This window comes from Lutjanus erythropterus, chromosome 1 (assembly GCF_056507025.1).
Source record: "Lutjanus erythropterus isolate fLutEry1 chromosome 1, fLutEry1.hap2, whole genome shotgun sequence".
Lineage (NCBI taxonomy): Eukaryota > Metazoa > Chordata > Actinopteri > Lutjaniformes > Lutjanidae > Lutjanus > Lutjanus erythropterus.
The window spans coordinates 3896492-3968580 of record NC_139317.1 but is presented as its reverse complement, the minus strand read 5'-3'; the positions used below and the strand labels follow the sequence as shown (position 1 = coordinate 3968580).

General features: G+C 39.1%; 5 protein-coding genes across 6 annotated transcripts in view; 3 read left to right on the top strand and 2 right to left on the bottom strand.

Annotated features, from left to right (window-relative positions):
* serinc4 (serine incorporator 4) overlaps positions 1 to 17269 on the bottom strand; it is a 30233-nt gene extending 12964 nt beyond the window's left edge. Inside the window, exons 1-5 of the mRNA XM_084724024.1 lie at positions 16674 to 17269; positions 6710 to 6877; positions 6363 to 6541; positions 3920 to 3999; positions 3480 to 3573 (exon numbers count right to left, since the gene is read on the bottom strand). Of these exons, the coding sequence (XP_084580150.1) occupies positions 3480 to 3573; positions 3920 to 3999; positions 6363 to 6541; positions 6710 to 6877; positions 16674 to 16793 (641 nt within the window). The 5' untranslated portion in view covers positions 16794 to 17269. The remainder of the gene's footprint in view (positions 1 to 3479; positions 3574 to 3919; positions 4000 to 6362; positions 6542 to 6709; positions 6878 to 16673) is intronic.
* Positions 17270 to 26498: 9229 nt separating this feature from the next.
* LOC146332513 (uncharacterized) lies at positions 26499 to 30353 on the top strand. The gene is made up of 2 exons (XM_084723697.1): positions 26499 to 26756; positions 28718 to 30353. The coding sequence occupies exons 1-2, from the start codon at positions 26579 to 26581 to the stop codon at positions 30025 to 30027; spliced, it is 1488 nt and encodes a 495-aa protein (XP_084579823.1). The 5' UTR covers positions 26499 to 26578; the 3' UTR covers positions 30028 to 30353.
* Positions 30354 to 31309: 956 nt separating this feature from the next.
* hypk (huntingtin interacting protein K) lies at positions 31310 to 34751 on the top strand. Its single transcript, XM_084723917.1, has 4 exons — positions 31310 to 31514; positions 32953 to 33008; positions 33153 to 33204; positions 34507 to 34751. Exons 1-4 carry the CDS (start codon positions 31353 to 31355, stop codon positions 34600 to 34602), a joined length of 366 nt encoding a protein of 121 aa, XP_084580043.1. The 5' UTR covers positions 31310 to 31352; the 3' UTR covers positions 34603 to 34751.
* Positions 34752 to 34812: 61 nt separating this feature from the next.
* On the bottom strand, positions 34813 to 40401 carry mfap1 (microfibril associated protein 1). Its single transcript, XM_084723819.1, has 8 exons — positions 40207 to 40401; positions 39226 to 39442; positions 38979 to 39117; positions 38682 to 38869; positions 37578 to 37847; positions 37330 to 37489; positions 35979 to 36068; positions 34813 to 35499 (listed from the first exon to the last, which is right to left on the bottom strand). Exons 1-8 carry the CDS (start codon positions 40286 to 40288, stop codon positions 35320 to 35322), a joined length of 1326 nt encoding a protein of 441 aa, XP_084579945.1. The 5' UTR covers positions 40289 to 40401; the 3' UTR covers positions 34813 to 35319.
* A 9099-nt stretch (positions 40402 to 49500) lies between these two features.
* jph3a (junctophilin 3a) lies at positions 49501 to 71868 on the top strand. 2 transcript variants are annotated; one of them, XM_084723572.1, is made up of 6 exons: positions 49501 to 49863; positions 50008 to 50974; positions 61777 to 62557; positions 64035 to 64159; positions 66790 to 68036; positions 70034 to 71868. In XM_084723572.1, the coding sequence occupies exons 2-6, from the start codon at positions 50593 to 50595 to the stop codon at positions 70112 to 70114; spliced, it is 2616 nt and encodes an 871-aa protein (XP_084579698.1). In that variant the 5' UTR covers positions 49501 to 49863; positions 50008 to 50592; the 3' UTR covers positions 70115 to 71868. The 2 variants fall into 2 exon arrangements, with proteins under 2 accessions (XP_084579698.1, XP_084579620.1); XM_084723494.1 differs by having other exon boundaries at positions 49501 to 50974.
* Positions 71869 to 72089: the final 221 nt, after the last annotated feature.

The window sequence follows — 72089 nt, the reverse complement described above, 5'->3', positions numbered from 1 at the left end:
CAAAACTTAAAACCACAAACTAGAAAAACTAAATGAAACAGAAACACAGTTCCAGATGTTCGGACGGACAGTGCAGATGTGGCTGAACCCGGTCTGTATGATTTGCACAAATCAGCTGGACAGAAGATGAATCCATCATCGTCAGAGCAGAGGAGAGTCTCTCTTCTCCAGATGTGAACCAGACTGCAGTCTGTATGTAAGAGGGAACCTTAAATAACATATCATCACCGTCCTGTGAGAACCGTGGAGCTCCGAACATCAACTCTTCACAAACACAGAAAACAGCTCTCTGTTATGGAAACACATGTTTTTTAGATAATCCAGAATTATTTTTTGGCATTGTTTGCATTTATTTGACAGTGTACAGTAAAGAGATGACAGCAAACTAAAGGGAGAGAAAGAGAGACGGGAGTAAGACATGCAACAAATGTCCTGCAGGCTGGACACAAACTGGGGACATCATGGTTGGCACTTCCTACACCATCAAGACACCATGTATGGAATATTTAGTCTAAGAAGTAGGATTTTTTTTACAGTTTATTGGAAAAAATCAAATCAAGCAAATTTGTAGATACATGGTTTTCGGTGCACAGTGATCATGTGACTGTTCACGCTGACCAGCAGCAGCAGATGATGTCTATTCAGTCATCTGTCCCACCGGTCATTCCTGGACCTTTTCTTAATTTGACCTCTGACCTACGCCTCCCTTCTCTCCACCCTGCTCCTGCACTGCGTGTGATTAAGGGTGAACCAGTATCAGCAGCACAGCGGTTTAATTTTTGTGCACTGTTCTAAAACAAGAAGCTCAATTTTGGTGCAGATTTCACAGATGCTACGTGTCAAAAACGTTTTATTCTTGTTTTATCGAGTCTGTCCTTTCTTTTTCTACGATTTTCAAGTCTTAGAAATCAAAACAAACTGGTTAAAATTGTCAGGCTACATGGGTTGGAATTGAAGCCTTGTTGTCGAGGATTATTGGTGTGACATTTAATGACCTTCAGCACCTGTATGAAGCGAGGGACATCTCAAAGTCACAGACTGCTGTTTTGGACCCTCAGCATCTTCTACATGTTGACTCCAGATGCTCCCATCAGGGCGGAGGCTTAGTCTCCTCAAAGGCAGTACTAATAGATACAGATTTTCCTTTGTTCCATCTGCTTTTTATGTATTTATTTAAAAAAAAAAGCTAATTTTTTGGCCCTTTGCCTTTATTGGACGGGGCAGCTGGAGATATTCAAGAAATGTTGGAGAGGAGGTCGGGCGGCACACAGCAAAGGGCTGCAGGCTGGAATCGAAGCTGAGCCAAAAGCTCAGAACATGAGGGGCCCGTTTTACCGAGTGAGCCGCCAGGACGCCACTGATACTGTGTTTTAAACAAGCTATGACTTTAAACTTCTGTGATTCATAGAGGCAGTTTTCCAAAATGACAGGAGGCCAGGGGCCAGTTGATAAACAAAATTAACAATAACATTATTTTTCTGATAAAATTCATACACATTAAAAATCCCATAATTAATCTTTTTTAATAAATCCTTACTTTCAAATAAACTAAATTATTTATAACTTGGTATCAGGATTGACAGATGAATCAAATATTTTACTGCATTTAATAACTGCAGCTGCTTGTAAATTCTTTGGTAACATTTTAAATTGTTTTATACAAGATTAAACAGCAGGAGCCTCTTCTATCATCCAACCACTGAACAGCTGGAATCATTCATAAACATCAAACATCAGCTGCTGCTACCAGGGACAGAATGGAGAGCGTTAACATCCTGTTGATCCTGTCGCTGATCTCTGGGTTGATCACCTGACTGACACACACCTGTGATGAGCTGGAGTCTTTTGTTCGGCTCTTTCTCTCTCCACCCAGCTGTGGTGCGGCGCTGGGTATCTGTTTTTCTTTTCTGTTCATTTCAATAAACTTTAATGCAGTGAATTTCTCTCCAGGCATAGTGCCCGTTATTATGTTGGTGTTGGTGGTGGTGTTGAACCAGCCATAACAAGAGCATATTTAAGCTCTTTTAATGTGAAATACACATTTATGTGATCAGAATTATGTAAAGCTGCAATGATTAACTGATTGTTAGTCAGTTATCAAATTATCACCAACCATTTTGATAACTGATTAATTGGTTTGAGTAACTTTTTAAGAAAAAAGTTTCTAATTGCAGCTTCTTGATTGATTGTTGGGTTTCTTTACTTCTTTATGACCTTAAACTGAATATCTTTGGACAAAACAAAACTGTTGAGGACTTCATCCTGCATTTTGGGGAAACACTGACAGACATTTTTCACCAATATCTGACATTTTCTGATTATTAATTGATTAATTGAGAAAATAATCGACTGATTAATCAATTATGAAAATAATCATTAGTTGCAGCCCTCATTTCAGTGTGACCTTTGCTCTGCTTCAGCGTATAGCAGTCCTGCAGAGCTCCCTGTCAGACCCTGCTGCACTTTGCACAGCCTGAAAGGCCTCCACACAAAGATCAGCCTTCTCTGTTATTACCAGAGGAAAACAGTGACCATTTTCTAATTCACAATGAAAATAAACTGACTCACAGAGGGCCATCCGACACCCTCATGTGGGCAAGATTTCCTGTGCTGTGTTTGTGAATAATCTACTGTATATATTTGTGCTGGACTATTGTCTGCAAAGCAAATTGCCCCTCTGAGACATTTAAGTTTTACTCTGCATAAAGTTTCTCTTAGAGGTCTTCCAACAAATAACACAGGGAACAATTAGATTAGTAATATTAATATTGTGGAGCAAATGTTTTTTGTTTGTTTTTGTGATTCCTTTAAGATTTATCTTGGACCATTTGAGCAATATAAGAAAATCAATGAGCAACACTGCTTTTTTACAACAATACCGGAATATGCAGGATTTTTGCATCAATGTGATGAAGTCAGGTACATCAGCATAAAGCCAAAAGTATGTTGACACCTAAACATTTCAGCCATATGTCATTAGACAGCACGTCATTCCAAAACTATGAAGTATGAGCGTTAATCTGCAGCTCTATCATCCCTCCACTCTTCTGGTTTCAGTCTTTCCACCAGATGTTGGATCCTGCCTGCAGGGATTTGCTCCCATTGAGCCATAAGAGTGTTAAGGAGGTCCAACACTGAAGTTGGGTGATAAAGATCTGGTTCACAGTTCCAGTTCGTCCCAGAGGCGTTGGATGAGGCTGAGGTCATGGCTCCGTGCAGGCCAGTCAACTTCTTCCACACCAAACCCGGAAAAATCATTTCCTTACGGAGTTGATTTTCAACCAAAAACCAGAACGAAACAGCCCCAGACCAAAAATCCACAAATCCACTGACTCTTCATCTTTCAGTTCACATCTGAATATTTTGCTTGTCACTGTTTTATTTTTTAGAAATGTCCTCTGCCACAATTTATATCCCTGTACCAACACTTATACATATACCATGATATAATGTTTCATCTATAAGGCCCTCTGACTCACCAGTTCTTGTTCCAGGTGTGTGCAAAAGCTGTGATGAGGATGAGTTGGATGAGGATGAAGGCAAATCCTCCCACCACACCAACATAATGCCAAGCTGAGAGAGGGAGATAGAAAAGAAAAGAAGAACCATGATCCACATATGCAGTTTGATTTATCAGGGAAGTGACAGACGCAGAGAAAGAAAGCAAGAGAGCAGGCAGTAAATCAGAGAGCAGCTCTGATCTCAGGCTTGTATCACCACCAGATTTATTGTTCACAAACAAAGAGAAATTAAGCTGCAGAGATTTATGGTCCAATAATTTACGGCACTGCGTCAACCAGAGGAGGGTTTTCAGGAGCGGGTCTCTGCCGCCCTCTAGCAGGAGTCAGAAGGAGGTGCACCAACATCATCGTCACATTCATTTTTATCAGTATGGATTTATTCTCAGATTTATTCTCACCGTGGAGGAAGGACTCTGTTGGGATGAAGAAGGCAGCGGTGCACATCCCGAGCAGTGTGATGAACTTCAGGAACCAGAATCTGCAGGTCGACACAAGACAGACAACACAGAAAAAAAAATGATAAGCAGCTAAAAGTTTAAATCTGAGGACAGAAATTTAAAGGACCAGTGTGTAGTATTTAGTGGCATATAGCCACCATTTGCCTCACCCTCCCCTCCCTAAGTGTGTATACTTCCTTAACACAACAATTCTTATTTTCAGGTGATTTTACACTGATGAAAACATGCTAATGAATAATAAATTCTGCCAATAGATCACACTAAATGTTCCACACTGGACCTTTTAATTAGCATTGTCTTTGTTCAGGTAATTTGCATTAATTTGTCAAGTTTTCTGTTTCTTTAGTTCTGGTTGTTCTGTCCATGCACATAACTGTGTGGAATGCCGAAAAATCTAAATTTAATTTAAAATAATTATAAAAAGAAGAGGCGGAAGAAGAAGAATTTCATCATTAAAGGACCAGGCCAGCTGTTTTGCATGTTTTAGCTAAATTACTACCCAGGATTTGCTTTCCAGACTTTTGCTTTGCAAATCATGATGTCTTGTTTTTCTTTCTTTCTTTCTTTCTTTCTTTCTTTCTTTCTTTCTTTCTTTTTTTTTTTTTACATTACCAGGAATCATTAATTTCTGTATGATATAAATACTAATCACAGAATTTGAAGGTAAGTTTTGTAGTGTTTGTATCATAAGCAACATTTTCTCTCTGCTGCATCTCTGCTGTTTAAAATCCAAACACAATTTTCAACAAATCTGTGGGTATAAACATTTCGTCCTTCTGCTGGATTGCACATGTGGGTTACACATCCAAAATGGCAATTTTGCCAAAACAGAAGTAAAGTGAACAGACTTTTCATCTTCCTCTTGTGCCAAAATGTTTAGTCAATTAGTCAGTCAGCAGAACATTTAGTAATTCTTTCAAGCAAAATGCAAAATATTTCCTTTCTCAGCTTTTTCTGCCTCTCTGATAAATAGAAGGACTTCATTTGCAAAAATAGACAATCACCATTTACAGAGTACACAAATAACATGACAGGAAACAAGAAATCTTATCAAAACAACCCAACGTCTGTTTAATTTATATTCCTTGGAGAGCACTAAAAATGTGTAGGAAAATAAAAAAAAAACATACATCATATAGGCATCATCATCATCATCATCATCATACATCCTATCATTGTAAATCTGTCTGGATCATGGACTGGTGGTCAGAACAAAATCAAACACTCCAGGCATATTTTTAAATTTTCTTATTGTCATTTTAAATTTTAAATATCAAATAAAATAACACAAACAAATAAAACATTCAGCAGATTTATCCATAATAATAATAATAATAAAATAATAATAAAAATATATTTATTTATTGTAAGCTTTTGTTCAAGTTTCAAAACAGTCAAGAGATTTTTGTTCCAGCTCACAGAGTTAGTGTCTTTAAAGGTAGAATCTGTAATCTAACTAAAACAAAGAGGTTACCTCCTGCATCAACAAAAATCAGAAACCAGCCTCAAACATCTTTAAACAATTAAATCTCCATTAAACAAACAACTAGATCTCTTATTGATATTGTCTGATATTGACTTCAATCGAATCCCTGTGCGATCATGTGACTGTCTGGTCTTTAAGAGGACACTGGGTCACTCTCTAAGCCCCCCCACCCCCCCACCCCTCCCGCAGACCAGTAGGACCTGTAACCTTTGCCAAAGACCCCGAGGCCTTTCACTGCAGCACCAGTAAGACTCTTTGTGAGTAGATTTATAGCCAGAGAGAAGCAGCAATCCGGCCTGTGAAATCCTAATCTGAGCTACGTCACCGCTCTAATCTACTGCACTGTGATGGAAAGTGTGACTATAAAGAGCTTTAAATAGAGCTGCAGGGCAGGTCAGGTGAGCAGAGGGACAAAACAGACCGTGTGTTTAAAGATGTCTTTATTTTCTGGACGGGCTCCATTCTAAATATTCTGATTCAGAGAAATTACATAAAGATCTTTGTAACCTAATCGTTTTTATTTCCTTCTCAATAGGATTTTAAGTTCTATTTTTGTGGTTGATTGTGGATTCAGTTTAATAGATTTGGGAAATTAAATTTTCCGAAGAAGCTGGAAGAGGGTGATGTAATCAGACCTTCATGTCTTTCTTTCTCATCGCCTGTTTGTCAGCAGGATCAATAAAAGCTCACTTGATATTTTTATGATATCAGGTTTAAATTTATGTCATTTAATTTGCTGTTATGCTGCATTCAAGTGCAAGAAAAAAAAAAGTCCTGGATTCTAGAAATGCAGTGTTGCATTCATGAACTGTTTTGTCTGAAACTTAAATGTCTAATAATCCACTATTTTGATGATTATGGAAAAGAAAATAGAAAAGTGCGATGAGGTGAACTGACCCGTTGTGTATGAGCGCCCTGAAGTCCTGACTGGACTTCACGTCTATGAGGAAGATCGCCATCATCAGGTAGAAACAGGAAGTGCCAAAGCAGACTCTGTAGACCGCTGAGTAGCCCACGAGCATCTCACAGTGACCTCCGCCATGTGCCTGGTCACACACCATGTTGAAGAAAGGCACCTGAAATACACACACACACACACACACCATATTTTATTTACCTCTGCATCCATCCATGATGATAAACAGGTCTTTTATGAGTAGATCCTATATGCAGGGAAATCTGAATCTTTGATTTGTGATCATGTTTTGTTGGCCATGTCATGGAGGATGAGATCCAGCACTCACATTTTCCCTGACGAGCTCAGAGACGGTGCGGGACAGCATGAGGCAGGAGACGGCACAGCTCATGATGTGGAACAGGGTGTACATGACCCGCGTGCTGGTGGAGGATTTGACCGGCGGACAGAAGGCACAGCAGAGCGAGCAGGGAGCCGGTCCACAGCAACAGCATATCTAAGGAGGAGGAGGAGGAGGAGGAGGAGGAGGAGGAGGAGAAGAAGACGGAGGCAGATCAGCATCCACACAAACACAACAAGGAAACACATCCTCAGATGAGGAAGAGTGAGGATGGAGATCTGATGATTAACAACAAATACTTACAGTAACTTGAGAAAGAAAAATAAACACGAGACCTGACAACTTCACATATTCTTTGTTTATATGTTTTCTTGAAGTGAAAGATATGAACTGAAGATCACATAGATACATGAAGTAGCTTTAAGAGAAACCTGGACAGGAAAAACAATTACAGCAAACAAAATTTTATTCAATTTACAAATGTGCATGTGAGTGTAAGACAGTCATGGGATAATGATGCCAGAGATCTTTGTTGCATATTCTCCTTCTCTCTTAATGTTTGCTTTTCTCTCTGCACGTTTCATTCTTAAATAAAGGCAAAATGCTTAAATAATATTAAAAAACAGTGCAAGCAACCATCTACTTCACACTGGAAGAAGATGAACTACAGCAAAGTTACCGTAGAGAGATAACTAGTTTGGTTAACTACAGCTAGAAAAAGTAATTCAAACTACTCACTGAAGTGTAGTTTTGCAAAAAGTGCCCACTAATTCATAAACCAAAAAGGAGAATTACCTAACTGCTCATGTGAAAGTGCAAGGAAAGTCAGCTTTCAGCTTGGATTTGTGTTTAATGCCTTTGCAGTAGAATGTGCATTTACTCTCTGTTTGCATAGCTCACAAGTAAAAATGTAGTTTTTGTTGGTGGAGCTTGTCAGTGGCATGTACTGGTGATTTTTCTCAGGTTTATCCATGATGAAGCTGTCGCTGAGCTGAGCAACTCCTGGTCGTGTCTAGATGGGAACCGTAGATTTGCATGATATTTGTACGTGTTTTAGTTCTTTACTGTGCATATTGTACACTTTAATTATGTTTTATAATGAGACAACATTGTAGTTAAGATCTGTTTAGGGTAAAGGACAAAATAATCCTTGGTTAAGGTTAAGGAAAGATCAGTGGTTTGGGTCAAAACAACAGAGGCGGGCCCAGTCAAATGGGGTCCAATTACAGTTGAGAAGCAATGGTAAAATAAAACAATGGCCGCTTTTATATAGCTGAAGTACTAACAAGTTACTGGAAAATGTTAATTCATCTTTACACAGCTCCACTAAGTTATATTTTAGGTTCCGATCACAGTGCATGACCAGTACGTTATTTGTGTTTTATTTATGGGTGCACTGAGTCCAGGAATTCAAACTCAAGCTGTCTGAAGACTCGTGGAGGTCAGTGTATCAGACGTCTTACTCTGACAGAGCGTCTGGCAGCAGGGCGGTTGGTGGCAGATTAATCTAATGAGTCCAGCAGCATCTGTCTGGTTCTGATTCTGATAAATCTGGGCTGTGGACGACTGGACATAAGCCCATCACCGCTGATCCTGAACTAAATCTAAGGAGGCAAAACCTGCACGCACATCTGTCTGATGCCTCGGCAAACTCTGCAGATTATAGTCCGGAGCTCTGTCTGCAGGATCAGGGACACAACATGACGCATGGGAGCGGAGAAATGGTTTTAGCTGTGGACATGTGGTGGCTAGACTCTGCTAGTCTCTGTGAAATGACCTTCAGTATCTGGGAATTAATCACATGAAGAAAGATGCAAAGCAAAAATCATTTCTAGAAAAACGTGTAGTCTGAGAGCTACTGTCTTCATTTCTGAATGCATGGACTGGATGTTGGTGCTGGAGTGAATCCAGATGTATTATTACTCATCACGTGCAGGTCATAATCTGATGGATAATGCAGAGAAGATTATCCAACATCTTCTCACTGAAGAGAAGACTGAATAAAAATAGAGCTTTAATCGCGTACAGTAGCTCAAAAATGATTTGATCCTGTAACAGATGAAACGTGATTAAAGGGTCAGTTTATCCAAATTCTGCAGCTGACTGCTTGAACTGCTGCATTTCATCAGATCCTGGCTGTTGTTTCTGATCTCCAGTCTCAAAATCATGTGTAGGGTCACACACCTGTCTTTAAATTTACTTATTAAATAGGTTTCTTCTGGTTTTACTGTTCTTGTCTTGCCAGTTAAGTTTTTAGCTCCATGTTTGTATTGTTTCTTTTTGTTTCTTTTTTGCCTTTGTGAATAAAAGAGTTACACAAATACAGTTTTACTACCTTATCTCTGACTGTGTTGTTTGTCACTACAAAGAGAAGCTAAGTTTGACTATACAGCCTCAGATCAGCCCAGAAAATAACCTACTTTCTGAGGTGAAAGGCTGCTGCCAACATCGCTCACCACATGCAGGACTTAAAAAGATTAAATACATGAGATTTTGTTGGATGCACCTTGTAGCCCAACACTTAATATGTATGTTTCCAAACTACAACAAATCACTGGTTATCTCTTTTATAGACACTGGGGCTGAATGTACATTCAGAGAGGTAGGGAGTCAATAAAGAATGATAAAATCAAATTAAATTCTACTTTTTGCAGACCAAATCAGTCTCTTTAACCTGCATACAAACAACATGACTATATGCTTTCAGATTATGTGTATTGTATACACCAAAGTCCAGTTTTCATGCAGATGATACACCAGTCCAATTCTTTAAAAAGCTATTTGGTACGAATAAAGAGAACTGAGCTTCACTAACCTGACACAGAACCATTTGAGAGGTCATCCTTGGAGACTGTTTGGAGAAGGGCGACCACTTTCAAAATCAGTCTTTCAATCAGTCTTTCAATCAGTCTGTCACTGTCTGTCACAGAACTTTTACCAATAAGATCAAAGAACCACGTGATGTCGTGGGACGGCAAATCAAGTTAGTAAATCAAACAAAAAAGAGCTAAAATATATTTTCCATCGAGAAAAGCCTTCAGTTAAAGTTGCATGAATTGCAGCTGCAAGGTAACTTTATTTATACAACACTTCTCATAGAGAGTTTACAAGTGACTTCAACATAGACCCATCCACCACTGTAGAAGAGGCTGTCGATATCGTATCACATGAGATGGATGGACGGCTCAAACTAAATCAGGACTTTGATGGCCTGGTAGCTCAGTCGGTAGACCGTGTGTCCCAGTGTACGGTCTTGACTGTGGGTTTGGCTCCTGCCTCTGGCTCTTTGCTGCATGTCCTTTCCCTACTCTCTCTCTGCCCCTTCTCTGTCATATCTTCAGCTGTCCTGTCCATTAAAGGCATGAAAGCCCCCCCTCCTAAAAAAAAAAAAAAAATCAGGTCTTTCATCCAGGAAACTAGGCTTCACATCCCACGTTCATAAAAATTCTAAGGCACACAACATTATTAGTGTCATGTGACTTATGTGCAGCCAGTCGCTTTATTTACGTTGCGTGACACACGTAAACAGGGATGTGTGTGATTTATCAGTTAAACGTTGTCACACTCATTAGCTGGCACCAGAAATACTATCTATAAAACTAAACTATCTGTTAAAATGTTAAACTATCTATAAATATTTTGGTTGCTTAGATGTTCTGTATCTGTCACCAAAAACATGCCGGCGCTCTTTTCTGCCCTCGTTAGTGCTGGTACGACCCCAATTTTTTTGCCAGCAAAGTGGGACAGGTGATGGCTCAGAAACAGTATTTCAATCTAGAAAATGAAAATAATATGGAATGTCAGCTGTTTCAGAATAAACTGACATATAAGCGCTCAACCAGAGCAACGTTTAACCACACGGAGCACAGACGAGTGGACGTTAACCTCCTGCTGCTGCACCACTAACATTCAACACAATGTGACAGCTAATGTCAACTCCAGAATAATGTTATTTACCTGCAGGCAACCGCGTGTGTGTTTGTTTTGTATGGACGTGTTTGTAGAATGTGTAATGTTCATAATGCATGGTGTGAAGCACCACACATATCACCTGCATTTAAAATACGATTTTTTTTTTATTGAAGAATGTGATTAACAGCTTCAAATTACTATTAATACACATGTTATTGTTTCAGACAGTGTTTAATGTTATTAATTCATAAGTTCTGCTCAGTTTTTCTTGCTTTCAGACTAGTCGTCTAGTCTGAATTACAGTTTTTTGCTTAATCAAACACTTAAGTCTTACCCTAAACCTACATTTGATGCCTGAACCTCTCCGTTTCACAGTATTACACACAGGTTTCCATCAGATACAGCTACTAAATTGTACCTCGTGTTTCACTGTCAGACGCTGAGGGGTGGTGACAAAACGTCGGCGTGTGACAGGCTGGGATGAGAATGTGTTATTTAGTGCTGCTAAACATGAGACATGGATTTGGTGGGATATTAAAGTTTGAATCTGATCCAAATCTTACCCTATCATTATCCTAGTTTTCACAGATAAACCTCAAAACCCCCACTTCTGAGGGAAAAAGGGTGAAAGAAAATAGAATGATGAACTCTTCTTTTAAACAGATCTCTGGAAGGAACAGAGCCTAAAAATCCAGCTCCCTTAAAAGAGCCACAATTCTCATCATTATTTGTTTGACTCATCCATCCACCACACAACCTCCGTACGCACACTTTCTTATTCTTTATAACTATGTAACCTGACTAAATGCATGGTATTTTAGACACACCTGCTCTTTGCAGAAGTAATTGGGAAGGACTGGTGTATCATTGCAGGGAAAGTTGGACTTTTGCGTATGCATTGCACACTAGTCTCAGTGGACTACAGACTGAGTTAATCACAAAACAAACAAAAAAAGGGTAAAATGTCAAAATGTGCTGTTCTGAAAATGCATAACCGTTACTGAGCAATTTTACAGACAGCCAGGTGTTTTATGACCACTCTAACCACTGCACACGTCTGTCCTCTGACCTAGTTTAAGGTTTATAATGCAGGATTAATAGTCACAAAGTGAAGTTATTGCAGCAAGTGACTGGGACAGAATAACTACTGTGATTAAAAATAGCTATTGAGTCCAAATACTATGGTCATTGGGTCAGACTTAGGCCAAACAGCAGCGTGTTGAATCAATGAACAGACCGGCCTTCATTTTTCAGCTGTTAGTTCAATTCAAGCATTGTGCAAATTTGTAAAAATACACCTTGTGAAATCAGGAATCTTACAGAGGGTCATATTGCCGATACTTTCCTGAACCGCAGAGCAGAACTCAGTCCAGTTGTTTGTTTGTAGATGATTATAGGATCTCCTGCATCTTTTCCCAGAAGCTAATCTGAGAGCTAATCCTGCATGAATCACATTCTTAATGCAACAGTGGTACACATTAACCTTTCATCATAAACAGCAGTGACTTCCATCAATATCCTACAATTAATTATGTTTTACTTATTGGTTTCAACAGTCTGCAAATTGATTTGGGTTGAAAAAGGAATTCTAGTGTAAGAAATAAATGCAGACTGATGAACAGAGTCAGTGTTACTGTATTTTACAAGCAGTGCATATTTTTTTATGCAACTAAGGAAAACATTTAGCCTATATCTTTCTTTAGGTCTATTTTTAGCTCAGTCTTCATTTATTCAATTATGTTTTCTATTATTTTTTTATTTTTCGGACACCTGTGGCAAATGAAATTCCTTATTTGCATGTACAGGGTGAACAAAGTTTCAGATTCTGGTTTTATTTTAAGCAAATAAACTGAAATCATTATTATATTGGAAAGAAATCAGACACCTGTATGGCCAATATCTCCAAAACTCTGCAACTCATGTGAAAACACTCTAGATGGATAATTAGCACCACAGGTAAGAGGGAAAATAAATATATTTTTAGTTTGGGGTGAACTGTCCCTTTAAGTAACTTTCTTTGTGTATCAGAATTTTGTCATAGAACACACAAAAAAAATTTGTTCTCTTTGTGAGTTGAAAAAACAAAAGGGTGTCAGTCAAAGGTCGTGCACACTGGAGCTTCTGCTGTCAGAGCCACTGCTGATCAATAAACTGATCAATAGATGTGATTTGTTTATTGCTTTTGCCATTTTCAATCTTTACACTATAAAAGAATGAAAATACAATTTTGTTTTCATTCCCACCTGCTGCGTGTTAAAACTTTAGCAGAGCAGCAGCCACTAGGGCCACGATTGGTAAATTACTGGAAAACTTCATTTCCCATGATCCCCTTGACTCAGTTTCTTTACAGACACCATCTCAAGGTGACCTGACTGAGAGAAATGAGGCCAACAACCAACTTGCTTCCCAGAGAGGTTTGATTTGTTCACTTCTTATTTTAAAACAACTGAAAGTTTTATCTGAAACATTTTAAATGTAACAGTGACATGAATCTTCTTTTAGATGCTAGTGTTGATTTAAATGATAAAGATGCAGATATTCAGCATTTGTCAAGAAATGCACATGATAGTAGATACAGTCATGTTATGGGCTCTGTGACACTGGTGCTTCAGGTTCGCTGTGCTAACATGTTCACAATGATAATGCTAACATGCTAAGGTTAGCATCTTAGCATGCTAACATTTGAAAATTACATAAAGTACAGAAGAGGCTGATGGGAATGAATTAGTTTTGCAGGTATTTGATCATTAACTGTACAGCTCCTCCCTCTGTCACCTCTGTCAACAACTATAACCCCTTAATTTATTTCATATTTATTCTGCAGCAGCGCACTGTTGACTGACTACAATAATCCTGCACAATAACTGAACAATCACTCTGAACTGTAATTCATTCAACTTGTGCAATAACTGAACTGTCTGCAATGCATGAAGCATTTCTATTTACACTGATATATAAATATATATTTTTTGTATCAAGAAGCATATTGTGGACATAATTCTTATATTTATATATTATATATTTACATACCTTTCATTCTCTTATGGTATATATTTTGTTTTATTATCACCATTTTGTCTCTGTGTATATTTGGCAAGAGATTGCACATATTTTACACATATTTCCACACACCTTTTTATATTTTCTTCTAATTGCTCTATGCAATGTATTTTTCTATTCTTGAATGGGAGCATCTGTGACGTGAAGAATTTTCCCCCTCAGGGATCAATAAAGTATTTCTGATTCTGATTCTGAACCAAAGTATTGACCTGATGATGGCACTGAATGGAAATTCAGAAAGTTTTTTACAGTTCATCCTGAGGGAAACATGAATGTCTGAACCAAATTTCATGGCAATCCATCAAATAGTTATATTTAATATTTCAGTGTGGGACTAAGTGATCCCACAGACTGACTGTCAGACTCCATACAGCCACACAACTAGCATGACGAACAAGTATCGTGTGTGTCTTCTTCCTCTGTACCATAGATAGAGCTCCATTGTTTTACAAAAAACTATTAAAAACACATCAGTGAGCAGCACGGCTGCACTGGATGACATGTTACTGAACTCAGTGCTGCAGACACCGTCCAGCTGCTGCTCCAAATATTCACTACAGCACCAAACCATTGATTATTCCACTGCTCAAAATAGTCCCTAACAAATGCACTTTTTCTTCCTGTTTGAGTGACGTTTACTTTTGGAAATTATTGAGCCTTTTTAGAACAAAATCATTCACAATCAGTCAATCCTGTCTGCTGTAGGAACCAGTGAGCTGACAAACTGATCTTTTCTTTACTAAGAGACGTATTGTCGGTTTAGATTTTCATCTCCATGTGTAGCTTCAGGAGATTCACTGGTGTGTAGATGCTCAGTGTACATCCAGACTAACCATCCCTCAGTCATAACTTTTCAGACGTTCATAGAGGAGCATGTACTGCTGGTTAGCAACATAACACAAACACCTGGTAATATCAAGGCCTCCAGAAACTTGAATCAACACCTCTCTGATGCAGCAACAACAAAAAGAATATCACAAGCTTCATAAAAGCAGTTTTATTGCTGAATTAGATTGTGCAGCTGATTGAGATGCTTTGACTGACCTCTGGAATCTGTCAGTTGATGTTGAAACATGAAAATCACCAGGACAGAAATCAGCCTTTACTGGTGATAAATACAGCAGTGGAACCTCATAACTAGGGTGTAATAATGTCTTTAAAAGTCTAACATGAAGAATTGGTCAGATAATGAAGTTAACATGTCATTTTACTACTGATTACCAGTCTATTGTATTTCATTTGAAATGTTTTTTAGGGAACTACATTTAAATCTCCCTAAAAAAAACCCTGTTGTACAGTGTGTCCACAAAGTCTCTTTACAATTTCAAAAATTAAATACAAAAGCAATTGATGAGATATGTTGATCAGATTTGTTCATTGCTTATCAAAGTTTTTAATCAAATTCATGCTTCACACACGAAGCAAAAGATCACTGATGCCATTGCCACCATTGATGAGGCTACGCTACAGCGAACATGGTAAGAAACTGAGTAGCGTCTTGATGGTGACCATATAGAGGTGTGTTAAATGAGGCAAAAAAAAACTTTGTCTATTCATTTGCTTTTGTGATAAATTTGAAAAAATTGTAGAGACTTTATGGACACCCTGTATAATGAAAAATAAATATATCTTGAATGTTTTATCTAATGATGACGCTGCAGCAACATGGAAACAAAACCAACATGGCACCAATAACCACTGATGCAAACTGTGCAGCCCGGTCAGAATTTATCGGAGCACGCCCAGCTCGTGTGTCGCTGTGAGCTAACATGGCGTCTCCTCTCATCAAGAAAGTAGCTACGTCTATAAGTAAAAAGTTAAAGTTGTTTCTGTTGATGTTACGGGGTAAATGCAAGTTTATTAACCCAAGAGCAATTTTGCATTAGATGTACTTTACTAATTATTAGTGTGTCCATTTTATACTAATTTATACTTCAACTCTGCTACATTTTACAGGTTAAAGTTTTACTTTTTGCTCCACTACATTTATGTGACAGATTCTTTGCAGATTCAGATTTTACATTTACAAAATTATGTTGAGTTTTTTTTAAATATGATTACTTTACTTATCAACAATATTTTTTTAATTGAAAAATACCTTCACCTGCTTCAACATTAAATTTTTTGATACTTTAGATCTATTTCTCTGATGTTTCTTTACTTCTACAGTAACATTTTGAGAGCAGGAACATTGTAGTAATGGAGTACTTTAATATTGGAGTAATGAATACATTACTTGAATAGTTCTTCTAACACTAAAACCATATCTTGATGAGAAAATCTCACAAGAGAATTTTGGCTTTTCACTTCAACTTTTTGACTTTTCAAACTGATTAATCTATTATCAAAATAGTTGCCAAATAATCGAATAATTCATAATTGATTCATAATTGCTTACTTGATTAATTGTTGCAGCTCTGTTAAAATGCTGCATCTGTATTAAAGCATTGATGGTAATAATCCTGTAATAAAATATGTAGGAATATAAACCTGAATGTTGCGATCCTGCATCACCGGTACATTTACTTTTAATGTGTTGAGTCCTTTGCTGATATTTTTAAAACTTTTTTGTTAGTAGCTGTTGTTAGTTGTTAGAAAGAACAGATATAAAGATGACATCCTCAAATGTCTTGTTTTGTCCACAGCCCAAAGATATTCAATTTACTGTCAATGAGGAGTGAAGAAACCAGAAAATATTCACATTTAAGAAGCTGAAATTAGAGAAATTTGACTTAAAAAAACCCCTCAGACTGATTAATCGATTATCATAATAGTTCATGATAAATTTAATCATTTCTAAGTATTGCTGCAGCTTTAATTTTTAATGATAAATTCAATCCCTTAGTTGTTATAATCATCTGCTATGAAAACTCTACTTTTGTCCAACAATCAAAACTAAACTGAAACTGAACAAACTGTAAAAAACTTGAGACTCCAGCTGCAGTCGCTGCCTCCTGTGCTGCTGTTCATCAGCTCTCACCTGATAGGCCACCATGTTGAGGAAGTAGTTGTAGACGCCGCTGTGGTTCATCCCCTGAGTGGCCGACATTGTGCCTCTAAATTGTTTTTCCTCTGCCACCACAACTCTGCATTTGGCCATGGACGTCCAGCTCAAACAGGTTCCTCTCAGCGAGCCTGCAAAGATGGCATCCTCACATCCTCAAAGAGGCCAGAACACAACTTCCTCTGACCGTCCCGTCAGAAAAGGAGAATAGAAAAAGTAAAACCACAGAGTCCGGCAGGTCGTGTCCGCTCGGTCCTTATGCTGGATTAGAGGTAAACCTGGTCCGGCTGCTGGGCTCCCTGCGGCCGAGAGCCTCAGCATGAGCACCACTTCTGCTGCTTCAGACCAGCCTCGCAGGGGAATAAGTTGTTTTTCTGCCCATATCCTGCGTGCTTTGGCTCTGCGGCTGAGTTGGCTGCTGCCAGAAAAGAGGGAGAGGTGGTGGCGAATGCCCGGTGCCCTCCCCCCATCCTCCCTACCCGGTCAGATTAGGCAGAGAGTCTGTGAGGGGAGGAGGGGGTGAGGAGGAGGAGGAGGAGGAGGAGGAGGTCGACAGGGACCATGTGTCAGTCCCATCTGTCTGTACCTCCCTTCCCTTCCCCCCACGCAGCGCTGCACAAACCCCACAGCACAATGGGATTGAGCAATAGTGGTGATTAATCCAGATTTACAAAATTAAACAATTAACCCCGTGTGATTTGTGGAAGCTGATGCCTGACACCTCGCAGCCTCCCTACTGACAGGACAGACCCCCGAGACCTCATCCCGGTCTGAGTCTGTGGGTCACTCACAGAAAGAGGCCACGTCCATAATCTCAACAAGTTATCACGACTGCGTTACGACCCAGAAACGGTGAAGTGGGACGGACTGGACACGGACTGGCAGGGCTGTCTGTCTGTGATGGAATCAACAAAGACTGGCTGCATTAGTAGATGTGCTCACAGCTTAATAATGAACAGGACGATGGATTTTTTTTAGGGCTGTAATGGAAGGTCAGGCGTCAGACAGAGAATAAAAACTGAATTACAACTAATAGTTTAACTTGAATAATTAGCACTTTTAATTCACTTTTATCAGACAAGATCAGATATTAACATTCACTTTTTTCTGTTAGATTTAGAAGTCCACAACTTTAGGAACTGAGTAGGGCTGCAATTACAGAATTGCATGATTATTTTCTTTGTCAATTAATCTGTGATTATTTTCTGAATTAATTAATATGTTGTTTGGCCTATAAACTGTTTAAAAAAAATAGTGAAAAATGTCAATGATCAAAGCATAAGATAATGTCCTCATATATTTTGTCCACAATCCAAAAATATTTATTGGCACAGAAAACTAAAGAAACAAGAAAATATTCACATTTAAGAAGGTGGAATCAGAGAATTTTGACTGTTGTTCTGTAAAAATGACTCAAACCAATTAATTAACTATAAAAATAGTTGAATAGTTGACATCTAATCGATTGATTGGTGCAGCTCTCGAGCAGATGATCAAATTTAGCAAATCACGCAAGCTTTCCTGCTGCTCTGGAAGGTTTGCAACTCCAGTTTTCCAGTTTTTCCCATGGCCTTAGGTCGGTTTATGTGGCATTTATATGTATTTCTCATTTTTATTGTTTCTCCAAAGTTATAAATCTGATATTGGGAGGAACACTCAACAAATTTTTACACATTACAACATTTTTTCTAGCTACATTTTGCAGTTTCTTTTAAGAATTTGTTGTATTTTTCTTTGTGTGCTCTGTTTTAAATGTTTTCTGTGCAAATAAAAATGAATAAATACATTTTGAAACTCTAACAAACCAATTTGTTTAAACTAATATTGTTAATTTTAAATGCTGACATATCAGATATGTCAAATCTAATATATAAAATAGACCACAGCGTCGGCTAAGATGGTTAAGATGAAAATATGATTAAAAGATTACATTTTTAAATCAGTCAGCACCATCTAAACTTCTTGTACTGATAAAAATCAATGCAGAATTTGGAAAGTTTTAAGTTCTTCAGCATCCATCTGTTAGAACTTTGAATTCATTCCTTTTTTCTGCAAAGAGGAATTTAATAGTTGGTCAGAATCGACACGTTAAAGACTCTGGTCTGTCCGTGTCAGACAGCAGAAACAGGCTGTTTTTTTTCTGCACAGCACCAGCAGCAGTGAAATGAACCGACGCGGCTTGAATCTGGTGAAAAGCGCTGAGCGCACGAGGAGAGAGTCAGATTAGATTTGGGTTAGTGGGCAGGGCGGAGCGCCGGGATAATCCTGTCGTTGTTCAGCCCTCCTCTCAGTCAGGATGACCTTCACCAGCCCAGACGGGACATTAGCTCAGTCGCTGCTCCGTCCTGTTACTCTGAGCCACAGACCGTCCAATCAAACTGCAGTGATTTGTCACTGTGCTGCATCTCACCTGGAAACTCATTTTATCTGACATACAGCTGTAAAAAAAAAAATGCTGCATCAGCTGCAGTGTCCTCTGCATCACAAACCTCTTTCTTTTCTGACATGTTGAATTTAGATCACTCGCTTCCAACAGTTACTCAAGTACTGCACATGAGTACACACCTGAGTTACCTGTACTGTACTTGAGTATTTTTCTTTTAATGTCACTTTCAACTTCTACTCCACTACAGTACAATGGAAATATTGTAGATTTTAGTCCACTACATTTATCTTAAAAGCTTTATTTAGTTTATTTACAAATTAATATTTTTACATAAAAAACACATGAAGAGCTTATAAAATGTGATGTTTTGAATTAAACTGTCCAACAGTTTATGTGAGTACAACTGGAACACTGGCAAATAATTTAATTAATTAATGAATTAAATTAAGTAATTGGCTCTTTTTTTTCTTCCACCTTCTCAACTGTGAAAATTTGCTGCTTTTCCTTCAATTATTTAAATTAATTTGTGAGAATGTTGACATTTGGATTGTTAGTTTGGCAAAACAAACATTGTGAAAGTGTCGCTTCAGGCTCTGGGTAATTGATTACTTTTTATAAACCATATAATCAATCAGTTAATATAGAAGATAATCAGCAGACTAGTCCATGAATAATAATTAATCAATCAACGGAGTTATAGCCAAACTATATTATACACTTTTACACTAATGCATCAGTCATAATAGTCTAATGATATAAAATACATTAGTATTTCAGTCACATGCAACATTTTTCTGTTCTGAGTATTTTCCTGATACTTTTAGGCTGCTTAAATAACATTTTCATTGCAGGACCTTTACTTGTAAATGAGTATTTTTACAGTGTAGTATTAGTAACTTTTACTCAGGTAAAAGACCTGAATATTTCATCCACCACTGCTCACAACAGTTAACCCACTGCACCAACAGATTTCCAATCAGAAGCACCATCTGAGTTCTTAAAGTAACATTTCCATATGATTGTGCAAACTGTATTCTTATTGTTGTCATACAAAATCATAAATTACCATTACTAATAAATACATGTAGGCAAACTCAATTTAACTTCAAAACAAAAGACTCCAAACAGCAGTACAGGAAATGCTATAAAACAATTTTTTTTCCAAACTACATTACCCATAAGTCTCTTGGGCTAACAGAATTTGTCTCAACAAATTTGACTAGTTTAACACACACAGAATAATTTTAAAAATATATAATTTTATAAATATTATTAGAATAATTCTATTAGTGTATCATTAAAATATATAAAGAAACTGTTAAGTATGATGTATCTTAGTGTGTTACATCTTACTGGGTTTGTCTCGCTGCAGAGGAAACATTTCTGGAAACTTCAGTTATGAAGAATATAAATCATTCAGATAACGTGGAACTTTCTGATGTATAGGTTCACTTTGTTAACATTAACGTGTGTAAAAATGAAACTAAGTTCATTCTCTTGTTGTACTTGTATGATTTGGTTTGTTAGCGTTTCTGTAAAAGATAAAATACTCTTCAAACTGAAGGGTCAAAGATCGGGACCAGTTCCATTTCCATGCCTGGAGCGACTGGAGAATTGATCCAGCATACATGTGTTTGATGACTGGGGAAAGCAGAACACACAGAGGAAACTCACAGGACATGCACAGTTTCACAGAGGAGAACAGGAGAGGAAATGTAGCTGAAAGAAACAAGAAGAAACAGTTCAGAGTAAAACTGATGACAGGATGATCCAGAGGAGTTGCTGCCATGTTTGTCTGCAGCATAACACTTTTTTTTAGGACTGTTCCTCTTTACATGTTGGAAAAAAGCCGGCTGTGCCAAAATCTTTAACCGTTCTGTAGTTCTTCAGAAGAGCCGCAGCCTGTCCAGCTTCACTTTCTAGGAACTAAGTAACAAACAGGAGGTTAAATAAGAGCAAACGTCAGGTCGGTCACACTCAGCTAAGAGGCTTGGACTTACAAACGCGGTGAATGAAAGCTCGCCGCGCATCAACAGTTGTAGGATAATTAGTCTGAGGAGTTGATGGAGGCTCAGGAGCAGCCAGAAGAACATGGCAGGAACAGAGGACGCTCCTGCACCACCAACCAAGCAACACACACAGCTGGAAACACACTCACATTATTTTATATCCAGTTAACCAGCTGTCACAAACACACTTTCTTTCACTTATGCTTTCGAGGGATGACAGCCTGCAGTCGTTACAGAGGACAGCGATGTTCTCGGTCCACTGCTTTGGCCCCGACTCAAATATCTACACAACTACGGGATGGATTGCTGCAAAATTGTGTGCACACATAAATGGACCCCAGAGGATGAATCCTACTGACTTTTAATCCAGTGCCACCATGATGTTTGTGAGTGAAATATCTTAACAACTATTGGATGATTTGTCATTAAATCTCATATAGACATTAATTTCTCCTGCAGGTTGAATTGCAGTAACTTTGATGATGCATTAACTTTTGATCTTGCACCAACATCAGGCCAGTTTTTCCAATATGACTAAAACTGACATTCATACTTCAGTTGCACTTTGTGTTTCATGCTAATTAGACGGCGTTAGCATGTTAACATGCTGAAATAAAATGGTGAACAAAGTAAACATCATAGGCAATATCATACAATTGTCATTGTGAGTGTGAGAGCATGTTTACATCAAGCATTAATCCTCAAACACAACTGTGAGTAGCAAACAGTGGTGGACAAAGTACTCAACCCCAGTACTCGAGTCAAAGTATAAATACTCCTGGTCAAATATTACTCAACTACAAGTGAAAGTTGCACATATTTCTGCTTTTACATCAGTCCCAGCTGAGAGCGGGTACTGTGATTGGTTTCCTTCTGTGAGGAACACAGCGTGTGGCCAATCAGATTTAAGAAAAGAAAAAACAGCAACAGCTGACTTCAAAATTCTGCTTAGACTAAAAGTAACGAGTAACAACAACTTTGCTAGAAATGTACTGGAGTTAAAAGTACAATATTTGTCTTTGAAAGTTCCAAAAATACAAATACTCAAGTAAATGTACTTTGTTACTGTCCACCACTGGTCTTGTTTGTACTTAAATGCAGAGCTAAACTCATTTTCACACCTCAGACCAGCTCACTTTAGTTCACTACCTATCATGCAGTTTATAGGCAGCTTTATATACCTGCCCCTTTACACCATCATCAGTCAGGTGACCAATCTTAACCTGCTGCAATATGACAATATTGTTTCGTTGATTCAATGCTGCAACTTGAAGAAACAACTTGCAAGAATTTTGCAAGAGTTCCATCAGATTCAACCAATCAGGACTCACTGTATGTTTTCTTATTGTGCAAATAAAGAATTTTCAAAGCACTTTTATATTTAGTTAGTAAATTCTTTTTTTTTTTTAAAGCATTTTTTCACATTTTGCTTTTAAAAAAGTGATGGAGACAAAACTGGCCATTTCAAAAAGTGTCCCTTTCAAATATTTGTCTCACAACCACATCCTCCCCTACAGCAGGTAGTTAAAAAAAACAGGAAGAATCTACTCTATGTGACAAAAGAACGTCCCTGCAAAGCTTAAAAACAACCACCGTTTCACTCAGTATCCTTAATCTCACTTTGGATTATTCCCTCGGTCCAACATGAGCGGGTGTAAACCAGTAAGTCCCTGTTGTGACAAACACGTGTTGCTCCGAGCGGTCCAGGCGGGCGGCTGCGGCCCGGCATTCCTGGGGGCCCCATTCACTCTCGGATAATTGCTGCTGCCTTGTGGGAGAGGAGGAAGTGCCAAAGAGAACAAACAAAAGCAAATAGGCGGATGCAAATCGCCGCTTGAGTGAAAGTGCTCAATCTATGGTTTCAGCGGGCTTGCGCAATAATAGTTGGCTGAAATCCAAGCTTGTTTACAAAAAAAGGACGAGAAAAATTACCCATTCATTAATTAATCATTTAGGACTCTTGCTGGGCAAAACTATGGAGTAACGGTTTTCGGGCAGTTTATCAAACCTGCTTAAGATATAGTTAAATAAAAAGCTGAGTGTAAATGATTCACATGTCTTTCCCATAGAAGGACAATGTACCCATTCATAACTTTGACATGACTGAGTGCACAAGCCGCTCATATTCTGAGGAATTAGACTGAGGACGGACTATTAAAAGAGTCCACAGAGATTTGATCTCGATCACATTCTTTAACTCGCAAAGTAATGAATGAACTTTGGTGATGAAATGTAAAGTAGCTCATGTTTTTATTAGTTGATGTTTAACTTTGACATACACACGTTTTATTGGCTGACTGTTGTATGATTAAAAGGATGTGGACACTACATGTCTACATTACATTGTTTCAGGTTGTTTTTATGGTTTGAGTTAAACATCTTGGTTCTAATTTAGGGAAATTTTAATTCTGCAGAAAACTGCAGGATAATATTTTTCATCCCAACCTTTGTGGCTTGTGTTCACACTCAGAACCAACCAACCTGTATTTGTGACCCGTCTTGACAGATTATATCCTCCCTGTGTGGCCTTGAGTGATTTTTATTTCTTCGATTTGTCATGTTTGTAGTTTTTCAGAGGACAGAAGAGTAAACAATGTCTAGTAATTCCCAAGAAAAAAGCCAAAATTAAAGAAAAGCCAGAACAAATGAACAATTCTCTGTCACATATGTTATTTCTTTGGGTTATATATATTTTATCATTATCCTAACAAATAACATTGTCTTTCAACTAAAGAATGATTTTTCATTCTTCAATTTATTTTATTTGAGGGTTTTTTTCTGACCAGAAAAGTGATAATTATCAACTATTTCTCAAGAAAAAAAGAAAAATGAAAAACTCAAGAAATAATGAACATCACTTGATCGTCTGGTGATTCCCCCATGCACAAAGCAGAGCTCCATAAAGAAATATTTTTTCCCAGTTTGTTGTGGAAGAACTTGACTGGTCTGCACAGACCTCTGACCTCAAGCTCATCCAACGCCTTTAGGATGAACTGGAAATCCGTCTGAGAGCCAGACCTGATGACCCACCAGCAGTGATGGACCTCACTTCACTTTAACCCTCCTACGCACAACTCCATCATTAGGTGTTATAAACTTTATTAGATGTTTATATACTGCTTATAAATGCTAAACAGGGGTGGGCGGTTAAAATAAAGTGTTGACCTTTCATCTAAAATCTTTTAGTCTTACACTTCTGTGTAAAATGAAAGCTTTTTTTTCAAAATGTCATAGACCATTTTTAGGTAAACCCTCTCAGATGCACATGCATACCTTCCTGATTGCCCTCTTTATTTGTTGGTTATCTTTTTCCCTGTCATGCTTCTATGACCTCAAAACAGCGGTTGCATCCTGCAGAGTCTCACCTGAGCCCGAAGTCCGCGTCCTGACATCCCGTCCCTGAGGCCTGAGGCGACGACAGCAGCTCCCAACAGTCAGACAGACGGCCGTCAGTCATACAGCAGGATGAAGGGGTTGGTGTGATGACAGCGACCTCTCTGCAGACCCGGTGCCATTCCTCCAGCTGCCCTCCACCACACACATCTCCTGAGGGGTGAACCAGAGAAACAGCAGAGCACTGATGTGGATTTCAGTTCTGCCGAGGAGGGTTGAAGGCATGAGCAGGTCTCTCTGTGCTTTAATCTGATTATTCGGAGGTGGACTGAAAAAGCTCAAGAACACGAAAGGGCTGGAAAGTCCAAAGAGACAGGAAATCTGTTACAGTGGTAGAAGAAGGGCGATTTGTACCAAGTAAACCTCTTATAACAGACAGGAATAGACTGAGGACGAACACAAAGTGATTTAAAGTCCACATAATCCAGTCATTGTCTTTCACATCATCTCTCAGACAATAACAACATGGTAGATAAATCACAAATCTTAAAACTGCTAACTGATATGAGATCAAAGACAGACCATAACAAGGTTATACTTTATTTGAAGGATGTGCATAAGACTGTCATAACACTATCATAACCATGTCATAACACCTGTCGTGAACATGAAGGAGTCTTTATAAACATTTATGGTGGCTGTCATTGAGCATCATTCAGCAAGTTATATCCATATTAATTCAAAGGTGACACTGTCTGAGATGTTATGACAACTTGACATTAACTAAAGCAACAATATTTGGCATTATAACATTTAATGACATCTCTGTGACAAGCCCAAGCAGTACAGCTTTACTTGATATTCAAGACGCTGTTACAGAAGCGTTTGATCACATAATAAAATTTAATGACATCTTTAAGATAAGTCCAAAATGTAGCACTTTACTTGACGTCAAGGAAAATATTCATGACACCCTTATGATGTTCTCATGATGGCCTGTGTCAAAACACACCACATGTGACAGTATAATGTGATGTTAAAACATAAAACTAAACAGTTTCTTTAAGTTTGATAAGTTGTCATAACAAATGTTATTGTTGATATACTCTATAATCAACCAAATGACACTCTTTCATTTGAATGACAGTTGCCTCCAGAGTTTTGGTTCCCAACATGCCAGAGCCACTACAGCCCTAAAATAAAGTCACGTTTTTGTGCAGTAATTATGTAATCCCATTAATCCTACTCCCCAAGCCTGGTCATGTAATGTCACTGTTGTACTTTGTACGTTGTGTTTTTTACTACATGGAAGAGGTGATGTACAGTGAGCAGGTCATTATTACCCTTCAGGATGATTCATGACCCCTCTGCTTTGTGTAATGAATATCCTGCTTATTGCATCATTACAAAAGAATCAAGAATTTGACCAAAATTATTAATATTTTTTTTTTTTATGGATTAAAAATATTTTATTGGGGCTCCAGATTCTGATTAGAATGTCTAAATAGCAACAGTCTTCTATATAGAAATAGCAAACTTTAAAATGCTGTAATTGACCAGTTAGAACTGAATATTTTAACAAAGCCTAACTTTTGTTAGAAATAAACTGGGCTAATAAAAAGAATCAGTGTTCAACGCAGTGGAATTTAGTCCATCCTTTCTTAAAGGAGATAAACACCTCTGATCCACACACTCCAACATAGTTGACGCCACATGGATGGAGGTAATGCTCCTTACGGTGGTTACCACCGCCAAAAAACGAAAAGCGAAGAAGAAACAGAAACGGATGACGAATAAGTGAACCCTTGATTTGTGAAACTCTCGCGAGAATTGTACGCGTTGTTTCTTAATTGTTCACTTTTTACAAATCGATTATGTGTTATAACGAGACAACGCTGTAGTTATCCTGCGAGTCGGTTTAGGACCAAAAAACACTTGAACAGGATTAGGGAAAGATCGTGGTTTGGGTTACAATGATCACTCTCGCGAGATCTTTCGCGGGCTTGGGGTTCTCTTCTAAACACGACAAAGAAGAAGTCACAGCAGGCGGAAGTCACCGTGGGCTGCAGCCAATGAGTGTGAGTGGCACGAGCCCGCTGAGTGGCGGCGTTAGTTCAGTTTGATCTGTGAAAACATACAAAAACACATCTAAAATGGGAAAGAGCTGCTGTGCTATAAAGTGTACGAACAGATTCAATAAGGAGTCGGAGTTGTCGTTTCACAGAGTGCCGAAAGCTAAAGAAAAGAGAAGCAAATGGATCGCTGCACTTCACAGAGACAACCTGAATCCAGACACAGAGGCCTGGGTTTGTGGTCGCCATTTCGTGTCAGGTATGTAAGATTTCTGGATAAAGACACACCTCTAGTTATATGCATTGACTAATGTTACTTAGTAATTGTTGAGTGTATATATGTTCAGTGTAACTGAGTCTTGTGTTGTGCAAACAATGAAGGGAACCCCAGAGCCGCCAAAATCTCGCGAGAGTTAGCATTTTAATCCAACCCATAACTCATGGATGCTCTAATCAAGTTTTTTTTTGTCTCTAAACCTAAATGTATCTTAACCACAGCTTTGTCACTTTAGAAAACAATATATGATTGTACAAAGTACACATGAAGAAGTTTCTCAAATTGGCTGATCGGTTAATTGATAGTGATTAATCCATTACCATCCCTAATTTAAATAATTTTGTTTTGCATGTTAATCAGTGGCAGCATTTATATGGATTACTTCCCATTCATGTTGCCATTTATACATGTGTACTGATATAGTGATGTTTATTTTATATTATTATAGGAAGCAAAAAAAAGAGGTAACAGTATGGTTAAGAATATGATTGTAAATTCTGTGCATTTTCCTTAACCTAAAGTTGAACATGTTAATAATCAATAATCAATTAATCTTTGATAATTAATAAGCTACACAAAACACATCTATTCTCTTTTTTTAAACAATTCTAGCAGTAAATTAGTTATGTGAAACAATATTTCATAAACACAGACAATTAAAATAAACAGAAAAATAACAATAAGGTTCCAGTTTGACTTATATGATTAATAAATAGTTATCAGATGTTCTGTTGTAATTTGCTTGAGATTCACTCATGTTTTTTGCTCACAAAAGACATCATCTTCAGCTTTGGGAAACACCGATCAGAATTAAATGATTGATCGAGAGTATGATCGACAGATTAAAGGAGAAATCTGTAAAATATTTACTGTAATTTATCAGAAAATGGCCATGATGTGCTTTTACAGATTAAGGAAACCTGCTAAATTGAAATACTCCCTCCTCTGTCATCAACACTGCAGCCATGATGTCCTCCTTTGAAATTTAGTGTCAACCCTAGAATCACTGTTTCAGTTTGTCCATTTCAATATTAATCATAAGTCGAATTAATGCACCATTTTTACTGAGAAGTGTTTGTTCATAAGTTGTAAGAAATCAGCAGGCTGTCTTTGGGATTGTTGCAGCCTAAAATGTCTGATTTCATGGCAATTGCAAAAGAACGTTTGTATAATTCATTCAGAGTTCTGAGTAACTTCACCTAAAAGGTTCATGATTACAAGAACTCAAACAAAATCTGCATTTGCTCATTAAGACGTACATGTATGGTGTTTGCACAGGAGACTGTTGGTAGAACTTGCAGGAAGCAATGATGTTTGGTCGTATTTGTGGAAAAGTTGCAGAGTTTGGACAAAATTGCAAGGTCCTGCAGAGTTCACAGGGATTGATTGAAGTTGTGTGAAATGTTGTGATCACAGCTTCCAGGAGAGATTGTTTAATAATGTTTTAGAAGGCGTAGATGTTTATAACAGTTAAATTGAGCGATATGTGAATGGAGATTGACAGGCAGCCGCTGAACTTAAAGTCCAGGGTGTGTATTTTTAGAGCAGTGGGCTTTTGTTTTCAGGATAACAGGCTTAACTTTAGATTGACAGACAACTGACAGAGTTATAAACAGCTGATGAGCTTATGGTGGAGGACTCGTCGTCGCTTGTTATTGTCAAATTATGATGTTGCACTCGTCTGGTGCTGAAGCAGTTTTCTTGCAGACTGCCTGAGCTGCCTCGTAAAAAATGATTTCAACATATTTAATATACCGTCTATGGCTCCTACTTGTTATTTGGACTTCTGCACTCATTTTTGGATGTTCAGTTGCTACATTTTGCTGAGTCGATAATGAAAATAATCATACTTTGCAGCCCTAGATGAAATCATTTATATTGTCTGTGCACAGATGGAAATGAATGAATATTACATTGCTATTAAAGCTTTTTGTTTGTTTCAGGAAAAAAGAGCGACGATCCCCTCCACCCAGACTACGTGCCAAGTTTATTCAGTTTCACCTCCACCGCTGATCGAACTCGGGCCGTCGTCAACTTGGAAAAATATCTACGATCTCGAAGCATTTCATCTAAGCCGAGCAGAGATCCCGCTGCTGTTTCTGAGACGAGACCTCCACCCAGCCCGAGCAGAGATCCAGCTGCAGCGGCTCCTGTGAACCCGCTTCAAAGTCATGCATCACAATCAGTGGTGCATATTATTCGAGTCCAAAGCACTGCGGTCCAGACAGAGGAGACACAGAGCGACGTCGCCTCATTACACGAAGAGATTCAGTCTTTAAAAGCTGAATGTCTGTCACTGAGGACTAAAGTTCACAAACTAGAAGATGAGTTGAAACGTTGCACTCTTGATGCTTCACAGTTCGATGACAGAAAGATGAAATTTTTCACAGGACTACCTAACGTACAGACTTTTATGTTATTGCTCAGTTATGTGTCATCAGCTCTTCCTGCTGCTGCAAAACCGTCCCTGACACCTACGCAGGAAGTTCTTCTGACACTGATGAAGCTACGCCTCAATCTATCTACGGGGTTTTTAGCTCACCTCTTCGGGATTCCTCAGTTGACAGTAATGAGAATCTTTCGCCGTTTGATTCATGCGATGGCGAGCAAGCTTCATCACCTGATACAGTGGCCGGAAAGAGAGGACTTACGATGCAGCTTGCCGATGTGTTTTCAGACATTTTTTAAGAACTGTGTGAGCATAATGGACGTCTTTGAGGTGTCAGTGGGGTGTTGCAGTACAGATGCTGAAGATGAAGCTTTACGCAAGACTGTAAAGTTTCTTGTTTCAGTCACCCCACAAGGAAACATCTCCTTTGTATCAAAGGCCTGGGGTGGAAGTGTCACAGACAGAGACCTCCCCAGACACAGCGGCTTCCTGGACAAGCTCCTGCCCGGGGACTGGGTGCTCGCTGACCGGAGCTTCACAGGAGAGGGAGAGGACGGTCCTGGTTTATTTTGTGCTGAATTAGAAACACCTCCATCCACAAAAGGGGAGAAACAGCTCATCCGTAAGGAGACTGAATCTGCTGAAGAAGTTTCTCGTGTGAGAAAGCATGTTAAAAGACTGATTGGAGTGTTCAGGCAGAAATATAAAATTCTGGGCTCAACTCAGCCTGTGAGCGTTTTGAAAGTGGAAGAAAATGGCGAAGTGGAGGAGAGTCTGATAGACAAGATTATGGTCACATGTTGTGCTCTGTGTAACATGTGTGAACCTGTGGTGCCTTCAGATGAAGTGAGTGTTACTTCATGAGAAATGTTCTCCATGACAAATGACAAATAACCCTTGATATCTTAACTGTCAAGTCAGGAATGGTTCAGAAATCTACCCTTATACAGACTGTTTTCTTTATATTAGCAGTTATCAAATAACAAGAAAGACTTGAAACTTAAGACTTAAGTCAATTGTCATGTTTAATCTTGGGCTGCAACGTCTATAAATTTTCAGAAAATAGTGAAAAATGTCCGTCAGTTTTTCAAAGTACAAGATGATGACTTCAAATGTCACTGTCAGTATGAAACCCAAAGTTATTCACTTTAATATGATAATAAACAAAGAAAAGTGTGAAATCTCCATATTTACTTATTTATTTACATATTTACTTGCATTTTGCATATAGTTCATTAGATCCCTTTTCCCTTTTTTTCAGAGTATAAAGGCAAAAAAAAAAAACATAAAAAATAGTCCCTAGTCATCACTCTGCAGCCCTCTGCCTTTATGGTCTGTTTCTCTTATATTTTGCTGTGCTCCAGATATTTCTGGACTCCAGCCTTTGGGAAGTGGTGTGCACAGGTTTTGATGTTAGGGTTTAATAAAAACAGCGACCATCTGTTACATCCTGACATGAATATCATTAATACATACTGTAACTGAGAGTTTACACCAGTGTGAGGCTGGTGGACATATGACACAGTACCAGTTCAAGGTCTGAACACACTTCTCATTCAGTGTTTTTATGAGAACTGGTTCAGATTATACCTGTGGTGTGAAAAATTGTCATGAAAGCAAAACGTGATGACTTTGAAAAATGTAGTGTCAAAGAGCAAAAAACTTTTGCACACTTGTAGCTCACCAGAAACGTTTTATTAATAAATACTTTTTGAACAAGTTGCATATTTCATTGTTTTAACAACAAAGAGACAGTGCTAAGTTCATGCATTCAAACATGCTGGAGAGCCAACCACAAGTAAGAGAGAAATAAATAAAAATAAAATACATTAAATATATCTAAAAATCTAAATAAATAATTAAATATTAAAAAGAAAAATGTTGATTTCAAAGACAATTTACAAATGATTATTATTAATGCCTATTTATTGAACAAATTCCATGTCAAACATTTTGACAATAAATAACTCATAATAATATACGAATAAATGATAAACAGTAAATCATAGTGCAAAATAATTCAAACATACCAGGCGAAATAAATACAAATAAACTGCAAATAGATTTTTAAAAGTCAATCAATAATAAAAAGGGGGGAAAAATAACACGATGTCCTTCCGGTTCTACCCCGTTTTCCCTCCGACGTTTGTAGGAACCTTTCTCTTCGTTCCGGCCTCACTGGAGCAAACATGGCGGCAGAGGGAGACGTCGATTTGGACCTGGAAGCCGAGGAAAACTGCACTGGAAAACCGGCAGAAAAGCCTCGGAAACATGACAGCGGAGCGGCTGATCTGGAGAGGGTCACGGACTACGCGGAGGAGAAGGAAATCTCCAGCTCCGATTTAGAAACGGTGAGAAGTCCGAGCTAACGTTAACGTTAGCCGGGAGACATGCGGCCACTGCGGCTGCACTGTCCGTCCGTCATCACTGATACTGAAACATGTCAGGTGTTCAGTTAGTAACACTTGTTCTGTGTTTTAGTTGTTAGTTAAAAGCCAAGCTAAATACATAAATATGTAAGTAGTTTCTGTCAGTAAATGTTTAAATTAAAATGACTGTTTGATAAATTTACATTGAAGACTAAACTCAGTGGCTAACTGCCTCATAGCTAACGTTAGCTAGCTAAGGTGTTTTTTCTTCCAAACCTTTATTCAGTTATAAGATGGACACAACACATGAGGAATTCACTTAATAATGTTAAAAAGAAAGTGGTATATACATACTTTCATCAAAAACAGATTTGTAAAGTATAAATTATAAAAGTCCTGATGACTTTCTGATTTGTCAGTCCTTTTAGCCCAGTGTTTCAAAGTACAGTTTCAGTTAATTATTGAATTAGTGAATATTGTTTCCTTTCAGATCATTTATGGATAACAAACAATAAAGCCATTAATTAAAATTAAATAATGAAACAACCGGGTATATCTTAAACAGAAAAACGTTGAACCAATATTAAAATTAAAGCAGGTGTTAAACTATATCTTACAGGTATTTACAGAAAGTAATATTTATCTCACTGTTCTCCAAAATAATTAAAATCTAACATAATGCTGATAAGACATCATGTGGAACCAAAGATTCTGACTAATCTTCCAATTAGAGAACAAATCATCATGATGATGATTTGCTGCTTGTTTGATCTGTTTCTATCTCCGTTTGTTTCACAAAGAAGAATGACAGTCTGATAAATTAAACTTCTAGAAATTCATTGGAGGGCTGAATTTCATTCAGTTTTTCTTTATAAAAGTCTGTGTGAAATGTGGTTAAGTGTTGAATGACAGTATTTCTCATTCTTTAGTGTTTGACATTAAATAATTTAAAGTAAATTCTTCTTTTTGATGAAAACACTTATTGAATTAATTCTTAAAATGCAGCGTAGATTGGAGTCAGATGTAGCTACGTCCTCCGGTATTTAAGATAAAGAAAAGTATAAAAGCATATGACAGATTATCATAATTTGCCTTATTTAACAAAATACCAAAGTACAGTTACTTCTGTGTAATGATAGTTAAATGTTAATATATTCCTCAGACCCAGTGTGTTTTATTCTGTAGTCTATTTGTGTTTTATGAGTGAGTGAGTAGATTTTATATTTCAAAGCCATAAAATTGAGGTCAACTGTGGTACAATATGAAATAAACCTGCTTGTTTGATTGGTGAAACAAAGGTTTTGGTTAAATATACCTGGTGGTATTCTTTGTGTTGTGATGTTATTTGATGTTAGTTTTCACATTTGAAACTGGATGAAAATGACAAATATTTTTTATTTTATTTTTTTTTCCCTTTCAGGCTATGTCAGTGATTGGAGACAGAAGGTCACGAGAACAGAAAGCCAAACAAGAGAGGTAAGATCAGCGTAGTACATGAATTCTGTAGTTACCCAGCAGTCAGCTACCACAGAAACAAAACTCACCGTTGACTATGAAGAAGGATAATATCAGTTTTTTATCAGCAGGTGTATTCACTGTTCTCACTGTGTTTTGTTTCAGAGAAAAGGAGTTGGCCAAAGTCACCATCAAGAAAGAGGACGTAGAACTAATTGTAAGTTCTTTACTGTCTTTTCATCCATTTATCTGTTCCTGGTACAGGACATGACCAAAAGTATGAAGTACTTTTTTGAAAAAGGGGGAAAACAACCTTAGGCAAGCATGAAAACTTTTCAAAAAGATTTAATGCAATTAGTTAAAGATGGAAACAAATTTTCTGAACATTTAATTTGTGACGAGTTCAGCTGTAATCAGCTGTTTCTGCTCAGAGAGAAGCTGGTTTCCACTCTGTGTTTGAAGACGTTGCTTCAGTTTTCTCTCAGAGATGGCCAAGGCGACTGTTTCTCCTGCATCTTCAGGCTTGTTAGCAGTTTGCAATCAAGTGGTTTTATTTCCAGTTCATAGCCTCTACTTTTTCTACTGTTAATTAATGTAGTGTATACCGCCAACTACTGACAGAACTACACTTTCCATAGCAGCTTTTCTCTTTGGAGCCACAACTATGAAACACTTCTTCGTTTGGATTTGGCATGTAGCTACTGAAGGGAGACATACGACAGGCCACTGCCAAAATTTAGAGGAAAAGGTGTCAAGCCGTTGACGTACCGTGACACACTTTTTAAGTTGATGAAACATTAAAACATCATCTTTAATTTGGGGTACAGGGTAGACATTTCTACAATAAGAGAATGTTAGAATCACTTAGGAGCTTCAAAAATGATAAAGTGTAAGAACTGTTATTCACTTACATTAAATTTTTTTTGGTAAAGTCTCGGTTTGCCACTGGAGAGGAGCAAAAGAGCAGGAGGTTGCAGACACCTTGTATAGTTTATTCACTTAAAACCAGTTGGTGGAAACTTGCCTGGGTCACATTTTTATTGCAACATTTCAGAGTTTCTCCTTCAAATTTGCTTGACAGTTAGATGGAAACTGAGCTGCTGTGACATTAAGAGTTTAGGGGCTCAAAAAGGAAAAATAAAGTCTATACACTAGATAATGTTCCCATGAACATTAATTAGTACGCCACAATAATAAATGTTCATAGGAGCATTATCGAGTGTGCAGACTTTCTTTGGCCTTTTCGGAAATCTTTCCAGCACTTAGTACTTATCACATTTGGATGTGCATGATTTTGTTAACTTTTTCTATATATTGTATCATAATATACATCAGCACAATTAAACCTCAGGTTTGTAGTTAGTTATGTGCGATTATTTCTAACAGTGAAATTTGTTTTACTGGTGCATTTTTACAGTCTGCTTGTCAATCGTGAGTACTAATTGTGTATTAGTTTAAGCTATAATTAGTCTTAAACAGTACATGTGGTTCTTACTCTGACGTTGTTGTTGCTGTGCAGATGTCAGAGATGGAGATTTCGAGGGCCGTGGCAGAACGCAGTCTGAGGGAACACATGGGGAACGTGGTGGAGGCTCTGGTGGCTCTGACCAACTGAACAAACAGCATTTACATACTGGACTGCTTCATTTTGTTTTTTTTAAAACCACGACTCATCAAGACAATACGGCTGAACTGAGCGGTTAAATTCTTGTGTAATCTACTCCAAATACTTTTTTTTTTTTTAAATAAAAGTTAACCAGTTCACTTTTGTGCCTGCGATTTAAGTCATTGTGATTTGCCTGCTGTGGAGAAGTTTTAAAAAGGCTGAAAATACAAGTTTTTATTCACAAACAAATCAAGTTACAATACCTGTACGTTCACAAGTATGGAATAAAGAGTGGTGCAGGAAATCGGTACAAGAATCTGCAATATTAACGTTGTTACAAGCTGATTTACACAAAATTACATCCTAAGCCACTGCTTTAAAACTGGAGGAGGTCTGTGGGTGTGATGTGGCTCAAAAGCCACAAAACATGTTGACAACAGATACAAATATAGCAAGAAATTTAAACTATATTCCATTTTTAAAGCAAAGAATTCACGTTAAAGTAATACTTTGCTGCATTTTAATTTGGGTTTTAGGAGGCAAAATTAAATTTTAGACGATAGTGCACCTTCCTGGTGGAGAGACAGTTCATCACAGCAGTGGAATCGGTCCGTGTTCCTTGCACAGCATTAAGTCCAGGAAAGAGAATCAGCAGCTCGGCCTCTGGACAGTCTCTAGAGCTGCAGTGAGGACCTGTTGAAGTCCGTTTGGCTTCCTCACACACCTTTAAGTCTTCCTCTTCTTCACTGTGGGCCTGTCAAACACGTCCCTCACGCCTGCCGCCTTCTGTTTGAAGAACTTGCTGTTCTGAGCGCTCTCCTGGGCCCAGGCTGAGTCGAACGACGTGGTGTCCTGGTCCACCAGGTGGGTGTACTTGGTGCGTCCGGACCGACCAAAGTTTTTGACCTGGTGGAGGGAAAACAAACCACAAATCAGAGAAATTCATAACTTTCTCTTTGTTCATGGGAAACTTGCTTTCAGTTTAAGCACTATAATAGAGATGATGAAAGGCGTATACATTTCTTGGGTTAAAATACGTGTAAATATACTAAAGACTCAATAGTTGTAATGATACCAAAAACCTTAACATTTAAAACTTACATACTAGTATATACAAAATATTAGATACCACAGCAAACAGAAAAAATAGACCATAAGTACACAAAGTAGGATAGACTGTAAACACAATGGTGGTTGTTTTAAAATGTGCTATATAATATCCAAACTAAATATGCTGTTTACATGATCTGTATCAAATTCAGAATACTGTCATTTTCAGAATAACAGTGTAACATTAAAGTGCATGTAAACTTGGTCAGTCTAGCCTACAACATGTCACTTACAGCACATTGAAACACAAGAAATACAGGTTTAAGGCAGCTGACCTGCATGACTTTGGGTAGGATGGTTTTGTTGAAGTGATCCTCCAGAGTCGGAGCGCTGAAATCTCTCTTGTACACGTCGTCCTCTGCATCCTGTAACAGAAATCATGTTTACAGTTAAAGATGGCTGAGCAACCTGCACCTGGTGATTTACTGTCCGTGACACCACATCAAATCAAACTTTATACGCTTTTTTGTTTATTAAAGACAAGATATATACTGAATATATCCTGCTCAGTACATATCTTGTCTTTAATAAACAAAAGAGCTTATGTTTTTACAGTTACAAACCTTACAGATTTCTGTACAAGTTTGGTTCAGTTATCAAAAAACATTCACACTGATATGGATATATCTGTGGGCTAATATTAACCACTTCCAGTGCTTACCTTTAAAAGTCACAGACTACTAAAACTAGGTGAAGGTAAAACTGGTCTAATAAGCTCTGTGGATGTTTAGATTTAATGTGAAAATATTAACATCGCTTAAACAGAAAATACATCACTGAGATTAAAAATCTCTTTCAGGTATAGAAGGACATGATAGAACATAAAAGTTATATGTAATGCATATTTACGACAGAATGGAGTGAATACTAATCAATGCTATTTCAGAGAAATCGCAGAAATTTAAAGTTGAGACATGAGAAAAGCTGATGGATGTCTACACTGTTTGAGAAATCAGATGAACTAGTGTGAAAGCATCTCTAACTGGAAACTTCAGTCCCCTGAAATGTTTTATATGGACCTGATGTATCTGGGGGTGTTTTTTTTTTTCACACCTTTGTCCAAAATCAGTGGATGAGTTTGTAAATTGGTTTTCCCCTTGATTTAGTTTCTTTTCACGCAGACAAAAATCCAAGCAAACCAAAATGTGTCACTACAAACCATGTGAGAACATTGTGTCTGTGTCAGATGTGACTGTCAGGAGCAAGAAAGTAAATACAGGAAGGACAGTCCTGTGTTCTAGACTAGGGCATGTTACCGTGAAAGACACTGCTATGCAATTTAACACTGAGCAAAAGCAGAGTTGGCATTTACTTATAACGGTCATAATTATCTGGGAAACCGCCGCCTGGAGGTTGGGTCAGATCGAGGCTGGATCGTGTTTCTATCACAAATGAACCACTCGAGATTTGACTAAGATTATCTCCTCTCAAATGTCTCTTTGCTGCTGTTTTGATCTGAAACCATGTACAATTACTTTGTTGACATCTGCTCAAACAAATCACACCAAGAGGGAAAACGAACCAGAGTCCAGTTTAACTGGACTAAAAAGTGCAGCTGAGGAAACGGCCCAAGATAACTAAGGAAGAGGATATTCATGGTAAGAATACTTGTCTGCAGTGACTCACCATGAAGAAGGCTCCTCTGTGGTAGTACTTCTGCAGGAACTTGTATTTGCCTTTGGTGGCTTTGTTGGTGATGACTTTGCCGCTGTTACGGAGCTCAGCCCTGCGCTCCTCCTCTGTCATGCTGTGGAATCTCTCGATCTCAGCCTTCTCTCTCTCCATGCTGAGGACAAACGCCACTCATTAACATCGTAAACAACAGCACTCTGCTGACTGGAAGGTACGAAATACAACAAAAACTGTTTACTCACAGCTCTCTGGCCTCTCTGTCCCTCTTGATGCGTTTCAGCTCTCTGACCTTCCAGGCTTCGTATTCTTCCTCCTCGTTCTCTCCGTCAGTGTCCAAAGCGTCCAGAGCAGCCAGTGTGCGTCGGTTCTCCTCAAACTCCTTCTTCGCCTCCTCCTCCACGATCTTGAGGGTGTAGCGCCGTCGCTCCTCTGCCTGCCTCTTTGCCTCAGCCTCAAGCTCCCTTTGCCTCTGCTCCTCCGCTTCACGCTCGGCCACAGTGATTCTGTCCTTTCTGTGGTACAAACAGACACAGAACATACACATTAAACATCCTCTGAAGCGAAAATTAAATCTTATTACCTTGTATCCACAGTTTCACTGTTACTATCTACTGCTACAAATAAGTCAGCACTCTTTGACGGTGTCTACATGTATCAGCAGGCAGCAATGGAAGACTTTTTAATGTGGCTGTTTAATCAATTGAAGGCAACTTTTGCGATTAAAAAAATAAATATTAAATTAAAAAAATACATACTAAAATATACATGTACACAGAAGTGAGGCAAATTAACAACAGCTGATGGAGTTAAAGAATATGTGTCTTGCAGCTAGAGTCTAAAATGAGGCTTTATCAAGGTAGAAATCCCAATTTCTATTCTCAAAGTCAGTTAGACCCCTGTGTTATCATTGTGGTTCACTGTTTTATAGTTTATACATAAATATGAAATGGACAGGCATTTGGCTCTTGGAAAGAGTTTTAGATCACAGTTAAAGCATATTTCAGACCTTCCGAAAAACAGAATTTAACAATATTTAATACTTTTTAAGGAATTTTATTAATAAATGTGAATATATAAGGCATTTTAACACTTTAACAAGGACCCACGACCACCCTGTTATTTGTGTTTTTCAAATTTACATTATCTTGTAAAATGTCCGCTTATTTTTACTGAACACTTTTATAGCAGCTGATCAGATGCTGCTTTAAGGGATTCAAACTAAATGAACATCTTACACAGAAAACCTGTCTCAGGCTGTTGCTTCCACATGACGTCAACAGAGAAAGCTGCTGGAACATTTAAGTGCATTTGTTTTTAGAAATATTTGCAGTCGTTTCTGTTCATACTTGCGAATGAAGACAGGTTTGAGGCGTGGCTCGGCTTCATCCTCGCTGTCTGTATATTCTTCATATTCGGACTCAGATTCCGACTCCTCCCCGGACTTCCCTTCTTCCTCCACCTCCATCACCTCCATCTCCTCGTTCTTCCGTTCAATGGCTCGCTGCCGCATCATCGCTCGCCTCCTCTCAATTTCCTGCACAGAGTGATGAAGTTCACGTCAGCAGCTTTTCTTGATCTAACTTCAGTCATTAGGAGAAGCACACTCAAAACATATAATAAAACCAAATAGTGTGGATAACAACCTCATCATCCACTTCTTCCTCTTCCTCCTCTTCTTCCTCACTGCTCTCCTCACGCTCTGGGTGCCAGGTGCCTTCATCAGAGTCCTCGCTGCTCTCAGCCACAACTTCAGGCTCTGCGATCTGTCTGTGTCTCGCAAGCCTGAGGACAAACAAACAGGAAGCAGTGTGGTCAAATTAGCATTTCAGCAACACAACATTTACTGATCTTTACAGTCAAATCAAATCACCAGAGCTGTGTGACAGATACCTCTCCTCTACGTCCTCAGACACGCGGTTGAGCAGACGTTTGAGACGTGGGTCAGAGACCTCCTCTTCCTCCAGCTCCACCTCTGGCTCCATTTCCTTTCCCTTCTTCACAAACTGGAAGTCCTCCTCTTCCTCATCTGACGACTCCATTGGTGCGTAGTCAGGACGTTTACCTGACACGTACCTCTTCACCTTCACCTTCTCCATGGAGAGTTCACCTGGGATGTGCAGAGACAAAAATTAGCTTTTCCACCCCGATGCTGAAGGAAGATGTTTGACTGAATCTAATTCAGTTTATATCACAATATTGCAAAAAATACTAACTGACTAAACTGAATCAGAAAGGTGATGAGCCATTATTTTTCAACTTATCTTCCTTTTTGGAATGCACTAATTCGGGTTCAGAGAAATTAATCAATTGTGTTTTTACACTGACCATCACAATAAAAAGATAATTTAAAAAAAAGTGGTCACTGAGATGCCTTCTATTTTACATCTTCCTTACAAAACAAAGCCGTAAATGACCAGAAAAAACTAGAACCCTCTGTAGATGGAAACAGAAGTCTAGCACAAGCCTGACAACTGCCTGTTACTGGAACGTTTTATTTATTGATTGATATATTTCATGCTGATAGTGTGTTACTCCACAGTCACTTTTGAGGCCATAGTTAGATTTACTGAGTCCTGTGGGGTCTATCGATATACTCCAACACTACTGGGCCATAAGTATGTGGACACCCAAACAACACAATCACAAAACTGTGATGGACATAAATATGATGCTATTGCCTAAAGAAAATTACTCCCCCTGACATGAGTGGCTACATTTTAATAATTCGGCATTCATAAATAATCTCTTCTCATAATATTAGGCAGACAATTTTTGATGTTTGTGTTAACGTTGAGGTTATGCTATGCTGGTTGTAGCTGGCTAACTTAGCACGCTGCTAGCCGCCTGTTAGCTCACAACGTTCCGTCTCACCTTTCTCGTTCCGGACCGGCACGGCTCCGGCCGTGGACTGGATCGGAGGAAGCTTCATGTTGAGGGCTTCGCGACTAGACATGGCTGCCCGGTCGACAGTATCAGCTGAATAAAAGAAAAAAATTGTATTTTAACTCGGACAAAATGAGCTCGTCGTCGGTTCAGTCAAACGGAAGTTTAACTCCGTGAGGAGCGAGCAGACAGGAAGTGGATTTGTTGCGACAAACAATTCCTTCCGATGAGAAATACACACTACTTAACCATGACTGTGACTAACTAAAACAAAAAAAAAACATATTTTCAAAACACTGACGCACTACAGTTTATTAGCTCACATCACTGTGTTTTTGTAAGTCATAAAGTTGATAAGAGAGAAGTTGAATTCGACAGGACATTATCTCTCTCTGATGGCTAGTATCAGTACTACAGGCTGGTTGTTGAATAGATGAGAGGCAATACATGTGTTTGGCCGCTGGGTGGCGCCAAACCACCGTCTTAACGTTTTTAATGACACTGCCGTTTTCCAATTTTCCAACATCTTCAAATAACAAGTAGGCAGCATCATTTTAACAACATAAAAAGCAACATAAATCACTAAAGCAAGAAAAAACAAACAATATAAACGTAAATAGAAATAATAAATAAAGAGAAATAATTATTACTTCAGTTTTTAAAGACTGAGAAAATTTAATGTTGTAGCAGGTAGTTCATCACCTCAGTTTAGCATGTTCACATGCTAACATTTGCTAAGTATCACTACCACAAAGTAAAGTACTTGCTAATTAAAGATGTAAGAACCAGTCTGTTAGTACTTTAGCCTCATCTTTCTTTCTGTCTTTCTTCCTCGCTTCTTCATATAACATGATATATGATGATAATAATATAATATTGCATCACAACAAGACTAACATTCAGAGAAAATATCAGATTAACAACAGAGGGTCGTTTCAAGGCAACTGATAACTGCAGTTGTAAAGGTGAGTGAAATTATCCATTAACAACTGCGTTAAACAGTGTGTCGGCAGTAAAGTGAATTTATTTATTTATTAGGCCTATATTAATTTTACATTAACACCTCATGAAGTTACAGTGGCTAATGTTAGCAAACAACTGCCAGTTAATATCTATCTATCTTTAGATGCTAAAGGCTCCAGCATGTTCACCAGCTAGCGAGATGCTAACTTTGCTGTTTTAGCTTAAAAGACGTTATTTTAAGTTTGTTTTCAAGATGGCTTCTGCAACAACAAATCAAAATGTTAGTATCACACCATGTTATACTGTGAGAGGAGCAAAATTACTATATGGTAATTAAATTTTATTACTATTTTGACCAATTTGTGTTTAATATTTTTCTTCACTATTTAATGTTAAAGGAGCCCGTATTTTATAGTAATAATTAGAGTTACATATGGCATTATGGTGTTAATTGAAAATATATTTTGTCCTGTTTTTTACTCATTTGTTTGCACAACTTTGTCAGCATCAGAAAACTTTAGCTGCATTTTGTGACACGTTTGTTAAATGTTTGCATTTTGTGAGTCTTTACAGTTAACTACATCTCAAAGGGTATCTATCTGTCTTTCTTCCAGAGGTGCGACCAGCTCTGTGTTTTGCAAGTCACCATTAAGTCTCAAGTCAAGTCCCAAGTCAAGACAGGTAAGTCTTAAACTTGAATTTCATGTCCTAAACAAGTCATTATGTGTTTTTCATCAAATGTAAGAAAGTTGTTGCTTCTCTGTTATTTTTGACCCACATGTTTAGCGTACTGCGACTTTTTTTTCTTTCTTTTTAGTTTTTGTTTGCAAACAAAATAATCATCAATTTATTATTGTGTTCCAAGTCCTTTTTTGATTCTATCAAGTCTAAAATCATCAAATTCGTGACTTGAGTCCAAGTCTTGTGACTCGAGTTCTTACCTCTGGATCATAGCCGCAACAATTAAAATCCTCTGATTTCAGCTTCTCAAATGTGAATATTTTCTGGTTTCTTTAGGCCTTTATGATAGTAAAGTTATGATAAGTTATTACAGTTATGGACCAAACAACTAATCAATCAGTGGAGAAAATAATCAACAGATTAATCAACAATGAAAATAAGCATTTTTAATTATTTTCTTCTTCACCATCTAAATTTGAGGTTTGATGAAAATGGAAATACATACAACATTATTGTATGAATGGAAAATATATTCAGGCCTGTGTTTGACTTTGACAGCATCAGAAAGCATGTTTAGATTAGGAGTAGCCGCTTTTGAATCAGATTCCACCTTAAGGTTTCCCATTCTTTGAGACTTTACAGTTCACTACAGGTCAAAGGGAACATTTCTTTATATTCTTCTGTGTTAATTCGATGGCTGCCTTCAGAGGCTACTTCACATAATGGGATTTTAGATGTAAAACATATGTTAAGCTTATAAAATATGAAACTGCTGAATAATAAATGGAGACCACTCTGAGGTTATGACTACAATCAGCTTACAGGGCAGAGAAGGACAGTGAATGTGACACTGATCCAAGAAGAAGAAATCATTGTTTTCTCTGGAATCACTTTAACGTTTCATGAAACAACACAAGACACAACTTCACATCATTATCTTATTTTATTTAGTATTAGACATTTTATCCTTCTTCATAAATAAGAAAAAGTAAGTTAATATAAGCAGAAGTAACAGGCTGTTGTTTCTTCTTGTCACTTAAACAATACACACATTTTACGTTTGCTTTATAAAAGTTACTGCAGATATAAATCTTAAATTTTGCAGAAAACCCTCCATATTCTTTTATTTATTTACTGACCCACCTGTGGGTCACGGCCCAGTGTTTGGGAATCACTGCTCTGCTGCCTTCAGGTTGGTCTTTTTCCCTGTTATCATCTCTGTGACCTCAGCACACCCTCACGCTCGCCTGCGTGTCGTGTCGGGGCCGTTTAAGGTGCCTTCATTTTATCTTCAGACTCCCTCAAGTAAAAGAAAAGTCAGTGAGCAGAACAAAGATCGTGACGAGCGCCGCGTGTGCAGACGGCAGCTCATTAATCTGTTCCACAGTTTTCACTGTTAACAGTCACATTCGACTCTGATTCACTCTGCAAGGTGCAAGAGATGATCTTCCTCCTGACACGACTTCAGTGCAGCACGATGTGGAAATACTCAGTCACAAGTCAAAGTCCTGCACTCAGATCAGTCGTATCAAAATAAACTTCAAGTACCAGAAGTAACTGTTAGTACTCGTTATGCCTCATTTCAGATAATCATAATATACGTTACAAGATTATAATCATCAATGCATTAACGTCTTCATCACTTTAATGTTGAAGCAGGTAAAGATGAGATGATTTTAATCCTATGTTACGTTTCAGTTTCCCCCCTGGGATCAATAAAGTTTGATCATAATCTACAGTAATACAGCATAATTAATCTATTGATTACTTTTTGTATCATTAATCTGAATCTGTGAAGTAGTGACTAAAGTTATCAAATAAATCTGGTGGAGTAAAATGTATATTTTGCTGTGGATTACAAGGGAGTAGAAAAGTAAAGTAGAATAAAATGGAAATGCAGATACCTCAGAACTTTACTTTACAGAACGTGAGACATGAATCCTGACATCTGATCATTACAGACACATGATAACATGCCAAAGTCTCTGCCGTCTCGACAGAGACGTCAAACTGAGGCGTTAGTTCACGTCTGATCTGTGTGATTTTCAAACATGTTAAGTGCCGTTTTCACGCTGAATATATCACTGGAGCTCATTATCTGATGCCTGTTTTCAATTAAAATCTAAAAATAAATCAACAGAATGTTCATGAAAAGTCTGTTGAAGTTGTTTATCGTGTGAAAATGAGTGATTGGTGATTTAACTGCATCTGCTGGCATTAGACATTAGATTTCTTATGGATTCTTATGGTTTTCTTATTGAGCAAAACTCATTCTTAAGGTAAGAATAAGCAGAATATTCAGTGTATAATATCATATTAATACATTATGCAGTTGTAGCTCCCTCTGCGCTACACACAGAAAATGTATAAAGAAATATACCAATATTTTAAATTACAACATAGAATAAAACAATAAAATAGAATAACATATATGAATGTGGCGCTGAAGGCAGAAATAAAAAGAAAATCTTAATTATATTTACACGGGAGACGTACGGTTACCTGTTAAGGGGAGACCTGGGGCAGTTGTAACATTTTCCTTCACATATCACAGACTACTTGAAATACACGACTCATCTTTTCACATAAGAAACATACAATATGTACATTGATTAATAATACAATATATTTTAACTAATAACTGGGTGGGGAAACTTGTGACACTGATGAAAATGATATTAAATTCATATTAACCCACTGTATCTCAAAGTAATCACATTACTGCTGTAGTATATACTAATATTTAAGATTTTTTTGGTCATATGGTTCAAATTTGTGTAGATATCAGGCATCATTTGTGTTCAAAGCAAAACTATTTCTGTTTTTGCAGAAGACTAGATAACTGCTCTAGTGGTTAGTGGATTGTTATTATTTGAATTTCACAACAATTGCATTTCCAATGAATATCAGGGTGTAAAATACAACATTTGCCTGATTTAACATAACGTCTGGTATAAACAACGGTCACTTCCAGCCTTCGATCCAAATACAGATACAGAGACAGATAATTTTGTTGATTGAACAGATACAGATAATTATGTCTCTGTGCACCTCTTGTTTCCAACAGTTCAGTAAGCAGAAAACTACCCTGATCTGCTCACCACAGTACACAAATGAAGTGCAGAAAGCAGAGAAACCATCATCATCAGACGACGATGCAGGTATTGAATATGAAGAGCTGAAACGTGTCGGCTTGTATCTGCTCTTTAGAGTGTTTTTATCACATTGTGGTGAGCAAAGGACCTTTTAGAGATTTTTTTCTTGCTCATTTGAGTCTTTTTTTTTTTATATGTAGTCGTGTGCAGAGTCCTTGTTTGTTCTCATTGTTGATCGATACAAAAGAACTTAACTGAGGACGGTTTTGTGTTTGTGGATATTTGTTCGGCTTCATTGAACTCTTTGGTCATGTTCAGCCCTGCTGAAGGAAAAGTGGTGCATTGAATTTATACAACAGCTGCTACTGCTTATGTGCTGCTTATAAAATGAATGAATGCAGGTTAAAGGATATTTTATTATATGTTTTATGGAATAAAATTCTCTCCATGATGCACTGATAGCAGTTTCAACATGATAGTGTTGATTTGTGTCGCTGTGGGTTTACTAAGGCGGTGTGGCCCAATGGGAGCATCCCCCTGCCTCTACACCACCGACCAACACACACAAACACACACACACACACACACACACACACACACACACACACACACACACACACACACCTCCCAAAGGACATTGAAGGACGCCTTATAGCAGCACTACGGGCAGCAGTGTGTCTCCAGGATTCACTCTAAATGTATCACAAATTTAGACAAATTTTGAGAAACTTTGGCAAAAGAAAATGCAAATGAATGTTTGTTTCCATCCACTCCTGTTTACTGTGTACTGCTGCAACGATCATTACGAGTTGGTTCACTGAGATAAGCAGATCGCAGAGGAGGAGGGCGCAACCAGATGACGTGAATAAACAAACATCAAACAGCAATGTAGAAAACAGGATTAAAATATGACATATCTGTTTGTTTCATGTATTATTTTGATGGAAATTGCAGTTTTCTCATTGCTCCACACTAATCTGATGTTTTATGTCCACTGTAGGGCTGCACAGTCAATCGCAAAAAATCGCAATGTGCCCAAGAGCAACATTCAGATCACAGCACCAGAACCAAATCTCAATTTTTTGAAAAAAGAAAAATGTGTTATAAAACAGCTTTCTAATGAGGTGCTGTAGAGCTGCAGAGATGACCTGGCCTAAAAATCTTGTTCTACAGATGAAAGAAAACATGTTTGTTTGGTTCAGACCTCAAAAAATATCACATCATCATGATTTTAATAGGGTTTTTCTTTTTAATTAACATAAAAAATTGTAATGCAAAACTCATGAGTTCCATTTTTGTTCCATTTACCAAATCGTGCAGCTGTAATCTGCTGCAGTTTTTCCTCTCATCAACGGCACAGAAGCTTCAGTGGATGTTTAAGTCACATATATTCATCTATTTCTGCTGCACTTTCTGCTTGTATCAATACACAAGCAATAATTTTCCCCCCTTTTCGGAACTTTTAATGCACTAATTCAAAATTCGGACAAAAATACAGGTGGATGTAAATGCAGCGTATGATCCTCTGGCTCTTCTGCAACTACAACCTACTTGTCACTTTGATCATGAAGGTGGCTCTCCTCTACGGAGTTTATAGGCTACAATAAGATATATATGATGATATATTCCAAGATAAAACTGACTAAGGCACAGAATTGAGAGAAAAGGGCTAAATTACAAATCCATCTGCTACTTCAGCACCACGGACAGCACCATAAATTCATCAACGCACACAACTCAAATCACCGACTTAAATTTTTGCAACAAACTAATTATACGTTAATTGAAGTGTTGTGGAGGTGTATTTTGTCACCTGTTTCCCCTGGTTTTCATTTTATGCTAAGCTAAGCGCTGGATATAGCTTCATATTTAGCATACGGAGAGGAAAGTTGTATCAGTCTTCTTATCTAACTGCCAGCAAGAAAGCGAATTAGTGTTTTTACCAAAATGTTGAACTGTTCCTTTAAAGGAAGTCTCCAAAACAGGTTTGATGCTTCTTGAATCAGACTCTTTAAGTCTCTGAACTCATTTTATTTCCCTCAGTTTGACATCCGTCTGTCTCTGCTGGTGTCTGTGAGCATGTTGAGAAAACCTCACATATAAATGATGGTTCTCTCCCATTTCTCTAACATGGTTCTCTCTCAGTTCTCTATAGAACGCCTGCTGAAGTAATGAACCACCTCTCTGGATACAGATGGTGTACTGTGCTGTGCTGCCGTCGACCTTTGACCTCCTCCATCATCTGCCAGCCTGTGCTCAGGTGTAGGACTGGATCTATTTTAGTCATCGGTTAGTGTCTTTGTTACTTTTACAGTTGATCAATTTGTTTTTTTTGCACATGAAAAATGAAGAAGTGAAAATGTTTGTGAGAGCCCAAGATGATGTTCTGCGTCATCAACGGACCAAAGATATTCAAGTAACAATTATATAAAACAAAGGCAGCAAATCCTCAGATCTGATAAGTCAGAACCAGTTTGTAATTTTTGTTTGAACAATTAGAAATTGACTGGCAGAAAATTGAAATTAACATTTCCTTTTTTTTTACATTTTATTTTTTAAAAATTATTTTGCAGCTGCTTTCGTTTTCTGCATAAAATAGTTTGATAAAAAATACATACAACATATAAATACAGAAAAAAAAGAGAAAAATCAAACAAATATTATATATGTGTGTATATATATATACACACACATAAAGATTCATTTTACCCTTTTCCCTTTAAAAGTTTTCTTTTTTAATTTCTACTTATTTGTTCTAAATATTTACATTTTTTGAGTAAGATTTATAACAAACCAAGTCATGAAAAAGGAAACTCAGAGAAAATATAGTCAAATTACTATTAATAAACAATTTGAAATTGTTTATTTGAAATTGAAAAAAAATAGTCTTTTAAAAATAAAATATAAATAAATAAAATGCCCACAAATATGATATATATATATAAACAAATTAAATTTGCTTTAGGACTCTGTCACAGTCAAAAAAGGAGTAAATAATAAACTAATAAATTTAATAATATACACAAATATTAAATAAATAAAAGAATAAATTATGGGTAATAATAATTAATAGATTTATGCAAATAAATACTTTTTTGGGGGGAAAAATAAAAAAAAACCCAAAGTGTTGTTTAATTTTGTAATATTTCTATATATTCAGTATTTGAAAGGTCCAATGTGTCTTCAGGAGGATTTATTGACAAACTATGGCAGAAATATAATATTCATTAATATGCTTTCATTAGTGTAAAATCACCTTAAAATAAGAGTCATTGTGTTTTTATTGACCTAAAATGTCCTCTTCAGTGGAGGCCGCCATGTTACACCACCATGTTTGTACGGAAGCCCAGAAAGGACAAACCAAACACTGGCTCTAGATACGTCCTTTTGCATTTTCTGCAACTTTCATGGCCACCGTAGATTCTCCTAGAATGATGCAAGTTGTTTGCCCTACACACCGATCCTTTAAGTTATTAAGTTATTCTAATATTTGATTATTTTTATTATTTATTTTTGATTTGATTTGTTTTTATTGTGCTCGCCTGACTCTACTTCCCTGATTTAAAAAGGCTGGACTGTGACTGTCACAAATGATTATTTTCATGATCGAATAATCTGCCATCTATTTTCACGATTAATTTTCACGAGTAATTGTCTATAAAATGTCAAAAAAAAAAGTTTCTCAGACCCCAAAGGGACTAATAAACAGTCCGAAACCCAAAGACCTTTCATTTACTGTCATAGATGACAAACAAAACCAGAAAATTCTCACATTTAAGAAGCTGGAACCAGCAAATGTTTGACATTTTGCTTGAATTTTCTCTCAATCCGCAAATCGATTTATCAACCAAATGTTGCAGCTCTAATAAAGACAGAAAACAATGTAAACCAGCTCATCATCAGTTTTCTATGTTTTTATATACAGTTTATAAATAATACAGGTTTATAGGCTGATGTTCAGTCCTTGTGTGACTCCATTTCCATTTCCTGGTCACCATATGAACCAGCAGATGGTGTGTTCAATGACAGAAAGATTTCCAATACTGTCATGCTCCACTTATTGATTAGAAAAATATTTACCATCTGACCGCTGTGAACGTAACGATGACGACTGTGCGTGTTCGGATGTCAGATTGTAATGAAGCTCCTGTAAACTCACAGACAGAAAACGATGTGTATGTTTGTGGCTGTTTATAAAAGGTCAGTCTGGGTCTCAGTTATTCAAGTGACAGCTCGGGTCCATCGGCTCGCCTACGAGACAACGGTGAAAACGACTACAGTGGCACGGGATCAATGAGCTCACAGACGTCCAGTTATCAGGAAAACAGATTGCTGACGGACCAGATCTCAGTGTGAGAGGCAGAGAGTGAAATGAGGCTGGATAATTAGGAAAAGCAGGCTGTATCCCCACAGGGAGAGAGCAGCGAGCTCCGTGCATGCAGCTATTCGCACCAACCATCCCTCCGTCTCTATCTCTTTAAGAGCTGAGAGAAGGAGTGTGTGTGTTCGCTCTGTGTGTGTGTGTGAGTGTATGTGGGGGAGGGGTATTGGCTGGGGTGGAACAGTCCTGTAATGAGCAGATTTTAGAGAGAGAGGGAGAGATAGAAAGGGAAAGAGCAGAGCGAGGCCGAAAAACAAGCGAGGACAGATGACTTGGTGGAATTGGGATACAACAACAATCCAGGTTTAGACGAGCGAGCGCCGAGATGGAGAGGACAAAGGGAAGAGGAGGAGAGGAATAATTTATTTTTCTTCTGCTGCTTTTTCTCTTCACATCTCCAGGAGCAGGAGGAAGAGGAGAGGAGCATCGTCTTTACATCACATCACATCACAGCACAGCCAGAGAGGAGAGGAGGAAGAGGGGAGGAATAAGAGGAGATATTCACTCTCCGTTATGTCTGCCGAGGTGTGTGTGTGAGGCTGAGGAGACTGTGTGTTTGTGGATGTGTGTTAGCCTGGATTGCTCATTTCCAGGCCATGCTATAGAGAAATATCTCCAACTTCTCTGATTTTTCTTTTTTTTTTTTTTTTAAATGGCGTTCGAGCGCAGCAGCATCCCTGTCCTGTCTTCCTCTGTGTGTGCCGGTGCAGCAGCAGTGATGTGGGGATGCTGTGATGTCTGATTGAGCCGAGCTCGGTCGCTGCTGCTGCCACCGCCGCCGCCGCTCTGTGGGCCTCTGGGACTGCTGGAAAAGCCTAGGCCTCGCTTGTCTGGAGTGCCCCGCTGCACGGCCGAGGCGTTGGGCCGGCGAGCTCCCCGGCTGCGAGGCTGCGTGGAGCAGGAAGGTGGAGGAGGAAGTGGAGGAGGAGGAGGATGAGAAGCACTCTGAGCCTGCATGCCCATGGGAAGCAGCATGCACGGCAGCTACGTTCGTCACTCCAGACCTGTCGCTGAGGCTTAGGCTGCTTCTCCATCGTCAGGTGATGCTCTTCGGGCCGCGTCTTGTTGATTTTAAAATGAGGAGCTGGTGTTTTTACGTCCTAAACTAACAGGAGAACAGGAGTCGAGGGCCTGCACCTCCATGCTACCGGATTCAAGCGAGGCCTCCTCCCTCTTTGCTCCTTCTGAGTGAACCAGGCCCGTGTTTTTTCTTTTTCTTGACGTTCTAAGGATTTGCCTAAACCTGTTTCATGCATGTCCACTGGAGGCAGGTTTGACTTTGATGACGGGGGGTCGTACTGCGGGGGGTGGGAGCAGGGTAAGGCCCATGGCCGAGGGGTCTGCACGGGGCCCCAGGGTCAGGGCGAGTACGCGGGCGCCTGGAGCCACGGCTTCGAGGTCCTGGGCGTGTACACGTGGCCCAGTGGGAACAGCTACCAGGGCACCTGGGCGCAGGGCAAGCGGCATGGCATCGGCGTGGAGAGCAAGGGCCGCTGGGAGTACAGAGGGGAGTGGACGCAGGGGTTCAAAGGTCGCTACGGGCAGCTGGAGAGCACGGCCAGCGGGGCTCGGTACGAGGGGACGTGGAGCAACGGGCTGCAGGATGGATACGGCACTGAAACCTACTCTGATGGAGGTAAGGCTGCTAAAGCTGGTTTCCTGTCTCTCCCACAGCTTCTGTTTTCACACCAGTTTAGAGATCAGATTGAGTCCATTTTGACTTCTCTGAGTAAAACGACTCTAATTTTCAGGCTGCAAGTGGAGCGACTTGCTTACTTAGCTGGCTGCTGCTAAACTCAACTGTAACACATCTCCAATGTAGGCTACATAAATAACATGTAGGTCACATCCACATGCATTGATGGATCACTGAGCAGACCTGCCAGGCACAGGCCCGGGGGCCAGAGGGTTCAGGGGCCCTGGGGGGGTCAATATTTTGTATATTGTTCTGTAGTATTAAGTGTATCTACTGGGAAGAATGTCAGTGTGGATCAGGGAACTTTAGACAGAAGTCAGACAGCTTCTCTTTCTGGTTTTTCTAGCAACAGCAGCACCTGAGAGGCAGCTTCTCCTGCAGGACGTAACTGAAAGAGACACAAGATGACAACAGAGTCACAAAGTGACTACAAAGAGACACTTAATGACTACAAAGACTCACAAAATGACTATAAGGAGAAACAAAATGACACAACATATGCTGTACAACTAGAAGGAGATCCAAAATGACAACAAAGAAACACAGAGTGATTACAAAGCTAGGAAAACAAAAAAGAAACACAAAAAACACAACGACTAAAAAGAGATACAAAAACATGTAAGGTGACTACAAAAAGATGCTTAATGACTACAAATATTCAAAGTGACTACAGACACACACATTAGAACTGCAGTGAGACACAAAATCACCATGGATACACTAAACGGCTACAAAGAGATGGACGGTGACAACAAGGCGATGCAAAATGACTAAAAAAACAACTACAGAGAAATGCAAGATGACTACAAAGAGTCACAAAACAACTACACTGAGACACAAAACTGCCACAGATATGTTAAATGACTACAAAGAGACAAAACGACTACAAATGGATTCCAAACTACAAGGAGACCCAAAACAACTACAAAGAGCGGCTTGATGAGTACAAAGACTCACAAAATGACTACAAAGATAAACAAAATCATCTCAGATATGCTTAACGACTACAAAGACACTTAAGGTGACTACAGGGAGACACAAAATGATGACAAGGCTACAAATAGGCCTTTTCCACCAACATGGAACCGGTCCCGTCCCAGTTCAAACACACAGTTGTGCCATCTGCAATGCCCCCTGTTGATAACATCCTACATTACAATGGTTTTGCTCAAAATTGGTTGAAATACGGGTTGGTTGACTAGATAGAACCAAGGTTCCGATGAACTTGAATGGAACCATTCAAGAACCAGAGCTTATTCAGTGGAAAAGATCCAAAGACTCATAAAACGGCTACAAGGAGACACAAAGCCACAATGGATACGCTGAATGACTACAAAGAGACACAAAACGACTAGAAGAAGACACAAAACCACCACAGATATGCTAAACAACTATAAAGAGACATATGGTGACTACAAAGACACACAAAACAACTACAAGGAGACAAAACCACCATTGATAAGCTAAACAACTACAAGGAGGCAAATGTTACTACAAAGAGACACAAAACAACTACAAGGAGACATAGCCACCATTGATAAGCTAAAGCACTACAAAGGGACACAAGATGGCTGCACAAAATGACTACAAGTACACACAAAACCACTACAGATAGACTCAAAATGACTATGACATTTGTCCGTATGCATGCAGCTTTTTAAATTGAAACACTAAACTTGAAGCACTTTGAAGGTACCAGAACTAAAAATTTCCAAAGCCTTTATCATTATGTCTAAGTTGTTATTATTAATGCAACAGCAAATTTCTTTATACCCAAATCAATGTATACTGTCAATGTGTTTATTTTGCTGAATTCTTTGTTTTGATCATGCTCAGTAATTTTGTTGCCAGAAGACAAACAAATACAACAAAGTGACTGATCTCAAATATTAAGAGATTTTTTTGTTGGAACACCAGATTATGTTCGAAAATTAGGCATTTTTAAGAAGAATATTCAAATTTAAGCCAACATTGAAAACATTCATGGTTAAAATGAAGTATTTCCCAAACTTTCAGGACTTTGTCTGAACCCTGACTTTAGGAGCACCGTGTTGTCACCTTCACTCTGTCCCACTGACCGACCTTCATTATTAATATGAGCTGATTTGAAAACAGAAACAGGCTGTGGGTGTTAAAAAGAGGACGTGTGTGTCTAATATTAGAAATTAAACCGTGTTGAAATCTCATCACTTGTGTTTAGAGACACAGATTTATTATCAAAGCACACCTTCACCCCTCTCCCCTCTGCATCACACCCTCTGTCGCCATGGTGACGCGGAGACAGCAGGTCAGCGTGTCACTAGAGACACCAGAGAGCTCTCTGATTGGCTGTCTGCTCCTGTCAGTCTCGTGTTTTTTCCCGGTGACTTCGGGGGTTTGTAATCTAGGCCGTTTGATAACCGACGCTGCACCGCCCGCCTCCGAGCCCCGCCGGCAGGACCCGGATAATGGAAGCGAGCGAGGTCAATAAGTGATGCAGGTGGAGTGAAAACACCGTGTGTGTGTGTGTGTGTGTGTGTGTGTGTGTGTGTGTGTGTGTGTGTGTGTGTGTGTGTGTGTGTGTGTGTGTGTGTGTGTGTGTGCGCTGCACTGAAGGTGGAGGTTGTTTACCGGGAGCATCACGGCCTTGTCTTTATTGGCTACCTGCTGTTTTGAGCACGCGACAGTGAAGTAAAAAACAAAGATGGTGAAGAAAAAAAAAAGACTGCGTCACGCGACAGCTCTGCTCCTCTCTTCCGCTCACGTGGGAGACCGCCGACAGATGAATATAGCACGCACGAGCTGACACATTTTCCACAACCCAATAAATGTGCAGGACACACACACACACACACGCACACACACACACACACACACACACACACACACGACAGTCAACAGAGCAAGTTCTTATTGAAGTAATATTAAACCATTCTATAGGCCACAGGCAGCCTCGTGCACCTACAGACAGGTCCGCCGAGCGCGAGACAGTGGTGTGGTTGTGGTTTCAGCACCGCGGACAGCTCCTGGTGGTCAATCATGTTTCTACTGTGAGAAGATTTTTTTTTAAAACTTAATAGCCGAAATTAAGATAAAACGCAGAGGCAACAGGACAAAACACTTTAATTTAGGAAACTTACTAAGAAATAAGAGGAAAAACAAAATGAGTCATTTTATGACTGGAGTTTGGTTTGTCAGTAAACTAGGGCTGCAACTAATGATTATTTAAAACTGTTGATTAATCAGTTATTTTCCCAATCAACAGTTTGTTGTTTTAAAATGTTAGAAAATGGTGAAAAATGTAGGGTTGCACGATTTGGTAAAGAAAAAAAAGGCATATTACAATTATTTTGACTGAAATTGCGATATGCAATACTATCAGTTTTCCATGACAATGTTATTTGCATTTACATTTTTCTTTTTTCATAAAATTGGATTGATGATGCACTTGGCCATATTGTGTTTAATTTGCAATTGCAATTAATTGTGCAGTCCTAAATTAGAGAGTCTCAAAGCCAAATATGACGTCCTCATATGTCTTATTTTGCCCACATCACAAAGATATTTCAGTTTAATGTCATAAACAACAAAAGAAAGCATAATATTCACATTTAAGAGCCTAGAATCAAAGAATTTTGACTTTTTTTTCTTAACAAAATGATAACTGATTAATTGATTCTTAAATTAATCACCAACTATCATCAATTAATCGTTGCAGCAAGTGGGAAATTCTTGTTCCAGCAGATGTACCCCAATTCAAGACTCCATATTAACTGTAGACAGTTTATATACTAATATTTATAAGCCTATGGTTTTTGCAGTTAGTTGACAAGAAAAACAAAATACATTTTACGTAACTTGATACTTCTATTCCACCATATTTCAAAAATAAATATTGTACTTTTTACTCAACAGTTTTATCTTACAGCTTCAGTTACTTGTTACTTTGTCAAGTCAAATTATCAATACAAAATATAATCAACTAACGATTATATGTTATTATGAATTAGGGGTGGCGTGACGTGTGACATACTGATATTTACTCTTAAACATACTGTTTATGCATTGACAACTGTCATTTACATTTTAAAATTCTTCTTTATGAAGGTACTCTATGGTATCAAGTGTGATATGACGGCTCTGTCGTCTTTGAAGTGTTGTTTCTTTCTGTGGACAAGCACAGGACGCCGCATGTTGGCGGGGATGGAGAGGAAAAAAATATACTGGGAGAATCACTGATTCCTGAAACTGAAAAGTCATTTCAGTCATTTTTCAATTTAATATTGAACATCTGACACTCCTGATAAAATGTAGTTCAAATTGGCCCAAACTTTACCAGCTGCAACATGAAAGCGATTTAAACATTAATGCATCAATAATTATAATCAGATAATTTAACAAATGTGATTCTGAAACTGACCATTCTGGAGTACTTAAACTTTTGGTACTGTATGTATATTGTGATGCTAATACTACTTTTATATTAGTACTGCCAGTGGTAGAAAGTAAAGTACATTTTACTCAAGTGTTGCATTTAAGTACAGCTCTGAGGTGTAACTATATTGGAGTGTTTTATCTTTCTGCTGCTTTATACTGATACTCCTCTACAGTGTCTGTTTTTTCCTGCACTGATTAATAACTTGTTGTTTTTTCTGTCTTTCTTTGTGAAGTTTAATTATACTAAGTGTACTAACAGTGCAGTTTCATATTTATTAACTTGGGACACAGTAAGTGAAGTATTGGCAATGCATTTACAGTAATAATACACAATAGCCCGAGGCCCACAATCAGGAAAAAAAAGGATTTGGTAAAAATACAGAGAACATCCTTGAAAAACATGAACCTTTGAGACCTGAGTGCATCTATGAGGGTTTTATTTCAGCACCACGGACAGTTCCAGCTCTACACTACATACTAAGTATCTGCTATTAATACAAGCTACACTGTTTTTGGAGAGAATAAATCTATGGACTTTACTATTCTGAACTAACAGGACACGATGCAAGACATGAAGACGTGTGCTGGCTGATGTCCACCAAAATGCTAATTAAACTCGAACAGAACTCAAAACATTTATCCAAAGATTTACACACTTACTTCATATTTTCTGCTCACGTCTAACGTGAGTAGTTAGTAACTTGTTCCTGAATCTTTTGCTTCTCTCTGAGTTGTTGCTACTCATCTGCAAACAAACATTTCACTGATGTCACTGTGGTGTTGACTTTTAAACAATGTGATGGAGAAAACGCCCAAAGATGGTTCATTTCCTAGAAAGTAATCACCACATTCATTAAGAGGCTGTAATTGTACTATTAGAAAGCTGAGAGTTCTCGACCCTCCAGCAGAGCAGAACCGCTGTAAACATCAGTAATGTCACTGATACTTAACCACATCTGTCGTTGTTAACCAGTAGGAAATGCCTCTTAACAGTGACCTCAGGTTGAGGTCAAGTCAGTTCAATTTTATTCATATAGCACCAAATCATAACTGAAGTTAGAAGTTTTCCTACGTAGCAGGTCTAGACTAAACTCTTTATAATATTACAAGGAACGTGAAATATCGATCAGTTATTGTTCTGTTATTTTGTTATGTTACAACAGTGTAATTAGACATTTGTTTGCAATGTCTGGGTTGCTGTCATATTTCAAACTAATTTTTCAAAACTAATGTACTCACAGCTAAAGAACAGAATAGGTCATTTGCCAATGGCTCCTAAAATTACACATACGACTAGGGCTACAATTTTCATAGTTGATTAATCGTTTGATTGTTTTCTCGATTAATCAAATAATAGTTGTTTGTTTAAAAATGTCAGAAGATGGTGAAAAATGATGGTCAGTGTTTTCCAAAACCTGTTTTACTCACAAACCAGATATTTAGTTTACTGTCAGAAAGGAGAAAAAAAGGAAAATTTTGACTTTTTTTTCCTTTAAAAAGTGACTCAAACCAATTAATTGATAATCAGAATAGTTAAAATAATTAAGCAATGCATTAGTAATTGATTAATCCAGTCCTCTGCAGTGGTCACGTGGCCCTTTGCTGCACGCTGCATCCCACCACTCAAACAAAACCATTTAAAGAAAAAAATCTAATTAATTGTTGCAGCTCTATCGATGATCATTAGAGAGTACTAGTGTACTGGGCCTTCATCATCATCGTAACAATAATTAACGTGTGGTTAACGTTGTGAAACAGTTTGGTTAAGTTAAAGCAGTACTTCACTTGCATGCCTAAGTTAAAATAAGTTAACAGTGACGTTTGGTTTCACACAGGACATGAAAAGAGGTCTCCTGAGGCGTCCTTTAGTGCCTTGGTTTGCTTTTACAGCACATTTCCTGTTCTAGATCTTTGCCAAACAGCAGACAGACACAGTTAGAGACTGGTGAGCTGGTGAACATAGTGCATTTAAAGAGCCAGCTCTTTCCCACTGGAGGTGGAGGAGACCAAAAACGGAGCTAAAAGAGAGGGAATATTGAACTTATATTCATCAGGACATCAACAGAAACAAGTTCAAATTGATGCTAATGTTCCTCTGTAACTGCTGGATGTGTAAATGTTGCATTTACAGCATGTTCTGCCGCAGCAAGTAGTCAAAACATGTTATTATGCTGTTTCATGCAGTGTGAAATACCGTCAGTCTAAATGAGTCGTTTGGGTTTCATGCAGTTTTGTCAATATATTTTTATTGTAATATATTTTTCAGTTTTGTCAACATACAATATGCTTGACTAGAAATTACTTTGACTTTTAATGTTAGCAGTATTGTTTAGTGTCATGATCTTTTCTCATCGTTAGATTTTTTTTTTTTTGGCCTCTGTGACACCAGCCAGGCTTCATAGGAAATATGCATATATGAGGCCAAAAGTCAGTGTACCCACACAAAAACTGTTTTTTTTACCTTTGACAACAACATTTTAACCAATTCTAATCACCCAGATCTACACAGACGCTTTTTAGCAGGAAAATTGTCACATAGGTCGTCTGTGCAAGTAGCTTATTATGACCCATATTTATAAAAAAAAAATCAATTTCTTTAAAATCTAAAATCTATTTATCTAAAGAGCGAGAAAGTCCACATAGGGAGGAGGTCGAGATGGACGGATGGGTCAAACACACCCAGACATAAATCCAAGAGTCTCTCTTTGTGCCTTTTAAAACCAAAAGTTAATGCAGACTTATTTTAACGTACTAAAATACTTAATTTAACCAAAACCCCAAACTTATCCAAGCAGTTTTGGTGCCTTTACGTAACCGAACTGTTTGACACGGTTATGAGATGAGTGCGAGGGGTCCAGTTCGCCTGCCACTTCTACTCTCCAATAGGGCTGCATGATATGGTAAAGTCTTATTGGTCATATTGTGATTATTTTGGCTGAAATTGCGATTGCATTATGTGGTATAATTCGTGGGAATGATTGTTCTTGCATGACTATTTACTTTTACTGGAAAAAAAAGTTTAAATTGTGATGATGTGACATTTGTTTGGGTCCAAACAAAAACTCTGGACCCCAGTTCATGTATGCAGTACTTAAGCACCTTATTAAAATAATGTTTTCTCACACAAAAAAAACTACAATTTGGTCGCGGTTCTGTGGTTTGGATATTGCACTTGGCCATATTGCAGTTTCGGTGCGACTGCATTTAGTTGTGCCGCCTCATTCTCCAATGATCATATATGTTGTTTTGCGAGTTATTAGCAGTTAACCAATTTAGTCTTTTTTGTCATTTCCTGTATAAAATGTTTATACTTTCATGTTTTCAAACTTTATAGTTATGAAATTTCACTGGATTGACTGAAAAAAAGTGGTTTCAATTGGAGCTGAAATGAGTAGTCAGCTGTTTAATCAGTTAAGCTGAAAATGTGTAGCTTGACTCACTTTTCAAGCACAAACATGAAACATTATGTAGCTCTAACTTCTCAAATTAGAGAATCTGCTTTTCTCTTATGTATCATTTGAACTGAGTCAAACTCCAATAAAGATATTTCAATATTTCCTGATGTTTAGAGACTTTCAGTTTTTTCAGTTAGTCGAGAATTGTTAGACGCAGCCCTCGTTTCAGTCACCTTGCTTGATCGATCACTTTTTACTCTGACTCAGATGAGCTGAGGCTGAGCTCAGACTGTATGAATAAAACGTAGACAGCTGTTAAAATGCCTCTCGTGACACGAGGCTCCGCAGCTTCGTCAGCAGGAACGATTCAGCGCCCCTGTAAATGAAACTGACGAGCTGAGAGTTGAACAGGAGGCTGTCGAGTTTCCTGCCCAGAAATATGAAACTCTGGATCTGTTTCACCTCCTGTTCTGAGTCTGACCACCTCGGGGATGTGAGGAGAGGATGAAGGGGGGGGTGTAATGTGGTGACCTCTCACTACAGCAGACCGGCTTTGTGTCTAAGTCTCTCCAGGGAGCTCTTCTCCTCCTTCCAGGAGGTCTGGGTGTCGACAGGTTTATTTTTTCATTGGAAAAGATGGAGAGCAGGACATGATACGTGGCTGCCTCTGTGGTTTAAACTAGGCTGATGGATTTAAACGTTTATATGTGAGAGAACATTTTACTTCTGATCAATCTGAATACTGATCGGGTTCGATTACTTCTGTCTTGTCTTTCTGTAGTATCTTGGTTTGTCTTCCATGCGCCCACTCTGTAAAATCTGCCAAATCTTGAGCAGCTCAGGCACGAAGACATGCGGTTCGCTCCATAAATACTACCACTTGGCCACTTCTTAGAAAGTGCATATGTACTTTTCTGGAGTCAAGGAAATGCCAAATACAGTATCTGGTGTTATTCTGGGTTTGTTTTCACAGCTTTAATGTTGTACCAACAGGCCTCAGTTTGGCACTGAATTATTTCAAAGATTTTTATTTCTGGTAGTGCATCACCCACATAAACCTTTACACATGAGAATGGATCTGTCTGTTGCAGGTCACAGTACATCTACCAAATATTCTTCTTTCTGACTTTTGTCAGTCCACATCAGGAGAGAATTTTCATGCTTTTGGACTGATAAGTACTTTGGTACTTTTTAGCCATGTTCAGACTGAAATATCTCAACAACTATCAGATGGACTGCCATGAAATTGTGCATAAATAATCCCCAAAGGATGAATCCTGCCAACTTTTCCTTTAGTGCCACCATGAAGTTGCTTTTAGAGAAATGTCTCATAAACTGTTGGCTGAATCGCTGTCACGTACCTGATCCTATTCTGGTATAATGTTTACCAGCATTATCTTTTTTCTTAAAGACGGTTCTGGTTAGTCCCACCCTGTTGTGCTACAATTGGCTAGTGCTACTTTGCTGTGGTTGGTTTGCACTTTAGCCGAAAGCTATCTGTGAGCACAGTCCCACTGGTCATGCTGTAAGTTCAAGTGTGCATATCGGCAGCTAGGAGAAGTTTATGAAGGAGGTTGTGGGGGGATGAACAGGGGCTTTCACGCAGCAGACTGGGGTTCGTATCCTGTGTGAAGCTACATGTCACTTAGACTTGTCAATTATTTTGAATTTTTAAAAAACTGCTACAGTTTTCAGTCACAGTTTTAGGTAAGAGTAAAGTACGTGGTTAGGATTAGACACCAAAACTACTTCCCAACGGTCTTGAAGGAAAAAAATGAACCTCTTTACTGTCTTAGTTGAGCATGTTAGCATGATAGCATTTTGTAATTAGCACCAAATGCAACTTAGACTGATGGGAACGCCATTAGTTTTGCAGGTGAAAGACGTTTGGTATTGGTTTAAAACGTTTTTTTTTTGTTTTTTGTTTTTTTACCAACTACATGGTCACCAGTTCTGTGTTTTTCCTACAGAGTTGAGTTACTTTGAAGTGCAGGATGATTTTTTTGTCGCTGGTTGGGTGAACCAGTCCATTTTAAGAGATTTTTTAATTTATACCTAAATCCTACCAAACTGACTCCAGATAAGCACATACACACGTGAATCTGGCACGTGTCACACACCGGCCACATAAACACACCAATATGACATGCCTAATGCTCTCTGAGTGCTAGTGCTGGTTTTATTGACTGTTGGGCCGTTTTTTATCTACTGTTGGGCTGGTTTTGTCACACTGACCTGGTAACTGTGACCGACTATTTGAAGACATGGATTGGCGTTGTGCAAATAAAGCCTAATGTCACTTTGGACTAACTCACTCATCAGCCACATCTTTCTTTATGTTACATCCCGGTACATGTACTTTCTGAGTAGTCACAGCTGTAACCAATATACTTACTGTGCGTGCACGTTAGACTACAGCAACACTTTACAGGAAACTTCTGTGATGTGCTGGAAGCTTCTTACTGGCAGCACTCAGTCTGTCACTCAGTGTTTTGTGAGATGATGCTGTAACCACATTTTAGCTGGTTGAAAAGAGGTCTAAAGTTTTCAATTAGAAATCAATGTTGAAAACCCGGTTGGTTCTCGCTGGACAAATTAAAATGTTGATCTGATGATGGTGTTACATGAAAAGTTAACAGATCACCAAAGTTTTACTTCATCCTCAGCAGAACGTGAATCTCTGAACCAAATTTCTTGACAATCCATCCAACAGTTGTGGAGACATTTCACTCAAAACCATAAATGTCAACCTCACGGTTGCCTGGGGGAAAAGTCTGAGGATCATGACAGTGAATTTAATAGATGTTGAGATGTTTCAGTCTGGATCAAAGTGGTGGACCGACTGCCCATCAGACAGACAAACTAAAAGAGCCCTGCAGCTCAGAAAAGATTCCCATCCTGACTCTTTTTATGTCTCTGTTTGTCTCTCAGGAACCTATCAGGGACAGTGGCTCGGCGGGATGCGTCATGGCTATGGCGTGCGGCAGAGTGTACCGTACGGCATGGCGGCCGTCATCCTCTTCCCTCTGCGAACGTCCATAAACTCCCTCCGCTCCGAGCACAGCCACGGCCCTCCGGCTGTGCTGGAGGACGGCTCCGCCACCACGCCCACAGACGGGGTGGTGGCCGGGCTGGCTGGTAGCCCTGTGGGGCGAGGTGGGTTTGCTCTGACAGCTCCGAGTGAAGCCGAACGCCAGAGGAAGAGAAAAGGCCGCTTCCGCCAGTCCATCCTGAGTGGCCTGAAGCTGCGGCGCTCCGAGTCCAAAAGCTCGCTGGCCAGTCAGCTCAGCAAGCAGAGCTCCTTTTGCAGCGAGGCCGGCATGAGCACCGTCAGCTCTGCTGCATCTGACATCCACTCCAACGCCAGCGAGAGTGAACAGGGCGCTCCTGTGGACGCCACAGTCACAGAAATGTACGCTGGCGAGTGGCGGAGCGACCAGAGGGCCGGCTGGGGCGTGAGCCGGCGCTCAGACGGCCTGCATTATGAAGGTGAATGGGCGGCAAACAAGAGGCACGGGTACGGATGCACCACCTTCCCTGACGGCACCAAAGAGGAAGGAAAGTACAAGCAGAACGTGTTGGTGAGTGGAAAACGCAAGAATCTGATCCCACTGAGGGCCAGTAAGATCAGAGAGAAGGTGGACCGTGCTGTCGAGGCTGCTGAGAAGGCCGCAGACATCGCCAAGCAGAAAGCAGAGATCGCCATGTCAAGGTGAGGCCTTTCCTTTACAGCAAAACACGTGGGGTGGTGTTGAAGACTGAGTGCCAATTTAGGGAGCCAGCATATGATTGAGGGCCACACAAGAAAACCCATGAACTTGTAGGATTCTCATTATGTTATTTAAATTCCTTGAGCACCAAATTCACCTGTTTGCAGATAAATAAGGTCACTTTATCTGTCCCCAGAGGCCAGATGAAGCAAAACTTGATCTTTATCTCCTCAACCATACAGAGTTTTTGTGTGGTGGCTTTTCCGTCTCACTGCCTCATTAAACTGTCTAGTCGTCCTCTGAAATGGCTAGCTTTGGCTAACAGCACCAGCGTTGGCTGACAGAATGTAATTCCAGTGACACTCGCTAGCTTTCTAAAAGTTGCCATTCCTAAGATGTTGTCTCAGGGCCACAGTCTGACGCCGTGGTCGATTGCTGTATTAAAGGGTGACTCTTCCTGCTGTTTTTCTGGATTTTTCAAATGTAAACTCCCACTCAACCCTTAGCAAAAAGGCGGTGACGGAGGTTACGGCACTGATGCCGTCCCCTCGCCTCCCCCAACCAACAGGATTTATACTGTATGTTGCAGAAACCTGAGTCAGGTCACTTGGAAAAATGTTTTTAGAAGGGCTTGGGAAGATTGTATTTTCACAACACATACTCATACGTACGTTGACCAAAATTTGGTTTTTGAATTTGAATTTTCGAATTTGATTATATTAGCAACACTACTGGGAGGGTAGAGCATACTTAAAAAATTGAAAGTAAAAGTATTGAAATAGAATGATTAAAATATAATTCATGCATTTCATTTTCCATTCGGGGAAGGGAGACCATTGGCACATAGGATGCATTTTTGTAAACCCCGGACGTTGGGGATTGGCACCAAATATGGAATAAGTTCTGTACCAAAATCAATGAAAAGTCAATCTCATCATACATTATAAACAAATCACATTTTTAAAAACCCTCAGATATAACTGATAAACTTGAAGTTCTTCTGTTTAAGTCGTGATTGACATCGAATGTCAGGAGCTTTTATCAAAAGGCAGAAACATTTCTACTTCAGATGTTGTTGATTTGAGTAGCTGACTTTCACAGAACGTAACAACTCTGTTAATATCGGATAATTAAACACAAAGCACAGTGACATATGGTTGTTTCCATGTTTTTGGTTTAGAGGTTAAAATGAAAAAGTCACAGCCAAAGTGTAAAAGGGCGACCTCTCAATTAAACTTCTTTACGTCCATGTCAGTTCATTTTCTGCTCTCAAAGTGCTGAAACATAACAAAACAAGACTATTTTTTTTTTTAAGAACACAAAATTAGTCAATAAAATAAATGTTGGATAGTAATTTCCTGGGTATGATTTGATAAAGATAAAACAGAATGACTCTGTCTTTATAGATACAGAATCAATAATCTATACCTCTGTAGCTTCAGCCTGTTTGACTGCAGTGTTTCTACCTGTCCTGCTCAGGATGAGCCACGCTCGTGGGAAGGCGGAGGCAGCTGAAGGAGTGGCGCAGAAGGCCATGGAGGAGTGTCGACTGGCCCGGATAGCTGCCAAAGAGCTCTCCCCCTCCTTCCACATCTATGGGAACGGTGAGCAGGCAGCAGCTTTACCTTCAGCTCAAAAATGTTTTAAAAAATCAGCTTTCACACATGCTGCTTCGTGGATCATCGGTCAGATTCATTTGTATCTTATAGAGATGATTCACCACCGGCTCTTATATATGATATGATACAAAAATACATTTTGAGAATCGCTTAAAATCTGTGACTGTCTGAAAACCAATACCAGCACTGATATTCTCACAGTCAAACTGCTCAATATTAAATACTGATAATCTGATAATGTACTGATGATGTAATCACTGTGTAGCTGCAACAATTAGTCGGTTAATTGATTAGTTGACAGACAGAACTATTATTTGATAATCTGTTAATTGTTTTACTTAACATTTGCTGGGTCCAGTTTCAAGGTTTGATGCTTTTCTTCGTCCTACATGATATTAAATTGAATATTTTTGCTCTTTATGCTGTTGGCTGAATAAAACAAACCCTTTGAATACATCATCTTGTGCTGTGGAAAATTATAACAAGCATTTTTCACTATTAATCAATGAATTTAGACAATAATCAACAGATTAATCGATAATGACAATACTCATAAGTTGCAGCCGTAAATCAGTGACTATTCTCATATCAAATAATCAAATCTATCACATGTCTTCAACAGCAGAGGAACCTGTAGGTCACATGAAGCTTTTTAATGGAAATTGAATTATTTTAACACAGCTGACCAGTTAAATTAAACGTGCACGTGCTCAGATGGCTGACAAGTGATCTGTGAATCTAAACCTGTGTGATGGATTAAACCAAAGTTTAAAGCTGAATTAATTGTTTTGGCCACTTTGTGGCAACACGACGAGCTGCAAACACTGCTTCCTTTTCATGTCATATAACTGTGGTAGCAAACAATAAAGTGCTTTAGTCACGCCTCTTCCAGTGGACCACCGTGGGACCTTACTGTGGAAAAATACAACCCTGTTTGAATTGTGTGTGTGTGAATCACACATGTCAATTTAAAAGATAATTTTAAAGCTAAGACAATCACAGTTTGTTGTAAAACTGTTGATGTTTCAGACTGTGAGGATATGTGATTTGAAGGAATACACACCCGGAAGTCGCATGAGTGATGTCATTATTGTCTCGCTCTAAAAGCTAACATTAGCCGCTGAACCTACAATGTCTGTGTGTGGCACAGTTCAGACAGAATCAAAAAATAATTTGTCTCTTGCCATAGACTACCCATCATATTTTTTTTCCACATTTAGGAAAAGACGTGATTCTATTATCGCCTAATATCCAACAGACAACCAAATTAGCATTCATTTGGCACTGTGTTTCTTGTCAGCTGATCAAAGGGATAGTATTTTGAAGTGTGGGTGCATGAGGTACTTATTAATAGTCAGAGTATTACCAACAGTAGAAGGTAGTTGACACGCCCCCAGTTTGAAGAAGCAGCAGGAGCACCAGTGTAGGAAGCTAAGCGATGATCTGCTGTGGACACCAACAATGTATGTAAGTATGTCAGTGAACAGTATATTTAGAATATTTTCACCACTCTACCTTGCTGTCAAACAGCTTTTTCTGATGGGAAACTGCCCTCATATGAGGCGCAGAGCATCGCTCTCTCCAAAGCGACCAGACTCCTTTGGAAAAAATAGTAATTTTACCTTGCAGAACACAGGAGTTGTTTGTCTACTGCCGCCTTGATCGGTTAGTTTGTTTGCATTATTGTATGACTGAACTAACCCTTTAAAACACTGAAGCCACACAATAATGCAAACAAACTAACTGATCAAGGCAGATGTAAACCAGCAGCTCCTGTCTTCTGCAAAGTAAAATTATTGTTTTTCTCAATGGAGTCTTGTGGCTTTAAAAAGAGATATATTTGAGTTATGTAATCGCTGTTTCCTATAAGGAAAGGGCGTCTTACAGCAAGGTAAAGTGGTGAAAATATTCTAAATATATCATACACTTACACTGATATAGATTTTTTAGGTGTCTAAAATACATTTTGCTGTTGACCCTGTCCACACAGCAGTTCATTACTTCTTCCTACACGGTACTCCTGCTGCTTCTCCAAACTGGCAACGTGCCAACCGCCTTCTACTGTAGGTGATACACCGACTGTGGATACCTCATACAACCCCGCTTCAAAAAATCAGAACTATCCCTTTAAGGAGCTACAGTAACACAAATTTATTTTACTGCCAATTTTTTGTCCACTTTTTTTGTTGCTTAATTTCCCCAAGAGACCTGAGGCTGTAACAATTAGTCACAAGTCGTGACTAAATAAAAAAGGCAGCATGATGGAAATGACTGAACTGCACCCATTATCTTCATTTAAAACCTACATAGAAACATGTCTAAGTAACTGGACTCAAAAACAGATCTGTTATGTTTACATTAATATTTTGACCTCATAATAAACTGCAGAGGATTAATCTTCATGTCCATGATCCTCTCTGAGCCAGCAGTGATTGTCAGCACAAGCTCCAGTTTGTATGAAGCTTTTCTCTCCTTTTGTTACCCTGCATGCTGTCACACACACACACACACACACACACACACACACACACACACTCAGACACACACACACACACACACACTGTGGACTGGTGCCAGATCACTTCATTGGTGCTATTCTCCCACTGTGTTCATAGGGCTCGAATGTCAGAGGCCCAAGCACCAGGACGCCAAGGACAAAGACCACGAGGTGATCTCCACAGGAACAGACAGTCCGGAGCTGTGCACGCCGGACACCACGCCACCTGTAATAACACCTGATCTCAGCCCCGTGCTGAGCGTGCCCACCTCGCCCCCCCACAGCCCGCCCAAGCACGCCCATCGCCCCAGAAATGCTTGCTTCATGCGCCAGAGCGCCGTGGACGATCAGGGCGGGGCTGAGATCCAGGTGCTGGTGGAGGGGCGGGGGATGGATCTTCCGAGGGGCGGGGCCAACAATTGGACTGATGACATGTATCCTGACCGAGGAGGCAGCAGCCGCTCCACCACGCCGTCCCTCCTGGAGGAGCAGGAGGGCCAAATTAACGGTCACGAGCAAGCCCCCCTGTCCAACCACAAACCACGGGAGAAATCCCTGTCCAATCACAAGTCCTGGGAGCACGGCTCCTCCTACAGAGCGTGGGAGCACTCCCTGTCCAACCAAAAGCCCTCCAAGCATGCCTCTTCCAATCACAAGTCAAGGGAGTACTCGTCGTCCAATCACAAAACATGGGATCATTCTTCCACCAATCACAAGGCCTGCGAGCATGCCTCTTCCAACTACAAGCCGCAGGTGCACATTTTATCCAATCACAAGGCCTTGGAACATAACATGTCCAATCACAAGACTTCTGAGCATGCTTCTTCCAATCACAAGTCCCAAGATTATATCTCCTCCAATCACAATGCAAAGGACCACGTCTCTTCTAGCTACAACCCTCGAGAGCATGTCTACTCCAACCACCATCCAAAGCAGCACAACCCCTCCAACCACAAGCTGAGCGAGCATGCTGTAATCGACCAAAGGCTAGACGGCCTCACCGGGGGCTGGACTGCTGAGAGCACCCTTAGGTGGAGCCCCGCCCACTCACGCCTCACGGAGCAGGACGAGGAGCGGATGAATGACTATACGGTGGACATGAGGCTCCAGTGTCCGGACTCGCAGACGTCGCGGGGGCTGGGCCCGGAGTCCCCGGCCCCCAAAAACAACCGTCTGCGATCCCGAGGCCTTCGGCCGGTCAGAGAGGGATCCATGGACTCTGTACAGATGCTGGACAACCTGAATGTGGGGGCGGAGCTGGAGGAGTGGCCGCTGCACAGGGACCTCACCCTCTCCCCGCCCCTAAAGTCTCAGCCCATCACTCTGGAGCAGGAAGGAGAGCATCTCACCCTCAAATCAAACTCAGTGAGTCATCGCACAGACACAGACTGTGTGTGTGTTTGTTTGGATTAGTAAGGAGATCCACATTTTGCAGAATTCGTTTACTTGCTGAGGGTTAATTATAACATCTGAATCATCAATAATCATCAAAGGAAGAACTTATATAACAGTTCCAGCATGTATCTCTCTATAAAACCACAACTTTTTACATGTTTGTGTGCTGATTTAAACAACAACATGATAATTTGTGAGCTTTAGAGGCATCAGTAGGTAGATTTCCTTTGTTTCTTTAAACAGAACCTGATCAGCAGTTTCTCCCTGCTTGCACTCTTATGCTAAGCTAATCACTTGATACTTCATGTACAGACGTTAACACTATGGTCAATGTCAAGCAGGAAGGAGCACAATGGAACCAAATGCAACCACAAAGCGAGATTAATGTGTTAGCGAGGTATGTTGAGTCTAAAGTCAGAGTTTTCAGTGTCACGAACATGTGTCCCTTTTAGCCTGGCAAGATCACCATGGTAACTGATGCTGAACTCATAACCTGGTCGGGAGCAGGTTATGTTCTCATTTTCAGATCAGCTGTAAAAAAGCGTCACTCTTAAGCCAATTCTTTTCCTAACGAAAAGGAATTGTGTCAGACCAACAGCATCATGTTTAAATCTGCTGAATGAAGTTTAATTCTTTAATATATAATATTAGAAATAAACGGCAGCATTAAGATGGCACGCCATCGATCAGTAATTTTCTGCCAGCATTCCTCTTCTTCTCCAGCCTTACTTGCAGCAACAGTGATGCATGTTGATATGTCGCATATTTTTTTCTATTCTCTGTAGCTTTTCATTATAACGACTTGTTCATCTTGACTGAAGCGGGCGGCTCGCAATCAGTTCACTTTGTGCGGAAGCAGAGTCAAATGACACACCAAACGCCCCTTTTTTATGTAACCACACACAGAGTCTGAGGAAGAAGGCCTGAGTTAACAAAGAAAGCTGATAACCACCGTCGTGATACCTGTTATCTGTGATCGGGGGTTTTAAGTTTTGTCGTTCAGCTCATGCAAAGAAAGCCTGGCTGTGTTTAGCGTCCTTCGTATTACAGTTCTCAGGTGTGTTTAATAAGAAAGGATTAAATATGCTGGAGAGGAGGAGGGTAACAAGACACGGATGAGGGCAATCAAGAACAGGTGAAAATAATCAGCGATCCAAAAAAGCAGGAAAACAGACGAAGGTAGGAAGTAAAAACAACAAAGACACACAATGGAAGACATAACAAAATAAAACAGGAAGTGACCATAAAAAAACAAACCATGACAACTATTACATTTTTTGCACACTGATAAAAATGTGAGTAACACAAGAGGCAAAACTAGTTTTCCCTAACTCCCAAGACGGCCATGTCACAAGGTGGCACACATCTAATTCTTCAGACTAAAGGATCTGTTGTCAGTGTGGCTTTAAGAATTTGTTTATTCCTTCTAATTAATTTGAAAAATTCAACATCCAGGAGACAGTGTTGAGTAAAGATATAATTATAGATATCATTAAAAGAAAAGTGTAAAATAGAAATACTCTTTACAAGTAAAGTCTTGTATACATGTTACATAACTCCATTACATTGTTAAATGTAACTAGTTACTTTTTCTTCATAAAAGGACAGTGTGCAGTGACAATCATTTACACGAAATGAAAACACAGTTGCTCCAGATGTAGTGAGACGCTGATTTCCATCTGTAGTTCTGCACATAACAAGCAGACACAATAAATAACATGCACAGTGCAGTACGGACTGCAGTAAATACATGTACCTAACAAATAAAAATAAATGCAGTAAATACACACTGCACAGTACAGAATGCAGTATGAAATACATTAACTGCCATTTGCTTGTAATGTGGTGTCATCAGTTGCGACTGTTGAGTCTAACTGCATGTTTTTTTTTTAAATCTGTTTCCATTGAAAGTTTGCTTCCATTAACTGGACTAACTTCTTCTTCTCTCCTCTCTTTGTCTCTTTCAGGGCTCCAGCTCTATTCTGGTGGTTATGGTCATTTTACTCAATATTGGAGTAGCCATTCTTTTCATTCACTTCTTTATTTAAGCTTATACAGGTATGATCTACTAAGACTTATTGATAACTACGGTATATTATATTATTACTTACTGAGACGGACATTTCTGCCTATTCGACTGGAGCCCGCAGCCCGAGTGACGGACACAGCAGAGCCTTTCTATTGTTGCTACTGGTCTTTCCACCTCTGTTGAAGCCCGTTTGAGTTTCTCTATGAAAGCACCGTTTCCTTTCCAGATGCTTATTTTGAGCTTGCAACCATAGAAAAGAAAAGTAAAGAAAGTAAAGAGTGCAGCTTTAAACTAGCGTGGTGTATCGGGACACACGTGCATGGGTGTCCACCAGCTACTGTTAACTGGACTGGAGATGGCACAGGCAGTTTTGCCCATTTTTCCATCCACTCTAGACAAGAATATAGCAACCCTTGTTTCCTGGTTATCATGAGAACATGCTAACCAAGGGCATGGCACACACACTCCATCCTATTTACCCCTCTTTGCCTTTTAACCCTTTCCCCTTTCGGCCCCATCCACCAGTCTCTAATTCGCACTATGCGCTACATACAGAACTATGCTGCAAGAGTAGATCCATTTTAAAGGGCTCCGTCATTATTCTTTTCTTTTTTTTCCACTACGAACTACATGAACGCACACAACCATTGCATGAGGCTGTGTGGGGTTTTAAAAGTGCATTTTCTATCCCTTTAACATCACCGTTTCTGTCCTCATTTGTAACGCACTCCGTCCTTCCTGGTTATCACCTCCTGTCGGCAGAGATTTGGGAAATCGGCGCCGCGACAACACTTCAAATCAAATCTGACCGAATCAGATTCACGTTTGATTCCGAGACCCACGAGTCTAAACATCGAGGAACTTCCAGAATTTATTGTTAAGTGAAACCACACACACAAACACATTCGCACGCATTAAAGAAAAAAGAAAAAAAGAAAAAAAAAAACACACACACTTCACATTTACCTGCTGACATACTGAGGAGGATTCAGCCTTGCCCCTTTGTACAGCCTTGAGACTGTTATGTTATAACCACTAATTCTACTATATATGTGTATGTGTCATTATTATTCAAGTTTGTTACTTTTTTGCAGTTTGCAAGACAGAGAGAATGCTGAGTGCCTCGTATTTATTCATTTTCCGTCTCTGATTTATTTAAAAACTTCCCCCTGCCCCAACCCCCCCGAGATAAAACACCCCAGGCTAAGAGGAGACGATAAACCTTCAACATTAACGAAAGGTGACCCTCCACCCACCCCCACCACCCCCCTCCACCCGCCCCACAGACCTCCCCCTCCCCTCCCTCTCACCCTGAAAATGGCATGCACTGTTTTGTCTCTCTCTTCCCAGTCCCCCTTTTGGACCAGTCAAAAAGGGAAAAATGGGGTTTCTACGGTGTCATTTCCAGACACTTTTTGGGCCGGATGAGATTTTTTTCAGCATGTTTGTTCAGCCTGCTCAATCTGGTGTCAGTTTGTGAGTTTCTCCCTCTCGTCTCTCTTTTATCCAGCAACACAAGGCTAACGTGAGACGTGGAGAGCAGTGTAAAATAAAAACGCTAGCTTTTAACTCTCAGTGGATACCGAAAAACGTCCTGAGTTTATGAATGATATAAAAAGAAACTCTCTGCTACTGTATGTTTTATACTTCGCACCCAGTGGCATCATCATGTTGTGACATCATTGCATGCCCGAGCATGCTCTTTCTTACTCTTTGGTTTATGAGGTTGTTTCGAAGTTAATGTGGAGAAAATAATGAAATGTTTGAAATTAATGAGTTTGTTGTGGTTATTATTACTGCTGTCTCATTTATTGGATTTGGATTTTTTAAATGATTTTTGTTTTAAAGTATGGAAGCCCTGAGAAGCAAGAAAGACAAAAAAAATGTATATTTTCTAAGTCTAAGTCTTTTGTGTATGACTTAAGAACAGTTAAAAAAAAAACGTTTTGGCCAGGATAAACTTTCCTAGATACTTTTTTTTTAAGGACCGGGGT

Coding starts and splice junctions, on each gene's coding strand:
- hypk (XM_084723917.1), top strand. CDS start 31,353: ATGGCGGCAGAGGGAGACGTCGATTTGGACCTGGAAGCCGAGGAAAAC. Junction 31,515..32,952: donor CCAGCTCCGATTTAGAAACG/GTGAGAAGTCCG, acceptor TTTCCCTTTCAG/GCTATGTCAGTGATTGGAGA. Junction 33,009..33,152: donor CAGAAAGCCAAACAAGAGAG/GTAAGATCAGCG, acceptor GTTTTGTTTCAG/AGAAAAGGAGTTGGCCAAAG.
- mfap1 (XM_084723819.1), bottom strand. CDS start 40,288: ATGTCTAGTCGCGAAGCCCTCAACATGAAGCTTCCTCCGATCCAGTCC. Junction 39,118..39,225: donor TCTGAGGACGTAGAGGAGAG/GTATCTGTCACA, acceptor GTTTGTCCTCAG/GCTTGCGAGACACAGACAGA. Junction 35,500..35,978: donor TCCTACCCAAAGTCATGCAG/GTCAGCTGCCTT, acceptor TCCCTCCACCAG/GTCAAAAACTTTGGTCGGTC.
- jph3a (XM_084723572.1), top strand. CDS start 50,593: ATGTCCACTGGAGGCAGGTTTGACTTTGATGACGGGGGGTCGTACTGC. Junction 50,975..61,776: donor TGAAACCTACTCTGATGGAG/GTAAGGCTGCTA, acceptor TTTGTCTCTCAG/GAACCTATCAGGGACAGTGG. Junction 64,160..66,789: donor CTTCCACATCTATGGGAACG/GTGAGCAGGCAG, acceptor CTGTGTTCATAG/GGCTCGAATGTCAGAGGCCC.
- LOC146332513 (XM_084723697.1), top strand. CDS start 26,579: ATGGGAAAGAGCTGCTGTGCTATAAAGTGTACGAACAGATTCAATAAG. Junction 26,757..28,717: donor TGGTCGCCATTTCGTGTCAG/GTATGTAAGATT, acceptor TGTTTGTTTCAG/GAAAAAAGAGCGACGATCCC.